The 72,089-nt window shown below is 43.4% G+C and overlaps 1 protein-coding gene and 1 pseudogene across 1 annotated transcript; both read left to right on the forward strand.

The window, feature by feature from the left end:
* Positions 1–24,196: 24,196 nt before the first annotated feature.
* On the forward strand, positions 24,197–25,495 carry LOC134730133 (C-terminal-binding protein 2-like; annotated as a pseudogene).
* A 4,409-nt stretch (positions 25,496–29,904) lies between these two features.
* LOC134730134 (protein VCF2-like) lies at positions 29,905–30,198 on the forward strand. Its single transcript, XM_063603375.1, has one exon. It carries the CDS (start codon positions 29,932–29,934, stop codon positions 30,061–30,063), a length of 132 nt encoding a protein of 43 aa, XP_063459445.1. The 5' UTR covers positions 29,905–29,931; the 3' UTR covers positions 30,064–30,198.
* Positions 30,199–72,089: the final 41,891 nt, after the last annotated feature.

Below are 72,089 nucleotides of genomic sequence, written 5' to 3' on the forward strand. Positions count from 1 at the left end.
CGTGTTGGATCTTCTTATCTTCCAGAAGTTAGGTCCAGGGATACGTCAGAATACCCAAAATACACAGGGCTCAGTCAATAAAGCAGAGTCACATCACACAGGTGCTTGGTCTAGACATATGTCACATCTCTTTTATGGGGAAAGCTCAGGTAAAAAAGGAAGGTCACATTAAATAGTTGATAGACCCAGAGATATGTCACATTGCCTCCTGCTTGAAGTGTCTAGGCCACTCACATCACCTCGGTGTTAGGCCCGTGTTCATATATAAACATTCAACCAGAGTTGAAATGGTGGCCCACATCTAAACTCAGCTCATAGGCGAGGGAGGACTCTCCTATCCTGACCTAGTTAATTGTAATGATGTTGACTCTCATACCGGGCTTAATGCTACAAGTACGATCATGGGTCCCTACCGTTAGGAAGGTCTCAAAGTTGATTACAACTCTCATGCATACTATATAGGGCCATTGGGTAGTACACAGAGAGTGCTAACTGGGCCGAGCACACAGGTGAGATTGTGACACTCATATGCACACCCAGCCAACAGTAACTATTGTCATCCTCTCACGGGAACACAGGTCAGTCTGCAGAGGAATTGAAGCTCTCATGCACAAATCCAGTCTGCTGTTGAGAGGGTTATTCGTGGGCTTACACCCAACATACAGGAGGTGTTGAATGTCATGCCTACCACTGAGACAGTTGTGGGATTGTTAATCTAATTCCTGGACCATTCTGCAGCTTTCATGGTGAAATTTGCCGGTGCCTAGCACCTGAGTGACTTGATGATCTCGCATGGACCCAGCCCACAGATGGGATATTAACATATTGCTGGATCCAGCACATTGAGGGTGTAACTCTATTCTCCTTCCTTGGCACTGCCCACAGTGAGCATTTTGACATATCGCTAGACCTTGCACCTGGAGATGTGAGTCTCCTCTTCTGCCTTGGCGCTGCCCACAGGAAGCGTTCTTATATATAGCTTGGCCTCGCACCCAGGTTATGTGACTCTCCGGCTTGTGCACTGCCCATATGGGACACTGTGTTATATTGCTGGGTCCACTACTCAGGCGATGTAACCCAACTGTCTGGGCCCTGCCTTACAGGGGCATTGTGACATATCTCTGTGCTCATCAGCCTGGTAATGTGACTCTCTACTTTTTCCTAGGGCCTGCTCACATAAGGATTGTGACATATTACTTTGCCCAGTACCTACATCATGTGACTTTTCTCTCATGTCTGGGCTCCGTCTTGGAGATGAATGTGACACATAGCTAGGCCTAGCCCCTAGGTTCTGTAACTTCTCTTTTTTCAAAATCCTACCCACCAGGGGCATTGAAACATCTCTCTGGGCACTTCACTTAGGTAATGTTACCCTGTTGCCTGGAGCCTCCACTCAGGGTGTATTGTGACATATTGCTGGACCTAGTACCTATGTGATATTACTCTCCTTTCTTGCCTGGGCCTTGTATACATTGTGTATTATAATATATGGCTGGGTTCAATGACTAGGTGTTGCAACTCTCATGCATAGGCCCTACCCACAGGGACATTATGACATTTCTTTAGCTCTGACTCTCCTCTTTTTCCTTAGCCCTGCCAAAAAGGGAGGTGGTGACATATAACTGGACCTAGCAACCAGCTAATATGAGTCTCCTCTTTTGCCTGCACCCAGCATATTTTGGGTATTGTGATGTATCCTTTGTCTCAACACCTGCAGGATGAAAGGCTCCTGCCTGAGCCCAGCCATCTGTCAAAATTGTCATTCTCCTACACGAACATGGAACATAAATGAGGTTCTGAAACTCACACCCAGAGGCAGTCAAAAGTTGGAAAATTGGCTCTTATAAGTGGATATTGTCCTTAAGTGGGTTTGTGACTCCCTGACCAAGATCCAAAACACTTGTGAGGCTGTGACTACGCTAAGATAAGGCAGTTTTCAAAAGGGATTAAGGCTCTCATGGAAAAAACCCAATCCTCCATTGAGATTGTGACTTATGCACATAGATGCAACATACAGGAGGCGCTCACTCTCATATCCAGAACTGGCACTTATGAGGGATTGTTAGTCTTGTCCATGGACCTGCCTGCAGGTGTGATTCTGATGTACACCTCTAGCCAGCTCCTGAGTGATTTGACTTTTTTGCCTGGGTGTAGCCCACAGATGAGATTGTGATATATCCTTGAATCCAGCATCTAATTAATATGAATCTAATCTCCTGTCTTGGCACTGCCCATAAAGGGTATCCTGACCTAACACTGGTCCTGGCACTTTGTTATATGACTCTGTCCTGTGCTTTGCCCACACGAGCCATTGTGACATATTGCTGGGTCCAACACCCAGGTGATGTAACTCTTGTCTAGACTTTGCCTACCTGGGGTCATTGTGACATATCTGTGCACTGTTCACCCAGGTGATGGGACTCTCTTGTCCTGTCTGGTGCCTGTTCACAGCTGGGATTCTTACACATCGCTGGGGACAGACTCTAAGTAATGTGACTGTCTTTTTACTGAGGACTACCCACAGGAGGAATTGCAAAATATCTATGGGCCTCTCACTTAAATGATGTGACTCTTTTCCTGGGCTCATTTCTCAGGGGTATTGTGACATATGGCTGACCTCAGCATGGAGGTGATGTGAGTTTCTTCTACTGCTAGGGCTCTGACCAAAGACAGATTACAATGTATCATCGGGCCCAGCACCTGGGTGATTTGACTCTCCCCTCTTGGCTGGGCCCTGCATATATTGTGTATTGTGACATATCACTGGGTCCAACACCTAGGTAATGTGACTCACCTGCATGGGCCATTTCCACCTGGGTATTATGACGTATCTTTTTGTTCATCACTTAGGTGATGCAACTCTCCTCTTTGCCTTGGGCCCTGCATAATTTAGCTATTGTGTTGTATCACTGGGCCAATCGCCTAGACAATAGGAAGCTTCTGCCAAGGCCCTGACTACTGGGGACCTTGTGACATAGCTCTGCATTTATCACCTAGAAAATGTGACCCCCCCATTTCTGCCTGAGCCCTGCTCACAAGAAAAACTGTAGCATATTTCTGGGCCCAGCAAACAGGTGATGTGTTTCTCCTGCCTGTGCCTTGCTCACAGGGAAAATTGTGACATGTCACTGGGCCCAGAAGCCAGGTGAGGTGACTCTGCTGCATGTGTCATGCTTTCAGGAGGGGGCAAGAACATATCCCTGGCAGAATACCTAGGGATGTGACTTTCTTGCCTTGACCCTGTCCTCAGGGGAGAATGTGATATATCCCTACAATGACCAAGGTGATGAGACCCTCCTGCTTGCTGACTACTCAAATGTGAGATTGTCACATATATTTTGGCCTAGCATGTAGGTGTGATGATGACATTCATACCTTAAACCAACCAATAGGAGAGATACTTTGTCTCATAGCCAGGCTTTACAAAATGTGCAAATTTATGGGTCTTCTCTTACTATGAAGGTCAGAGAAAGTAAGCACTCTTGCATATCCTGTAAAGCACTCAGATGGTACAGTGTCATCACAGGGCCCAGAACACAGGTGAGATTTTGTTCTCTGTATACACACCCACCAATCATCAGAATTGTCATTCTTACACAGGAACAGAGGTGATTAGGGAGGTCTAAATCTCATACCTGAATGCAGTCCACAGCTGGAATTGTAACTATCACATGTGAACATCCAGTCACAGTTGGGATAGTGACTTATTTCTGAACCCAGTTTACAGCCAAGTAAATATCCTCTTATCTGGATCCAGCCAGCTGGAGAGATGTTGACTCTCATACCTGGGCTTATGGCCACAGGTATGATCATAGGTTCATATCAGCATGAAGACCTCAGAGTGGATTATGTTTAATGCATACTCGACAAGGCCCATAGGAGGTACATAGTGTCCTAACAGGGCCCAGCAAACAGGTGAGATTCTAACACTCATGCACACTCTGGTGACAATAAAAGTTATCCTCAAAAATGAGCACAACCGGCCTGGCGCGGTGGATCATTCCTGTAATCGCAGCACTTTTGGAGGCCGAGGCGGGTGGATCACGAGGTCAGGAGATCAAGACCATCCTGGCCAACATGGTGAAACCCCGCCTCTCTACTATTTATTTATTATTATTATTATTTTGGGACAGAGTCTTGCTCTGTCACCCAGACTGGAGTGCAGTGGCACCATCTAGTCTTACTGCAACCTCCACCTCCCAGGTTCAAACAATTCTCTTGTCTCAGCTTCCTGAATAGCTGGGACTACAGGCTCATGTCACCATGCCCAGTTAATTTTTATATTTTTGGTAGAGACGGAGTTTCACCATATTGATTAGACTGGTGTCAAACTCCTGACTTCAAGTGATCTACCCACCTCGACCTCCCAAAGTTCTGGGATTATGGGCATGGAACACTGCGCCTGGCAACCCCATCTCTACTAAAAATACAAAAATTAGCTGGGCATGGTGGCATGTACCTGTAATCCCAGCTACTCAGGAAGCTGAGGCAGGAGAGTCGCTTGAACCCAGGAGGCAGAGGTTGCAGAGAACCGAGATCGTCCCACTGCACTCCAGCCTGGCAATAGAGTGAGACTCCATCTCAAGCGAGAAAAAAAAAAAGAAAGCAAAGAAGAAAGAAAGGAAGAAAGAAAGAAAGAAAGAAAGAAAGAAAGAAAGAAAGAGAAAGAAGGAAGGAAGGAAAAGAACGGGAGAAAGAAAAGAAAAAAGAAAGAAAGAAAGAAAGAAAAAGAAAGAAAAAAAAGAAAATTGACTCTCATATATGGATCTTGTCCACAGGTAGGTGGGTGACTCTCAAACCAAAATTCATTACATCTGTGAGACTGTAACTCTCCTAAGGGGACACGGTCAGCCAGAGAAGACACATTTATGAATCCAGTTCACTGTTGAGATTGAGACTGGTGTACTTAGGCCCAACATGCAAATTCTCATACCTGGAATCCGGACATGTGTGGAGTTGTTCATCTCATCCCTGTCGCTTTCTGCAGGTGGGATTGTGACATACATCTCTACCCAGCTCCCGAGTATTTTAGCTCTGTTTCCTGTGTCCAGCTCACAGATGGGATTCTGATATATCACTGAAGCCAGCACCTAGGTTATGTGACTCTTACCTCCTGCCTTGGTGCTGCCCACAAGGGACATTGGGACATATCACTTGGCCTTGCACCTAGGTAATGTAAGTTTTCTGTCTTGCATTAGTGTTACTCACCGGGGTTTTGTGATGTATTGTTGGGTCCCACATCCATGTTATGTGACTCTTCTGCCGGTGCCCAGGCCACAATGGCCATTGTGACATACTGTTGCATCCAAAACCTAGATGATCTACCTCTCCTTCCCGAGTTTTGCCTAAGGGGACATTGTGAAATATCTATGTGCCCATCACCCATGTGGTGTGATTTTCTTCTCCTGCCTAGTCCCTGCTTAAAGGAGGGATTGTGACATATCCCTGTGCCCAGCACCTAGCTCATGTTACTCTTCTTTTGTTTTTTAGGATTTGTTTGGAAGGAGATTGTGATACATTGGTGGGTCCAACTCCGAGGTGACATTACTCTGTTGACTTTGCCCTGCAAGCAGAAAGCACTGTGACACATTATTAGGCCCATCTCCTGCCTGAAGCCTGCCTACAGCAATTTGTAACATATGGCATTGGGACATATCACTGAGCCCATCAACTATTTGATAAAACTCTTCTTTTTTAACAAAGGCTTTGCCTATAGGAGAGATTGTGACTAATTCTGAGCTCAGAAAATAGGTGATGTTTCTTTAGTTTTTTTGCTTGAGCCCCACATTGTGATGTATTTCTGGTCCCAACAACTGAGGGAAGGGAATCTCCTGTCTGGGTCTTTCCTACAGGGAGCCTTGTGAAATATTTCCGCGTTCATCACCTTAAATATGTGACCCTCATCTTCTGCGTGGCCATGTTTACAGAAGGGAGAGTGGGTTATTCCTAGACCCAGCACACAGGTCATGTGATTCTGCATCCTGGTCTCTTCAGAGGGGTCATTTTGACATATCTCCAGACTCCTCAAGTAGATGATGTGACCGTCCTCTTCTCCCTGAAACCTATCCATAGTGGAGATTGTGAAATACAGCCTGGCACAGCACCTACATGATGGTCCTCTCTTCTCATGCCTGGGTGCTGCCCACAGGGGTCATTGTGACTTATAGCTGGGTACAGTCTTCAGGTGATGTAACTCTCCTCTATTTTGGGGCGCACACACACAGGGCATTACCATATAGCTCTGCTCCTCCGACCTAGGTGATGTAACTCTCCTCTATTTTGGGGCGCGCACACACAGGGCATTACCATATAGCTCTGCTCCTCAGACCTAGGTGATGTGACTCTCCTGTCTGTTACCTCCTCTTAGGGGGTATTGTGATATATTGCTGGGCCCAGAACCGAGGTGATGTGGCCTTTTCTCTTGCCTGGGCCCTGCATACATGGTGTACAGTAACATATATCTGGGTTGAACACATAGGTGATGTGACCCTTCTGCATAGGTCTTGCCAACAGGGGTATTATGACATACCTTTCTATTCATTGCCTAGGCTATGTGACTCTCCACTCTTATCTGGGCCCTTCCAAAAGAGGGGATTGTGACATATCAGTGACCCTACCACCAAGGTGATGTGACTGTTCTCTTTTGCCTGGGTTTGCATATTTTGGGTATTGTGACATATCCCTGGGCCCAACACTTAGGGGATAAAAGGCTTATTCCTCTACCTTATGCACAGAGAAACTTGTGACGTTTTTCTGCATTCATCACCAAGGAGATGTGACTCTCCTACCTGCATCCTGACCACAGAGAGGATTGGGACATATTGCTAGATCCAGCACCCAGGTGATGTGACTCTGCTGCCTGGTTCCTAATTTAAGGAGTGGATTGCTACATACCCATGCCTGAGTATTCAGGTAATGTGTCTCTGTTCCCTGGTCCCTGTTCTCAGGGAAGCGACATACCTCTGGCCCAGCGTCCAACTGATTTTACTCTCCTGCTCTCTTCCTTTATGCAGGTGTAATTGTGACATATATCTTGGAGCACAACTCACAGGCGCAATGATGACTTTCATATGTCAAACCAGCCAATAGGAGAGATCCTGCTTCTCCTACCGACACTTAGGGAAATGAAAAAAAAAAAAAAATCCCTGGGTCTCCTCGTTAAGATCATCCACTCTCTCACATATTACATAAAGCCCTCAGGTGGTACAGAGTCTCATCACAGGGCCCAGCGCACAGGTGAAATTTTTTTTCTCATATGCACCCCCTGCACCCTCCTGGCCATTATGATTTTCACCCTCATGTATAAACAGAACCCACTTGTGAGGTCCTGAATTTCACACATGAATGCAGTTTATAGTTGGAATTGCGAATCTCATATGTAAAGATCTGGCCACAGTTGGAATGGGAACTTCGTTATAAACCAAGCGCATAGAAAGGTGATGATTCTCTTATCTGGACCCCACCAATTGTAAAGATGTTGACTCATATATAGGCTTAGGGCCACAGGTTTGATCATGGGTCCATACCAGCATGAAAATCTCTGAAAGAATTGAGACTGTCATGCATACCATATAAAGCCCTCAGGTGCAACACAGAAACTCCTAATAGGGCTCAGCACACAGTAATATAATGACATTGGGATGCACACCCAGCCAACATTAAAGATTGTCATTCTTTCACATGATCATAGTTCACTTTTGAGGCTCTGAATCTGATACCCAAAGGCAGTTTCAAAAGTTGAAAAATTGAGCATTTTTTATGTGTCTTTTGGCTGCATAAATATCTTCTTATGAGAACTGTCTGTTCATATCCTCGCCCACTTGTTGATGGGTTTGTTTGCTTTTTTCTTATAAACTTGTTTGAGTTCTTTGTAGATTCTGGGTATTAGCCCTTTGTCAGATAAGTAGATTGAAAAAATTTTCTACCGTTCTGTAGGTTGCCTGTTCACTCTGGTGGTAGTTTCTTTTTCTGTGCAGAAGCTCTTTAGTTTAATTAGATTCCATTTGTCAATTGTGGCTTTTGTCGCCATTGCTTTTGGTGTTTTAGACATGAAGTCCTTGCCCATGCCTATGTCCTGAATGGTATTGCCTAGGTTTTCTTCTAGGGTTTTTATGGTTTTAGGTCTAACATTTAAGTCTTTAATCCATCTTGAATTAATTTTTGTGTAACGTGTAAGGAAGGGATCCATTTTCAGCTTTCTACATATGGCTAGCCAGTTTTCCCAGCACCATTTATTAAATAGGGAATCCTTTCCCCATTTCTTGTTTTTGTCAGGTTTGTCAAAGATCAGATAGTTGCAGATGTGTGGCACTATTTCTGAGGGCTCTGTTCTGCTCCATTTGGTACCAGTACCATGTACTCTGATTTGGTACCAGTACCATGCTGTGCTGCTATAAAGACACATGCACACGTGTGTTCATTGTGGCATTATTCACAATAGCAAAGACTTGGAACCAACCCAAATGTCCAATAATGATAGACTGGATTAAGAAAATGTGGCACATATACACCATGGAATACTATGCAACCATAAAAAATGATGAGTTCATGTCCTTTGTAAGGACATGGATGAAGCTGGAAATCATCATTCTCAGCAAACTATCACAAGAACAAAAAATCAAACACGGCATGTTCTCACTCCTAGGTGGGAATTGAACAATGAGAACACTTGGACACGGGAAGGAGAACATCACACACCGGGGCCTGTTGTGGGATAGGGGGAGGGGGAAGGGATAACATTAGGAGATATACCTAATGTAAATGAGGAGATAATAGGAGCAGCACACCAACATGGCACATGTATACATATGTAACAAACCTGCACGTTGTGCACATGTATCCTAAAACTTAAAGTACAATAAAAAAAGTTGAAAAACTGACTCTCATATGTGAGAGTCACAGATATGTTGATGACTCTCATATCATGAGTCGGCACACCTGTGAAGCCGTGATTTCAATTAGGGGAGAAAGTCTGCAAGAGAAAATGGGGCTGCCATGCACAAATTTGGTCCACTATTGAGATAGTGACTTGTGTACTTAGATCAAACATACAGAAGGTGTTCACTCTCATGCCTAAAACCAGAATATGTGCGGGATTCATCCCATGTCTAGAACTTCCTGCAGGTGTCATTGTGACAAACATACACATTTGTCCAGCACCTGAGTGACTAGACTCTTCTGTTTAAGCCCAGCTCACAAATAAAATTGGGACATATCTTTGGACCTAGAACGTAGGTGATGTGGCTCTATTCTCTCGCCTTGTGCTGCCCACAGGGAGCATTGTAACATATCACTGAACTTAACACCTAGGAGATTGGGGGCTCCTGCCTCAACTCTGCCCACAGGGAGGCAGAGCATATTTCTGCCTTGTAGCATATTTCTGCCTCCATCACCAGATGATGTGACTCTCCCTTCTGCCTGCACCTTGCCCACAGGAAAGATTCTGACATATCACTGGGCCTAGTAATCAGTAATCAGGTGATGTGTCTCTCCTGCCATGGCTTTACCCACAGGGAGTGTGGTGACATATCACTGAGATCAATATTCAGGTGATTTGACTCTGCTGCTTGTACTCTGATTTCAGGAGGGGATTGTAACATATCCCGGGTGAGCATACAAGTAATGGGACTCCCTTCCTAGCCTCCGACCTCATAAAAGATTGTTACATATCCCTGGCCCAGCCTTAGGTATGTGACTCTCCTACCTGGTCCCTGTCATCAGGGGAGATATTGACAGATCTCTGGCCAAGCATCCAGGTGATGCGACTCTCCTGCTCACTCCCTACGCACAGGAGAGATTGAAACATATATCTTGGCCAGCTCACAGGTGTAATAATGACTCTCATACCTCAAACCTGCCACTAAGAGAAATGCTGTTTTTCCTAGTGAGGCTTTGGAAAATCAGTAGGTCCTAAATCTTCTCTTTGTATGAGGGTCTTAGAGGAATACCGCTCTCTCTTATATTATATAAAGCCCTTAAATGGTACAAAGAGTGTTATCACAGGGATATGTTGCATAACCTAGGGGAGGGGCCCAGTTATATGTCACAATTAGCCCAGGGGGCAGGGCACAGGCATGAGAAGGGTCTCACCACATATGTGCTGGCCTAAGTGATACATCATCATCCCCACTGTGGACAGGTCGCAGTAAGAACAGGAGAGTCACATCATTCTTATAATGGTCTCAGATATACATCACAATGACTCCCCTGGGCAGAAAGAAGGGATAAGAGTCACATCACCTGTGGGCTAGGCCCAGAGATGTCACTCTTACTTCTGTGGGCATGTCTCAGGCTGGAGAGGAGAATCACATTACCTAAGCACTGGACCAAGAAATACGTCACAATCTTTCTCATGGGCAAAATCCAGGTAAGAGAATAGAGCCATATCAAATAGTTCATGGGCTCAGAGATATGTCACTATGCTCCCTGTGGGCAGGGTTCAGGTAGGACACTCACATTACCTTGGTGCTGGTTCAGCAATATGTCCCAATGCCTTCTAAGGACAGAACAAAGAGAAAAGAGTAAACTCATTTTGGTGTTTTACCCATCGATATGTCCCAATCTTCCCCGTGGGCAGAACGTGAAAAAAGGGAAGAGTCATATTAGCTAAACGCTGCACCTAGCGATAAGTCACAATTCACCCTGTAAGCAGGGACTAGACAGAAGATAGAGTTATATCATCTGGTGGCTGGTGCAGGGATATGCCACCATGCCCTCTCTAGGCAGGATCCAGACAGGAGAGCTATGTCGCCTGTGTTTTGGACCCAGAAATATGTCACAAAAGCCCATGGGCAGAGCAGAGGAAAGACAGTCACATAACCTGAATATCAGGTTCAGTGGTATGTCCCAATGCCTCCTGTGAGCATTCCAAGGCAGGAGAGGAGACTCACATTACCTGTGTGCAAGACCCAGTGATACGTCACACGGAGGAGTACCATTGTCTTGCATATTGTGTAAACTATGGTAGAGAAATTGTCACCAAAGGGCTCAGCACACTGGTGAGATTATACTTCTCAGATTCACACCACACCAATATTCAGGATGGTCTCTATCACACGTGGAGAGAGCCCACTCTTGAGGTCCTGAATTACACATGCAGACATAGTCCACAACTGGGATTCTGACTTTCATATGTGAACATCCAGCCACAGGTGGGATGGTGACTCATTTTTAAACGCAACTCATAGGCAGTTAAGAACTCTTATTTGGACCCATCCAAGCAGAAAGATGTTGACTGTCATACCAGGGCTTAAAGCTAAAGGTACAAGGAGGGGTCCGTGCCTGCTTAAGGTTTCAGAGAGAATTGTTACATTCATGCATACTCTATAAAGTCTTCATGCGGTGAAGAGAGTGTCCTGATAGGGCCCAGAACAAAGGTGAGATTGTGATACTCATATGTACACTGAGCCAAGAGCAAAAATTGTCATCTTTTCACATGAACACAGCCCAAGGTTAAGGTTCCGAATCTCACACCTGTTGATCTACCTGCTGATGGAATAGTCTGTCAAGAGAAAGCAGAGATACATGAGCATCAATCTGGAAAACAGCAATAATGGTAGTGTGCACCAGGATTCAGATATCTTCCTAGTATTGTTTTCTCCAAACCTCTTTATTCGTAATTCACCATTTGTTTCATTGCCATTCGGGCAACTAGGTAGTAAGACCATTTTCTGCTAAGCAAGAGTAGGTATACAAGTAACAAATCCCTCTGGCCTCCTCCTGAATAGTTCAGAGAACAGATTCTAGTTCAGCCAGCTGGCTGCTCACACCCCTCCCTTCCTCAGAAATGCTTATGTTTTTAAAAGGATTATAAGCCACGGCCTCCCAGCATCAGGTCCCATCAATGTATTTGGTGGAATCATCAGCAAACCAAGCATGTCTCTGATCGTCTGGGCTTGGTTCTTTAAAGGATTTGCCCCATTGGGCAGGGGAGGTTTCCTTCCCTATCTGCAGGACTTGCTCAGTGGTTTGCTGCGCTGGCAAGTTTTGCACATCCTCATTTAAAAATGATACCTGTTTTGGTTCCGGCTTAGCCTGGTCTTGTATGTGCCATTTCCATTTACTTTCTTGAGTGTACCCTATCCAATGAGGTTTGAGGGAGCTCATGACCCAAGTCATAATAGGAATTTGGGGCCTCATAAAAACATCATGATTAAGACAAAAGTGTTCTGTTTCCTGGAAAGCCCAGTAGCAGGTCAACAGCTGCTTCTCAAAGAGTATAAGCTTTGCTAGCCTCTGACAGCTTCTGGGTCTAAAACCCCAAAGGTATCTCTTCCCATCTTGTTTCTACCTAAGACTCCAATTAGCGTGTTGATCTAGGACAGTTACTTGCAGTTCTACTGGCCCATCCTGTAAGGGCCATACTGTTGCTCTGCTTGTTTGGCTGGTTGAAAAGCCACGCTCTCTTTCTGTCTTCAGTGAAAGTCATAGCGTTTTCTAGTGACTGCATGCAGAGGTTGTAAAATGTTACCCAAGTGGGGAATATGATGTCTCCAGAATCCAAACAAACCAATACAATTTTGGACCTCCTTTTCAGTGGTAGGGCTGCAAATTCTAGTATTTTAGCCATAGCCTTTGGTAAAATGGACTGTTTCCCTGCATTCCATAGGATGCCAAGGAACTTTACAGTTTGTGCAGGTCCTTGAATTTTACTAGGGTTAACTTCCCATCCTTGAGATAGGATTTGGGTTTTTACCGGATCCAAGCCCCAGCTGACTAATTCTTCAGTTTTACCCTGACTGGGCCACTCAGGCAGCTGCTTTTTTCAGCAATAGGCTGATAACTTTGAGGCTGATCAGTCAAGACATAGGCCTGGCCATGGGCCAGGGCCAGCCTGGAAGTCAGATTAGCATTTTCTTTTCTGGCTTACATTTCTGTTGTAGCAGCTGATTCCTATCTTGACACATTAACTTATAAGCAGTAAGCAAGCACCATCCATGCCGGGAAATTCCCTCAGCATCCCATTTACCAACTGGGATTCTCTGCACCTCCTCACACACAGCCAATGATTCAAAATGCACTAACTTAGATTCCCAATTTTCACAAAGGCCAGCTCCCTTGGACCACTGAATGGCCAAGGGGAAGAACTAGGGGAGTTCCCTTCTGAAGATATGGAAAGTCCCCGAGCTCCCAGTCTGGTCCCTGCACCAAAAAATGGCATGCTTTTGCTTTCGGATCCTGTTCGTGAAGCCAAAAATGTTCTGTGCAGGAAATGCTCAAGGAGAGAAGGAAACACACACACACACACACACACACACACACACACACACAATACCTTTAAGGGTAAACAAACTGTATCCCATGTAAATGGCAATGCAGATATAATAAGCAAATGATATAATAAGCAAGTTGCAATGGGAAGGAGAGAAGGGAAAAGAGATATATATATTTACACTCATCAGACAATGGAGGATTCATCACCAGACTGCGAAGCAACAGCCTGGGCTCCAGAGTTGGCCACTTGTCCGTGAACAGATGAGAAGAGATCTCATGAAGTTTTGGCACAGTCTGGAACCCTAGCTCTTTTTGTAATGAGTTATCTGGCATGACGTCCAGTCAGGAGGGCCCTTCATTTCTGGGCTCAAGGAAAAGAAAAAGGTCAACTTGTTTTTTTGTGATTGTCTGTTGTTTTTCAGTAACTAACATATAGGAATAAATTGAAATAGAGATTTATCCGAAACAGCGCTGGATGAAAGCCTCAAGGGGCTCACACAACCTGTTCCAGGACTTGGTGACCATTGTTTGAGTCCAGATTCAATTGAGTTCAAATTTAATATTTAAATTTTACTCCACAAAGTGTCAAAAGTAATTCCTTCAAATGCAGGAAATTAAGTAACTACTCACAAACTAAACTTCTCAACCAAAAGTCATAAATTGAGTATAGGAATTAAAAAAAAAAGAAAGAAAATCTAACTACATCTGTCTAAAGGGACTCAATTTATTTATTTATTTATTTTAGAGACTTGATATTGCTTTGTTTCCCAGGCTGGTCTCAAACTCCTGATTTCACGTGATCCTCCCACCTCAATCTCCTAAAATGCTAGGATGACAGATATGAGCCATCTTACTCTATAGTAACAAAAACAGACTAAATGTGGCAAGATGCATCCAAAAAATTATGCAAATCATAACCAAATGAGGACTATGTCACAATTATAGTATGCAAAATGCTTTTTAAATAACTGTCTTAGTTTATAAAATATATTATGAAATCAAATTGTCAAAAAAACAAAGGACAAAATAATAAAAGGGTTTATTCACTGGAAACCTATGACAATTATACACATTTATATAATTCTGTGTATATATCTAATTATGTATACACACAAATATGTATGCACCTTACATGAGTATTTTTAAATATATCAATAATATCTTGACAGAACATAAGCAAAAATGGCAATATATTAAAAGTATAATATTTTAATACACCAGTTCTGTAATTAATAAAAAAGCCAGATAGAATATTAAAAAGTAAACAGACGACATGAAAATACTGTAAAGCAATTAGATATAACAGACGCATAGAGAACACTCTATACAAAAACAAAACTCACAATCTTCTCAAAAGCTCATGAAACATTCTCCTAAAAATAACTATTAAGCCAAAAAACAATTCTTAACAGAATTTTTGAAAAATTGAATGTTACAAAAAATTCAAAAAATCAATGAATACAGGAGTTATTTTTTTGAAAAGATCAACAAAATAGACTGCTAGCAAGACTAATAAAGAAAAGAGAGAAGAATCAAAGAGAAGCAATAAAAAATGATAAAGGGGCTATCACCCCTGCTCCCACAGAAATAAAAACTACCATCAGAGAATGTTATAAACATCTCTACGCAAATAAACTAGAAAATCTAGGAGAAATGGGTAAATTCCTGGACATATACGCCCCCCACAAGACTAAACAAGGAAGAAGTTGAATCTCTGAATAGACCAATAACAGGTTCTGAAATTGAGGCAATAATTAATAGCCTACCAACCAAAAAAATTCGAGGACCAGACGGATTCACAGTCACATTCTACCAGAGGTACAAAGGGGAGCTGGTACCAACCCTTCTGAAACTATTCCAATCAAAGGAAAAAGAGGGAATCCTCTCTAACTCATTTTATGAGACCAGCATCATCCTGATACCAAAGTCTGGCAAAGACACAACAAAAAGAGAAAATTTTAAGCCAATATTCCTCATGAACATCGATGCAAACATTCTCAATAAAATACTGGCAAACCGAATCAGGCAGCACTTCAAAAAGCTTATCCACCAAGATCAAGTGTGCTTAATCCCTGGGATGCAGGTTCAACATATGAATATCAGTAAACATAATCCATCACATAAACAGAACAAATGACGAAAACCACATGATTATCTCAATAGATGCAGAAAAGGCCTTCGAAAAAATTCAACAGCCTTTCATGCTAAAAAATGCTCAATAAACTAGATATTGATAGACTGTATCTCAAAATAATAGGAACTATTTATGACAAACTCACAACCAATATCATACTGAATGGGCAAAAACTGGAAGCACTCCCTTTGAAAACCGGCACAAGACAAGAATGTCCTCTCTCATCACTCCTATTCCACATAGTGTTGAAAGTTATGGCCAGGGCAATCAGGCAAGAGAAAGAAATAAAGTATATTCAACTAGGAAAAGAGGAAGCCAAATTGTCCCTGTTTTCAGATGACATGATTGTATATTTAGAAAACTCCGTCGTCTCAGCCAAAAATCTCCTAAGCTGATAAGCAACTTCAGCAAAGTCTCAGGATACAAAATCAATGTGCAAAAATCACAAACATTCATACAATAACATACAGAGAGTCAAATCATGAGTGAACTCCCATTCACAATTGCTTCAAAGAGAATAAAATACCTAGGAATCCAACTTACAAGGGATGTGAAGGACCTCTTCAAGGAGAACTACAAACCACTGCTCAACGAAATAAAAGAGGACACAAACAAATGGAAGAACATTCCGTGCTCATGGAAAGGAAGAATCAATATTGTGAAAATGGCCATGCTGCCCAAGGTAATTTATAGATTCAATGTCATCCCTACCAAGCTATCATTGACTTTCTTCACAGAATTGGAAAAAACTACCTTGAAGTTCATATGGAACCAAAAAAGAGCCCGCATAGTCAAGACAATCCTAAGCAAAAAGAACAAAGTTGGAGGAATCACGCTACCTGACTTCAATCTATAATACAAGGCTACAGCAAGGAAAGCAGCATGGTACTGGTACCAAAACAGATACATAGACCAACGGAACAGAACAGAGGCCTCAGAAATAACACCAAACATCTACAACCATCCGATCTTTGAAAAAAACTGACAAAAACAAGCAATGGGGAAAGGATTCCTCATTTAATAAATGGTGCTGGGAAAACTGGCTGGCCATATGCAGAAAACTGAAACTGGATCCCTTCCTTACATTGTATACAAAAATTAAGTGAAAATGGATTAAAGACTTAAATGTAAGACCTAAAACCATAAAAACTTACAAGAAAACCTACGCAATACCATAGGCATGGACAAAGACTTCATGACTAAAACACCAAAAGCAATGGCAACAAAGCCAAAATTGACAAACGGGATCTACTTAAACTAAAGAGCTTCTTGTAAAGGGCCCGCTAGGCGTACCCAAAGCGGGCAGAAGGCTCCTCAGGGGAAGGTAAGGTTTGAGGGAGTGCAGGTGAGGCACCTGTGGCAGAAAAAAAACAAAAACAAAACGCAAAACTAAAAAGAAACTCGCCGCCAAGAAGCGTTCCTTGTTCCCCCACGGACGAAAGTGCCTTCCCATCAGTCCCTGCACTGGGCCTTGGAGACTCCGGCGTCCCTGGTTCGAACCCAGGGAGCGACTCATGCCCGCGAGGGGTACCCCAAAGCGGGCAGAAGGCCCCTGAGGTGAAGGTAAGGTTTGAGGAAAGGGAGGTGAGGCACCTGTGGATGATTAAAAAAAAAGAAAAAAACTCAGCGTCGAGACGCATTCCTGGGTCCCCCACGGAAGAAAGTGCCTTCGCATCAGTCCCTGCGCTGGGCCCCGGTGACCCTGGCGTCCCCGGTTCGAACCAAGGGTGCGTCTCGGGCCTGCTAGGGGTACCCCAAAGCGGGCAGAAGGTCCTTGAGGGGAAGTTAAGGTTTGAGAGAGGGGAGATGAGGCACCTGTGGCAGGAAAAAAAAAAAAAAACAAACCGCGCCGCCAAGAAGCGGAGCATGGGTCCCCCAAGGACGAAAGTGCCTTCCCATCAGCCCCAGCGCATGGCCCTGGGACCCTGACATCTCTGGTTTGAACCCAGGGTGCGTCTCGGGCCCGATAGGGGTACCCCAAAGCGGGCAGAAGGCCCCTGAAGGGGAAGATTAGGTTTGAGGGAGGGGAGGGGAGGCAATCGTGGCAGGAAAACAAACAAACAAAAAAAAAACACAGCGCCGCCAAGAAGCAGGCCTGTGTCCATCACATAAGAAAGTGCCTTCCCATCAGCCCCCGCGCATGGCCCCGGGAACCTGGCGTCCCTGATTCGAACCCAGGGTGCGTCTCGGGCCCGCTAGGGGTACTCCAAAGCTAGCAGAAGGCCCTTGAGGGGAAGGTTAGGTTTGAGGGAGGGGAGGCACCTGTGGCAGGAAAAAAAAAAACAAACCGAGCCGTCGAGAAGCCGAGACTGGGTCCCCCACGGACGAATGTGCCTTCCCATCAGCCTCTGCTCTGGGTCCCGGGGACCCTGGCGTCACTGGTTGAACACAAGGAGCGTCTCGGGCCCACTAGGGATACCTCAAAGTGGGCAGAAGGCCCCTGCGGGGAAGGTAAGGTGTGAGGGAGGGGAGGTGAGTCACCTGTGGCACAACAACAACAAAAAAAACAAACAAACAAAAAAAACGCGCCGCCGAGAAGCGTTCCTGGGTCCCCCACGGACGAAAGTTCCTTCCCATCAGCCCCTGTGCTGGACCGCGGGGACCCTGGCATCCCTGCTTAGAACCCATGCAGCGTCTCGGGCCGGCTAGGGGTACACCAAAGCGGACAAAAGCCACTGAGGGGAAGGTAAGCTTTGAGGGAGGGGAGGTGAGGCACCCGTGGCAGGAAAAAAAAAAAAAAAGCGCCCCGGAGAACAGGGGCCTGGGTCCCCCACGGACAAGTGCCTTCCCATCAGTCCCTGGGTTGGGCTCCGGTTACCATGGATCGCCGGTTCCAACTCAGGGCCCTCTCGGGCCCGCTAGGGGTACCACAAAGCGGGCAGAAGGCCCCTGAGGGGAAGTTAAGGTTTGAGGGAGGGGTGGTGAGGCAGCTGTAGCAGGAAAAAAAGGAAAAAACAGCGCGCCTCCGAGTAGCGTTCCTGGGTCCTTCTAGGACGAAAATGCCTTCCCATCAGCCCCTGCGCATGGCCCTGGGACCCTGGCGTCCCTGGTTCGAACCCAGGGAGAATCTCGGCCCGCTAGTGTTTCCCCAGTGCGGGCAGAAGGCCCCTGAGGGGAAGGTGGGGTTTGAGGGAGGGAAAGTGCAGCACCTGTGGCAGGAAAAAAAAAAAAAAAAAAAACTCGCCACCAGGAAGCGTTCCTGGGTCCCGCACGCACGAAAGTTCCTTCCCTTCAATCCCTGCGCTGGGACCCGGGGACCCTGGCGTTCCTGATTCCAACCCAGGGAGCGCCTCGGGCCCGCTAGGGGTATCGCAAAGTGGGCAGAAGGCCCCTGAGGGGAAGGTTAGGTTTGAGGCAGGGGATGTGAGGCACCTGTGGCAGGAAAAAAAAAAAAAAAAAATCGCGCCGCCGAGAAGCGGGGCCTGGGTCCCCCATGCATGAAACTGCCTTCCCTTCAACCCCTGCTCTGGGTCCCAGGGAACCTGGCGCCCCTGATTCGAACCCATGGAACTTCTCGGGCCAGCTAGGGGTACCCCAAAGCGGGCAGAAGGCCCCTGAGGTGAAGGTAAGTTTTGAGGGAGGGGAGGTGAAGCACCTGTGTCAGGAAAAAAAGCAAAAACAAAAAACAACCGCGCCGCCGAGAAGCGTTCCTGGGTCTCCCACGGACGAAAGTGCCTTCCCATCAGCCCCTGCACATGGCCCCGGACCCTGGTTCGAACCCAGGGAGCGTCTCGGTCCCGCTATGGGTACCCCAAAGCGGGCAGAAGGCCCCTGAGGGGAAGGTTAGGTTTGAGGGAGGGGAGGTGAGTCACATGTGGCAGGGGGAAAAAAAAAAAAAGAAAAGAAAAATCTCACAGCCGAGAAGCGGGGCCTGTGTCCCCCATGCACGAAAGTGCCTTCTCATCAGCCCTTGCTCACGGCCCCGGGACCGTAGCGTACCTGGTTCGAAACCAGGGTGCAAACAAAACTATTATCAGATTGAACAGGCAACCTACAGAATGGGAGAGAATTTTTGCAATCTACCCATCTGACAAAGGGCTAATATCAAGAATCTAAAAATAGCTAAAACAAATTTACAAGAAAAAAAAAAACAACCCCATCAAAAAGTGGGCAAAGGATATAACAGACACTTTTCAAAGGAAGACATTTATGCAGCCAACAGACATATGAAAAATTGCTCATCATTGGTCATCAGAGAAATGCGAATCAAATCCACAATGAGATACCATCTCACGCCAGTTAGAATGGCGATCTTTAAAATTTCAGGAAACAACAGATGCTGGAGAGGATGTGGAAAAATAGAAACACTTTTACACTGTGGGTAGGAGTGTAAATTAGTTCAACCATTGTGGAAGACAGTGTGGTGATTCCTCAGGGATCTAGAACCAGAAATACCTTTTGACTCATCAATCCCATTACTGGGTATATACCCAAAGAGTTATAAATCATGCTACTATAAAGACACACACACGCATATGTTTATTGCGGCATTATTCACAATAGCAAAGTCTTGGAACCAACCCAAATGTCCATCAATGATAGATTGGATTAAGAAATTGTGGAGCATATACAGCATGGAATACTATGCAGCCATAAAAAGGATGGGTTCATGTCCTTTACAGGGACATGGATGAAGATGGAAACCATCATTCTCAGCAAACTATCACAAGGACAGAAAACCAAACACCGCATGTTCTCACTTATAGGTTGGAGTTGAACAATGAGAACACATGGACACAGGGCGGGGAACATCTCACATTGGGGCCTGTTTGGGGGTGAGGGACTATGAAAGGAATAGTGTTAGGAGAAATACCTAATGTAAATGATGAGTTGATGGGAGCAGCAAACCAACATGGCACACATATACCTGTGTAACAAACCTGCACGTTCTGCACATGTACCCTAGAACTTAAAGTATAATAAAAAAATTGAATGTTACATACTATAATTTCTGACCAAAAAGGATTAAAACTAGCAATCGATAACAGAAGAAAATTCATAAAATTCACAAATATGTAAAAATTAAGCAATTTACTCTTGAACATGCTTTTGTTCAACAGTTAGAAAACTTAATATTTTGAACATGTCTATAATGCCAAAAGTGACCTACAGATTTAATACAATCCCTATAAAATTCTTAATTTTATTTTTGACAGATACAGAAAATGGGACTCCCGAAAGTATATGGAATTTCAGGAGACCACAAAGAACTCTATAGTTTTCAAAAAGAGAAAAATTTTGGAAACATTACAACTCCTGTTTTCAAAACCTGTTACAAATCTACAGTAATCTAAGTAGTTTGTTACTGGCATAAAGACAGACAAATAGACTAATAAAACAGAATGCAAAAAAGATGTAAATGCTCACATATTTATTGTAGCTTTACTTACAAAAATCAATAGGTTAAAGCAATCCATACTTCCCTCAACAAACAAATGAATGGGTACAATTTGGAATATAAAAACAATAGAATATTACCCAGCTTTTGAAAAGAAGAAAACCTTTTGTCTATAATAAAAATAAAATCTTGATGACATTATGCTAAATAAAATAAGCCAGCTACAAGACAGATACTGAGTGTATCCACATGTGTAAAATATCTAAAGTAGTAACATCCTTAGAAACAGAGAATGAGATAGCATTTGTAAAGGGCTGAACAAAGGAGAAGACAGGCAGTTGTTTCAGGTGTATTGAGTTTTAGTTTTGTAAGATAAAAATGTTCTAGAGTTATGTCGAATAATGTCAATGTGCTGAAAAGTCTAAACTATATAATTATTGTCATTGTAAATTATTGTAAAATTGTAAATAATTGTCAATTTTATATGTTTCTTATAACAATGTAAACAATAATAATATCTAAGTGAGATACCGTTTTAATGCATTTCAATAATTATCTTCAGGACCTCGGCAAAACCTGAGTCCTGTCCTCTCGCTTTCCTCCCCGTACACAGCGAGCTTCACCACTTGCTCCGCACCTTCTCCATCAACTACTACCTGTCCCTGGGATCTGTCCAGTCGCCCAGCTAAAGTGCTCAGCAGGTCAGCAGCGCGGCAAGCTTCTATGCAGGCATGGGGTCTGGGGCTCCTGGATCTCTGTGTCCCATTTCACAGAGATTGCCACCTACTGCCGCCTGCTAGAAGATAGGGAGGACTTCAATCTTGGTGGTATTCTGGACAGCAGCAAATACCTGTAAAGCCTCCAAAAGACCAACACCCACAGGATAGTGGACGGCAAAATGGTGTCTGAGACCAACATCACAGACGTCTTGAGGTGCTAAGCCAGCAGAAGCAAGGTCCCTTTGCGGAGCAGGAGGGCAATAAAAACTTCTGTGGTCAAAAAAAAAAAAAAAAAAAAAAAATTACCCTCGCATCACAGAGGTGTTTTCCTCACGCAAACGTAATATAGATTCATTAATACATAGATGTGGAAATTAGGGCAATTTCCACAACTACTCACCCAGAGAGGATTAAAAAAATAATTGACCACCAACTAATTAAATAAATACAGAAGTCATAAATAAAGCATGAGTAATGTTTATACAGTCAAACGAACAGAGAATTATGTTGGCAATACACATATGGTTGATTCATATTTGACTTTTTTCTACACTCTTTTAAAGTGTACACAGTTAAATATAGTCATAAAAAATTATAACATATAAGCAGAAACTAAAAACACAATTAAATGATGTAAGACAGCCTATCCTAACAGAAAAATACAGGAATATAAAATATTACAAAACAAAATTGGATAAACATTAACCTGTGAAATACTGAATAAACAAATCATGCAACTGAAGAAGACTCTTTCTAGATAACTGAAATATTCGACCATAACTGGACACCCATAAAGAACAGATTTTGAATTATTAGCATATGGTTAGAGTAACAAAATTTCACAACAAATGCATTATAATCTTCTATAAAGAACATTTAGAAGAAAATTTTAATGAAGATTTCAATGATATTAGAGAACAGAGTCTCGCTCTGTTACCCAGGCTGGAGTGTAGTGGCGAGACCTCAGCTCACTGCATCCTCCACCTACCAGGCTCAAGCAATTCTCTGCCCCAGCCTCCCGAGTAGCTGGGATTATAGGCACCCGCCCCCATGCCCTGCTCATTCTTTTTGTGGTTTTAGTGGAGACGGGGTTTCACCATGTTGGCCAGGCTGGTCTTGAACCCCTGACATTTGATCCACCCACCTCAGCCTCTTAAAGTACTGGGATTACAAGCATGAGCCACCGCACTGGCCTATAATTTATTTTTTTTTAAGTAAAGAAAAGCTTTACATTTTTAAATATGGGAAAAACATGAATATTGAAAAATATGCAATGAAACACTACTATATAATAAGCAATGAGAAATAAATTATACTATCATTCAGATAATGTTGAGGAAAGTAAATAGAAACACTAATGATAAGTTTTTCTATGCAGTAAACTTAGACACACAAACTGAAATTTTATTAATATGAGGTGCATACTAATTCACTTTTTATATAACATATAAATTCAAGTATGCTATTCTGAAATCCCTGAAGCTAAAATTATAGGCTAATTTGGGATACATAAAAATCAAAAAGTGAAAACGTGCAGATCACAGTCCCACTAAGCTTTATATAAGATTAAATAATAAAGTAACTCAATAAGAAATAATGTAACAATTAAGAATTTATTCTATTCTTGGCAGGTTTCTAAGTTTTTCTATGGCATTAAGGTCTTTAAAAATTCTTTGAGGTGAGTAGATACAATAAACTATTCCACAGGTGAGGTGCTTGGCATAGAGAGTTCACGTTTTTAAGTTAATTTCTACCAAAGAAAAGAAAACTTTTTGACCTACATTACCAGAGATGAAAAAAAAAGAATAAAGTGAAATAGAAGCTTCACTATATCATATGTGCTGAGGTGTTTTGGGCTCTGATAAAAGTTTTTCCGATTTTTTTGCAGGATCACATTTGAAATCATAGGACTGAAAATTATGAAGCAGAAACATTTGTCCTTGGTGTTTCTGAAATATGTGAACCAAACCCCAATGCCTGCACTTTTACTCTCAAAAACTTCTGACATGAGGCACAGATTTTTACAAAATAGCTTAATATAGAAGTCTCGCAAAATGTGCAGATTTCCCCAGATCCTCCAAAACAATGGAAAAGCACTCAGACCACAAGGCCTTCAAGGGAATAACAGAAAGAAGAGGAGAACTTTGGCTGTCACTGTGAATGCCCTGGAATGTTAGTGGAGGGACAGGAGGAGCCTTAGAAGATTTAAGAGCATAATAAGCATAGGGTAGGAAATGTCCATCTGTGGCAGCAAAAGAAGTAAATCTAGGATTTTCCAGAACCAATTTCATTGAAGCAGAACTTCCCACATCACATTTTTAAAGTTTCCTCCTTGGCCTTTGCACCTCTCATCTTTGTTATTTGTTCATTCTTGCCTATTGGGGTGATGCCTATTATTCTCTCTCTTTTTACATTCCAAAGATATTTCCTTTACTGTAGAACAGGGGCATCCAAGGGAGAATCTCACCACGACCCCAGGTCTAGAGCGCCCAGAGTCCGCGATCCCTGGGAATGGAGGCGTCTTCGGCCTGGTGTCGTGGTGAGATTCGTTGGTGGCTGCGCGATTGTGGCGGAGTTGCAAGCAAACGGGTTTCATCACCTTAAATGGTTTTGAACCAAAGAAGCTGTATTCCCTTAAAAAGACGGACAGCCCATCGTGTGAATTATAGAGTTTGTGAACAAATTTATATTGGGTTCATAGTGGCGTCAGGCACGCAGACTCCTGCGAGTTCCCCTAAGTTCTTAGAGGACTGCTTTGCCTTTTGATTTGAGAGTTGCAAAGTTCCCTAAAGAATGGCCCTTGTGGATAAGCGCTAAGTCAAGAGACAGCGATTGGACACAATTTGTGAGGAATTCGCCCCCAGATCATGAAAGTCACCCTGAACCCCGCCTCGTGGTGGCTCTGCTGGATGGACGGGACTGCACTGTGGACATGCCCATCCTGAAGGACCTGGCCACCTGGCCTTCTGTGAGGCTCAGTCCATGCAGGAGATCCACGAGAAAGTTCTAAACGAAGTCGTGGGCTCCATGATGTACCACACCTTCTCCCTCACCAGGGAGGACCTGGAAAATTTCAAGGCCCTGAGAGTGATCGTGCAGGTGGGCAGTGGCTATGACAACGTGGCCATCAAGGCTGCTGGCGAGCTCGAAATTGCTGTGTGCAGCATCCCGTCCGCAGCCGTGGAAGAGACAGCCGACTCCACCACCGGCCACATCCTCCATCTATACTGGGGGAACAGGTCGCTGTACCAGGCACTGAGGGAAAGCAAGCGAGTTCAGAGCGTGGAGCAGATTGGCGAGGTGGCCTCAGTAAAGGCCCGCATTCGTGGGGGAGATATTGGGCCTCATCGGCTTCGGTCTCACGCAGGAGGTTGCAGTTCGAGCCAAGGCCTTTGCAGGATGGGATCGAGCGGTCCCTGGGTGTGCATAGGGTCTACACCCAGCAGGATTTGCTGTATCAGAACGACTGCGTCTCCTTGCATTGCAATCTCAACGAACAAAACTACCACCTTATCCATGACTTTACCATAAAGCAGATGAGGCAGGGAGCATTCCTTGTGAACGCAGCCCGTGGTGGCCTGGTGGACGAGAAAGCCTGAGCACACACCCTCAAGGAGGGCAGAATACGAGGGGCAGCCCTCGACGTGAATGAGTCGGAACACTTTAGTTTTGCTCAGGGTCTGTTGAAAGATGCCTGGAATCTCATCTGCACTCCTCTCACTGCCTGCTACAGCCAGCAGGTGTCACTGGAGATGAGCGAGGCAGTTGCCACTGAGATCCGCCAAGCCATCATAAGTCGCATCCCGGGAAGCTTAAGAAACTGTGTGAACAAGGATTTCTTTGTCACATCAGTGCTTTGGTTCGTAATAGACCAGCAAGAAATTCATTCTGAGCTCAGTGGTGCTACCTACAGATATCTGCCAGGCATGGTGGGCGTGGCTCCAGGAGGACTTCTGCAGCCAGGGAAGGCATCATCCCTGGAGACATCCCAGTGACTGACAACCTCCCAACAGTGGTACATCCTTCCCAAGGGCCCTCTCCCAACAGCCCACAAAACACGGGGACAATCGAGAGCATCCCAACGAGCAATAGCAGAGAATGCTGGAAGGTAATTATTCAGATATACTTGGGAACAGTGAAAAATAGATAATCTAAGAGAAAAAGAATCTGACGGCCTTTTTAGCTGATTCCGGACATACGCATCATTGTTGTTGCAGTGTTAAAACAAGAGCTAGAAAACTGACAATGTCGTCTGCTTACGGAAGCTCTGAAAGACTAGGGTGTGATTTATTAACGACCAACTTCTATTATTGTGTGTTAAGTTTTTCATCTGTGCATCAAATCACAAAGAATAAATAGAACTTTTCCCTTTATCAGTCCCTTAGGCACAGCAGGTCCTGAACACCCTGCTTATATGTTGCATCAGCAGTTCAAATATCAAAATAAAAACCATGAAGAGGAAATCTGCATCCTGTGACTTGAGTCCCTTCAGTCTACAGGAACTGGTTACCGCTTTTTGCTAATAGGAAGATTACATTACTAGAAAATGTGGAGTAAACTGCTTGCCTGTGGTAAACACCTGCATGCAAAGGATTGAAGACAGTACCGGCTCCTGTACAGAGAGGCGTCTCTCACATCTGAGCTGCATATTGAGGGGCAAGTTGGTTGTAAGTTCAGTAAAAGCCGGTGATGATGCAAAAAAAAAAAAAAAAGTATTAAGTTTCACAAGCTGTTAGTAATCAAGTATATTTTCTCAGTTTCAGATCCTCTGCGATTTTATTGAGTGGAAAGTCTTGCGCTGAAAGGGTTCAAGAAAAATAATATTGCATTTCCTTATGTCACAGGAAACACTTTTAATGGTAACTTGTCAGACTATGAACAAACCCACTTTTTAAGATATTGATAAAGTCTTCTTTTCTTCACGTGATATTTTATACAAGAACACTTCAGATGTATTGGATGTGGCTGATTTTAACAAATCCTATTAGATTTGTATCAATTAGTTACATGTTCTATTCATAGTCTTTTGTGAATCATTGCCTTTTTGTTTAAAAAGATGGCCTATTTTGAGCCTTTGTATAAGTACATTCCTGTTTTTGTGACAAAAGAAAAACTTTAAATTTGTCCCAAAGAGAAAAATAACGGCTATCAGAAGTATGCTTTGTTTTAGTGCGAGTTACCGTTACTGTATTTGTGTATTGTAAAGGTGGACATTCTAATTACATTAAAATGTAATTAGAAAAAAGTGCTTAATGAACAAAAACAGAACATAGACAACAAAAGAATATTAGAAGTGATGCATGAAGAAAACGAGATATCAATAAAAAGATTTTTAAAAACCAAGAAAAATTGTGACTCTGAAGAACACAGTAACTGTATTAAAAATTTAATCAGCAGTCAGAAGAGCAGATTTAATAAAGCAGAAAAAATTAGACAGTTGATAACATAGCACTTATAAATGCTGATTCATGAAAACAAATTTTTTAAACTGAATAGAGAAAAAATGAAAATTGGGACTTACAGCACACCACCAAGTGGACCACTGTATTTATAAAAGGAGTCTTAGAAAAACAGTATAGGAGAAAAATAATAAAGAGGATATTTTTAAAAAGTAGCTGAGAACTCCCTAGATGACAAGGTAATTAAACAAGAAGAAATCATGCTAAACAAAAACTTTCAACTGGAATAATTTCACTTCAGAAAAAAAAGTTAAGCATTTCCAAAACAAATAAAAGTTGAGTGTGTTACTAACCACTGGAACAGTGCTAAAGGAAATGTAAAAGAAAGTCTATCACGTCCAAAAATGACAATATATGCTGCACAGCATCATAAAAGCATATGAAAATAGAAAGCTCTCTATTAAAGTTAAATACATAAAAAGCTATAGAAATCTCTACTGTCATAATGATGGTGCACAGAACTTTCACGTTATTGCTATGGAATTTAAAAAATGAAGCAGAAAGCTGCATAAATATGGGTTCATAGATACTCAATAAGAAAAGATAACAAGTGATATTAATAACAAAGTGGGGGTATAAAGAGGTAAAACTTTGCATTCCATTGAAATATAGTCATTATATATTGTCATAACTTTAAGATGTTTTATGAAGTTTTTATTTCTCAAGATGATTACAAAAAAACCTGTAGATGGTATGCAGAAGCAAATGAGAAAGAAATTGAATCATGTCACTACAAAATCAATGAAGAAAAATAAAGCAGTAAGAGAAAAAAATGATAAATAACACATCTACAAGAAACACAGAAGACAATTACAAATAATAATAGTAACTTCATTAACTACAGTAATTACTTCAAATACAAAAAGTTAAATACCTTAAAGAAAATGCATAAAATGATTTAATGGATTAAGAACACAGAAGATCCAGCAATGTACTCTCTACAAGAGTCACTTTAGCTCTAAGGACTCAAATAAGTTGAAAGTAGCAGTATAAAGAAAATATATTTTATGCAAAGAGTAGCTACAATTGGAGGGGCATGGTCATAATTATATTAAACAAAATATATTTTAAGTTAAAAATTTTAAAAAGAGACACATTGTTATTATGTAACAGTGAGATGGATTAACTTGCAAGAAATCTATAACAATAATTTAGAAATCATATATATAATTTGAAAAATCTGCAAAAATATACCATTGGGATTTTGATAAAAATTACATTAAATTTTTATATTACTATAAATAACACTGATATCTTTCTTATTTTTTTTTTTTTGGAGATAGAGTTTCTGTCTCCCAGGCTGGAGGACAATGGCACGATCTCGCGATTGGCTCACTTCAACCTCCGCCTCCCAGGTTCAACTGATTCTCGTCTTTCAAATATGTAAAACAAATATTGACAGAAGTCAAGCAAGAAATATATAGCAACACAACAATTGCGGACTTCAAGACTCCACTTTCAATAATGACTAGAATAGTCAGATGTAATATCAGTAAGAAAGCCAAACCTGAACATTATAGACCTGACAAGCATTTACAGAACTCTGCGATCAAAAGCAGCAAAATATGCAATATTCTCAATCACACATGGTACATTCTGTTAGGATACATGTCTTATTAAATTTAAGAAAACTGAAGTCATGCAATGTAAATGAAACAAGAAATCAAAAGCAAGAAAATGTTTCAGATACGTAAATAAGAGGAAATTAAGCAAAATCTTACATATAGTCTTGCTCAAGTGTCAGGTGATTTAATATTGTTAAGATGTCAGGGCCGGCGCGTGACTCATGCCTGTAATCCCAGGACTTTGGGAGGCCAAAGTGTGTGGATCACTTGAGATCAGAAGTTTGAGACTAGCCTGGCCAACATGGCAAAACCCTATCTCTACTAAAAATACAAAAGTTAGCTATACATGTTGGTGCATGACTGTAATCCCAGCTACTCTGGTGGCTGAGACTGGAGAATTGCTTGAACATGGGAAGCAGAGCTTGCAGTGAGCACAGCTCACACCACTGCCCTTCAGCCTGAGTGACTCACTAAAACTCCATCTCCAAAGGAAAAAAAAAAGTTGTCAGTATTACCCATGATGATATAAAAATGTAATGTAATTTTCATCTAAATCCCAATGGTATTTTTTTTGCAGAATTTTTGTGTATAATTCTAAAAGTTGTTTAGGAACTGTGACTAGGCAAACATCCTTTAAAAAGGACAAAGAGTTATTACATTTTCTGATTTAAAATCATGATACAAAGCTACAAAAATAAAAACAATATGGTATTGCCACAAAAACGGATACATAGATGATGAAACAGAATAGACATCCTGGAAATAAACCCTCGCATACGTGATAAAATAATCTTCCATATGCTTTCCATGACCATGCAATAGAAAAATAAGAATCTCTTTAACAAAGAATTTTCAAAATTGAATGTTTACAGAGCAAAAATAAAGTTGGATGCTTCTTTTGTATTATATATAAAAAGAAAAGTTGTTTTTTAATGGATTTAATGCTTAAACATAAAAACTAATAAAATTCTTAGAAGTAAACATAGGGGAAAAGTTTATGACATAAGTCTTAAAACTTTGCTTAAGTATGACATCAAATTCATAAGAAACAAGGAAAAGAACAAAAAAGAAAGGAACTACATTAACCTTCAAGTATTCTACACATCAAAGAAAACATTTAGTGGCATACAAATGTCACCTAATAAGTGGGTGAAACCTGGGCATGCTGGCTCATGCCTATAATTCTAGAAATTTAGGAGGCCAAGGCAGAACGATCATTTGAGGCCAAAAGTTTGAGACTAGCCATGAAAATATATCAAGACCCTGTCTTGTATAGGGTAATATATGTGCATACATACATACATATAACAAAAAAGTGTAAAAATATTTTCTAATCACATATTTCGTAGGTGTTAATTTCCGAAAGATATAAACTCCTAAAATTCAACAACAACAAAATGTTAATAACTTGATTTAGAATGGTAAATGTTTGAAATGACCTTTCTCCAAAGAAGACATAGAAATAACTAGGTATTTAAAAGGATACTCGTCCGAGGGCAGGACTATGGGAGGCTGCCCTGTACGGAAAAGAAGAAGAAATGGCAGTAAAGAGGGCAACCATCATTCCACCCAGCCCAAAAGGAATAAGAGAAACCCTATCTTTCAGGATTCTCAAGACACAGTTTTCATGGAGTGATAATGAAAGGAGCAGCAGCCGCCTTAATATCCCAGAGAGAGCAGGTGGACCAGAAGGCAACTTAAACCACATTGTTACTGGACCCAATGCAAACTTTCCCCAGTTCTTGCATGAGGGGTATGTACCATGCCAAGGTCTTTACTCCCATATCAACCAGACCTTGAAGGAGGCTCACTTCAACAGCCTGCAGTAGTGAGGGCAAGTTCCAACATGATGAATTAGGACTTCCTTATTCCAACCTAAACTGTGTTTATAAAAGTAATTGCATACACACCAAAAAAAAGTCTATTGATTTTTAAGTCTACATTTTAAGTAACAAGTTAATGGGCAGTTGTTTAATTGGGGTTTTACTTCACTGCTGTACTTTTAAAGGGGCTGTGAATAAATGTTTATGAAATTAAAAAAATAAAATAAAAAAATAAAAGGATACTCGACATCACTCTTCTAGAAAAATGCAAAACAAAGTCACAATAATCTATGGCCTCAAGCCGATATTTAAAATAATATGACAGCTCTTCAAAAAATTTAAAATGAGATTATTATATAATCCAGCAAACCCCCTTCTGGCTATGTACTTAAAATATACAACGCAGATCTGGAAGAGATATTTGCACAACCAAATTTATTGCAATATTATTAACACAAGCCAAAAGGCAGAAACAATCCAGATGTCCCTTGACCAATGAACAGATTAATAACAAGTGGCACATACACAAAGTCGAATATTATTCAGTCTTTAAAAAGACACATTATATGATAATTCTGGAGAAGATCATGTTAATTGAAATAAGCCAGGAACAAAGTGACAGTCTATGATTCCATTCATAATCAGGTATCTTAAGTAGACAAACTCACAGGAAAAAAAAGTTAGAATGGTGCTTGTCAAGGACTGAAGAGATGGTAAAATGGGCAGTTGTTTTATTTTTTATTTTTATTTTTTATTTTTTTTATTATACTTTAAGTTTTAGGGTACATGTGCACATTGTGCACGTTAGTTACATATGTATACATGTGCCATGCTGGTGCGCTGAACCTACTAACTTGTCATCTAGCATTAGGTATATCTCCCGATGCTATCCCTCCCCCCTCCCCCCACCCCACAACAGTCCCCAGAGTGTGATATTCCCCTTCCTGTGTCCATGGGATCTCATTGTTCAATTCCCACCTATGAGTGAGAATATGTGGTGTTTGGTTTTTTGTTCTTGCGATAGTTTACTGAGAATGATGATTTCCAATTTCATCCATGTCCCTACAAAGGACATGAACTCATCATTTTTTATGGCTGCATAGTATTCCATGGTGTATATGTGCCACATTTTCTTAATCCAGTCTATCATTGTTGGACATTTGGGTTGGTTCCAAGTCTTTGCTATTGTGAATAATGCCACAATAAACATACGCATGTGTCTTTATAGCAGCATGATTTATAGTCCTTTGGGTATATACCCAGTAATGGGATGGCTGAGTCAAATGGTATTTCTAGTTCTTGATCCCTGAGGAATCACCACACTGACTTCCACAATGGTTGAACTAGTTTACAGTCCCACCAACAGTGTAAAAGTGTTCCTATTTCTCCACATCCTCTCCAGCACCTGTTGTTTCCTGACTTTTTAATGATTGCCATTCCAACTGGTGTGAGATGGTATCTCATTGTGGTTTTGATTTGCATTTCTCTGATGGCCAGTGATGATGAGCATTTTTTCATGTGTTTTTTGGCTGCATAGATGTCTTCTTTTGAGAAGTGTCTGTTCATGTCCTTCGCCCACTTTTTGATGGGGTTGTTTGTTTTTTCTTGTAAATTTGTTTGAGTTCATTGTAGATTCTGGATATTAGCCCTTTGTCAGATGAGTAGGTTGAGAAAATTTTCTCCCATTTTGTAGGTTGCCTGTTCACTCTGATGGTAGTTTCCTTTGCTGTGCAGAAGCTCTTTAGTTTAATTAGATCCCATTTGTCAATTTTGGCTTTTGTTGCCATTGCTTTTGGTGTTTTAGACATGAAGTCCTTGCCCATGCTTATGTCCTGAATGGTAATGCCTAGATTTTCTTCTAGGGTTTTTATGGTTTTAGGTCTAACGTTTAAGTCTTTAATCCATCTTGAATTGATTTTTGTATAAGGTGTAAGGAAGGGATCCAGTTTCAGCTTTCTACATATGGCTAGCCAGTTTTCCCAGTGCCATTTATTAAATAGAGAATCCCTTACCCATTGCTTGTTTTTCTCAGATTTGTCAAAGATCAGATTGTTGTAGATATGCGGCATTATTTCTGAGGGCTCTGTTCTGTTCCATTGATCTATATCTCTGTTTTGGTACCAGTACTTGCTGTTTTGGTTACTGTAGCCTTGTAGTATAGTTTGAAGTCAGGTAGTGTGATGCCTCCAGCTTTGTTCTTTTGGCTTAGGATTGACTTGGTGATGCAGGCTCTTTTTTGGTTCCATATGAACTTTAAACTAGTTTTTCCAATTCTGTGAAGAAAGTCATTGGTAGCTTGATGGGGATGGCATTGAATCTGTAAATTACGTTGGGCAGTATGGCCATTTTCACGATATTGATTCTTCCTACCCATGAGCATGGAATGTTCTTCCATTTGTTTGTATCCTCTTTTATTTCCTTGAGTAGTGGTTTGTAGTTCTCCTTGAAGAGGGCCTTCACATCCCTTGTAAGTTGGATTCTTAGGTATTTTATTCTCTTTGAAGCAATTGTGAATGGGAGTTCACTCATGATTTGGCTCTCTGTTTGTCTGTTGTTGGTGTATAAGAATGCTTGTGATTTTTGTACATTGATTTTGTATGCTGAGACTTTGCTGAAGTTGCTTATCAGCTTAAGGAGATTTTGGGCTGAGACAATGGGGTTTTCTAGATATACAATCATGTCGTCTGCAAACAGGGACAATTTGAGTTCTTCTTTTCCTAATTGAATACCCTTTATTTCCTTCTCCTGCCTAATTGCCCTGGCCAGAACTTCCAACACTATGTTGAATAGGAGTGGTGAGAGAGGGCATCCCTGTCTTGTGCCAGTTTTCAAAGGGAATGCTTCCAGTTTTTGCCGATTCAGTATGATATTGACTGTGGGTTTGTCATAGATAGCTTTTATTATTTTGAAATACGTCCCATCAATACCTAATTTATTGAGAGTATTTAGCATGAAGGGTTGTTGAATTTTGTCAAAGGCTTTTTCTGCATCTATTGAGATAATCATGTGGTTTTTATCTTTGGCTCTGTTTATATGCTGGATTACATTTATTGATTTGCATATATTGAACCAGCCTTGCATCCCAAGGATGAAGCCCACTTGATCATGGTGGATAAGCTTTTTGATGTGCTGCTGGATTCGGTTTGCCAGTATTTTATTGAGGATTTTGCATCAATGTTCATCAAGGATATTGGTCTAAAATTCTCTTTTTTTGTTGTGTCTCTGCCTGGCTTTGGTATCAGAATGATGCTGGCCTCATAAAATGAGTTAGGGAGGATTCCCTCTTTTTCTATTGGTTGGAATAGTTTCAGAAGGAATGGTACCAGTTCCTCCTTGTACCTCTGGTAGATTTCGGCTGTGAATCCATCTGGTCCTGGACTCTTTTTGGTTGGTAAGCTATTGATTATTGCCACAATTTCAGCTCCTGTTATTGGTCTATTCAGAGATTCAACTTCTTCCTGGTTTAGTCTTGGGAGAGTGTATGTGTCAAGGAATTTATCCATTTCTTCTAGATTTTCTAGTTTATTTGCCTAGAGGTGTTTGTAGTATTCTCTGATGGTAGTTTGTATTTCTGTGGGATCGGTGCTGACATCCTCTTTATCCTTTTTTATTGCGTCTATTTGATTCTTCTCTCTTTTTTTCTTTATTAGTCTTGCTAGCGGTCTATCAATTTTGTTGATCCTTTCAAAAAACCAGCTCCTGGATTCGTTAATTTTTTGAAGGGTTTTTTGTGTCTCTATTTCCTTCAGTTCTGCTCTGATTTTAGTTATTTCTTGCCTTCTGCTAGCTTTTGAAGGTGTTTGCTCTTGCTTTTCTAGTTCTTTTAATTGTGATGTTAGGGTGTCAATTTTGGATCTTTCCTGCTTTCTCTTGTGGGCATTTAGTGTTATAAATTTCCCTCTACACACTGCTTTGAATGTGTCCCAGAAATTCTGGTATGTTGTGTCTTTGTTCTCATTGGTTTCAAAGAACATCTCTATTTCTGCCTTCATTTCGTTATGTACCCAGTAGTCATTCAGGAGCAGGTTGTTCAGTTTCCATGTAGTTGAGTGGTTTTGAGTGAGATTCTTAATCCTGGCTTCTAGTTTTATTGCACTGTGGTCTGAGAGATAGTTTGTTATAATTTCTGTTCTTTTGCATTTGCTGAGGAGAGCTTTACTTCCAACTATGTGGTTAATTTTGGAATAGGTGTGGTGTGGTACTGAAAAAAATGTATATTCTGTTGATTTGGAGTGGAGACTTCTGTAGATGTCTATTAGGTCTGCTTGGTGCAGAGCTGAGTTCAATTCCTTGGTATCCTTTTTGACTCTCTGTCTCATTGATCTGTCTAATGTTGACAGTGGGGTGTTAATGTGTGGGAGTCTAAGTCTCCTTGTAGGTCACTCAGGACTTGCTTTATGAATCTTGGTGCTCCTGTATTGGGTGCATATATATTTAGGATAGTTAGCTCTTCTTGTTGAATTGATCCCTTTACCATTATGTAATGGCATTCTTTGTCTCTTTGGATATTTGTTGGTTTAAAGTCTGTTTTATCAGAGACGAGGATTGCAACCCCTGCCTTTTTTGTTTTCCATTTGCTTAGTAGATCTTCCTCCATCCTTTTATTTTGAGCCTATGTGTGTCTCTGCACGTGAGATGGGTTTCCTGAATACAGCACACTGATGGGTCTTGACTCTTTATCCAGTTTGCCAGTCTGTGTCTTTTAATTGGAGCATTTAGTCCATTTACATTTAAAGTTAATATTGTTATGTGTGAATTTGATCCTGTCATTATGATGTTAGCTGGTTATTTTGCTCGTTAGTTGATGCAGTTTCTTCCTAGTCTCAATGGTCTTTACATTTTGGCATGATTTTGCAGCGGCTGGTACCAGTTATTCCTTTCCATGTTTAGTGCTTCCTTCAGGAGCTCTTGTAAGGCAGGCCTGGTGGTGACAAAATCTCTCAGCATTTGCTTGTCTGTGAAGTATTTTATTTCTCCTTCACTTATGAAGCTTAGTTTGGCTGAATATGAAATTCTGGGTTGAAAATTCTTTTCTTTAAGAATGTTGAATATTGGCCCCCACTCTCTTCTGGCTTGTAGAGTTTCTGCTGAGAGATCCGCTGTTAGTCTGATGGGCTTCCCTTTGTGGGTAACCCGACCTTTCTCTCTGGCTGCCCTTAACTTTTTTTCCTTCATTTCAACTTTGGTGAATCTGACAATTATGTGTCTTGGAGTTGCTCTTCTCGAGGAGTATCTTTGTGGCATTCTCTGTATTTCCTGAATCTGAACGTTGGCCTGCCTTGCTAGATTGGGGAAGTTCTCCCGGATAATATCCTGCAGAGTGTTTTCCAACTTAGTTCCATTCTCCCCATCACTTTCAGGTACACCAATCAGACGTAGATTTGGTCTTTTCAAATAGTCCCATATTTCTTGGAGGCTTTGCTCGTTTCTTTGTATTCTTTTTTCTCTAAACTTTCCTTCTCACTTCATTTCATTCATTTCATCTTCAATTGCTGATACACTTTCTTCCAGTTGATCACATCGGCTGCTGAGTCTTCTGCATTCTTCACGTAGTTCTTGAGCCTTGGTTTTCAGCTCCTTTAAGCACTTCTCTGTATTGGTTATTCTAGTTATACATTCTTCTAAATTTTTTTCAAAGTTTTCAACTTCTTTGCCTTCGGTTTGAATGTCCTCCCATAGCTCAGAGTAATTTGACCATCTGAAGCCTTCTTCTCTCAGCTCATCAAAGTCATTCTCCATACATCTTTGTTCTGTTGCTGGTGAGGAACTGCGTTCCTTTGGAGGAGGAGAGGCGCTCTGATTTTTAGAGTTTCCAGTTTTTCTGTTCTGTTTTTTTCCCATCTTTGTGGTTTTATCTACTTTTGGTCTTTGATGATGGTGATGTACAGATGGGTTTTTGGTGTGCATGTCCTTTCTGTTTGTTAGTTTTCCTTCTAACAGACAGGACCCTCAGCTGCAGGTCTGCTGGAGTACCCTGCAGTGTGAGTTGTCTGTGTGCCCCTGTTGGAGGGTGCCTCCCAGTTAGGCTGCTCGGGGGTCAGGGGCCAGGGACCCACTTGAGGAGGCAGTCTGCCGGTTCTCAGATCTCCAGCTGCGTACTGGGAGAACCACTGCTCTCTTCAAAGCTGTCAGACAGGGACATTTAAGTCTGCAGAGGTTACTGCTGTCTTTTTGTTTGTCTTTGCCCTGCCCCCAGAGGTGGAGCCTACAGAGGCAGGCAGGCCTCCTTGAGCTGTGGTGGGCTCCACCCAGTTCGAGCTTCCCGGCTGCTTTGTTTACCTAAGCAAGCCTGGGCAATGGCGGGCGCCCCTCCCCCAGCCTCGCTGCCGCCTTGCAGTTTGATCTCAGACTGCTGTGCTAGCAATCAGCGAGACTCCGTGGGGTAGGACCCTCCGAACCAGGTCGGGGATATAATCTCGTGGTGCACCGTTTTTTAAGCCCGTCGGAAAAGCGCAGTATTCGGGTGGGAGTGACCCAATTTTCCCGATTTTCCAGGTGCTGTCCGTCACCCCTTTCTTTGATTAGGAAAGGGAACTCCCTGACCCCTTTTGCTTCCCGAGTGAGGCAATGCCTCGCCCTGCTTCGCCTCATGCACGGTGCGCTCCCACTGACCTGCGCCCACTGTCTGGCACTCCCTAGTGAGATGAACCCGGTACCTCAGATGGAAATGCAGAAATCACCCGACTTCTTCGTCGCTCAGGCTGGGAGCTGTAGACCGGAGCTGTTCCTATTCAGCCATCTTGGCTCCTCCCTCTTGCTTAACTGTTAAAGGGGTAATGTTCTATCTAAAACTTGGAGTCAGCAGATATAAAAGTTTTAACTCTTAAGTGGAGATAGGGATGCTATGTAGCAAGATTGCTGACCTGCAGGCATGGCTTAACACTTGCCTTGCACTGCCTTAAATTGTGACAATAATTTGGTATTATATTGCCACAGAGTCAGTTTTGTCAGTCTTATGATCTCTATTTTAACATTAGTGCTGATGATTTGTTGTACCTAAAGAGCAAACAGAGGTACAACAGCAAACAGGTGTGTAACAAGGCCTGTCTGTCTCCTCCTGTTCTTTGTGGGAGATGCTGATGGGAGAAGAAAAGACACACACACAATACCTTTAAGGGTAAACAACTTTTTATCCCATGTAAATGGCATTGCAGATATCTATATCTATATCTATCTATATCTATGTATGTATGTATCTATCTCTCTATATCTATATCTATGTATATGTACTCACCAGACTATACACCATTCATGGCCAGATGGGGAAGCAACAGCCTAGGCTCCAGAGTTGGCTACTACACCCACCAGACTGTGGAGGATTCACTTTTCAGCTTCAAGATCATGGCTGGAAGCTCAGGAACTTCCCACCTTCCAGGATAGAAACTCCTCCAGTTCTCCCTCTTGGCAATTGAATGGTCCGGGGGAACTGACCTTAGTGAAAATTGGGTATCTAAATTAGTGGAATTTGAACCTTTGACTGTGCATGAAGTGCTGCAGGGGATTTCAGTCAGCAAAGGAGATGCCACGGGGATCTCTTAGCATAGATGGTGCTTGCTTACTGCTTATAAGTTAATGTGTTGAGATAGAAATCAATTGCTACAAGATAAATGTAAGCTGGAAAAAGAAAACACTACTCTGACTTCCAGACTGGCCCTGGCTCAATTTCAGGCCTATGTCTTGACTGATCAGGCTCAAAGCTAACAGATTATTGATGAAAAAACAGCTGTGCAAGTGGTGTGGTCAGGGTAAAACTGAAGAACGAGTCAGCTGGGGCTTGGAGTGGGTAAAAACCCAGTTCCTATCTGAAGAATGGGAAATTAGCCTTTACAAATTTCAAGGACCTGCACAAACTATAAAATTGCTTTGCATCCCATGGAACGCAAGGAAAAAGTCCATTTTACCAAAGGCTATCGTTAAAATACTAGAATTTGCAACCCCTACCACTAAAAAGGAGGCCCAGAAATTTATTGGCTTGTTTGAATTCTGGAGACATCTTCCCAATTTGGGTAACATCTCACAACCTCTGTATGCAGTCACTTGAAAATATAATGACTTTCACTGGAGGTAGAAAGAGAACACAGCCTTTGAGCAAGCTAAGAAAGCAGTGCATCTGGCCCTGGATGGCCCATATGGGATGCGCCAGTAGAATTGCAAACAACTGTCCTGGATTAACATGCTAATTGGAGCCTTTGGCAGAAACAAGATGGGAAGAGGGGACTCTTGGGGTTTCAAACCCGGAAGCTGCCAGAGGCTGGCGAAGCTTATAATCCTTTTGAGAAGCGACTGTTAGCTTGCTATCGGGCTTTGCTGGAAATGGAGACTCTCTGCTTCAACCATGATGTCTTCATAAGGCCTGAAATTCCTATTATGACTTGGGTCATGAGGTCCACCAAAACCCATCGAATAGGGCATGCTCAAGAAAGTAGCATCACATAATGGAATGGTATGTACAAGATTGGGCAAAGCCAGGACCAAAGGTGGTATCGTTTTTAAAAAATTTGCCAACTCAGAAAGCCACCGAACAAGTCCTGCAGGCAGGGAAAGAGACCTGCCTCATCAAAAGCATCAGAAACATGCTTGGTTTACTGATGGATCTGCCAAATACATTGGTGGGACCCGATGCGGGGAGGCAGTGGCTTATAATCCTGTTAAAAACATAAGTATTTCTGATGAAGGAAGGGATGGGAGCAGCCAGCTGGCTGAGCTAGTAGCCATCTTCCCAGCTATTCAGAAGAAGGCCAGAGGGATTTGACACTTGTATACCAACCCTTGGTAAGTAGCAAATGGTCTTACTACCTAGATGCCTCAATGGCAATGAGGCAAATGGTTAATTGGGAATAAAGAGGTTTGGGGAAAGAATACTGGGAAGATATCTGAATCCCTGTGCACCCTACCATTAACACTGTTATGTTGATGCTCATGCATCTCTGCTTTCTCTTGGCAGGCTAATTAATCAGCAGGCAGGTCAACAGGCCAAAATTTCCACCATAACTGCAAACTCAAATGTGGATGAATGGATTACAACACGTCCAAGCATTGGAATGAGAGGCATTATAGTGTATGGTGGTGTAATTGATAGTGATTACCAGGGAGAGTTAAAAATCTTTTAACACAATACCACCGAAAATTCTTTTGCCATAAAGCCGCAGATGCAGATTGCTCAGCTACTGGTAGTACCCTGTCACCAATTAACCCCCGAGGAAATTTCTGCCTCAATAGGAACATCATATAGAACTGGAGGATTTGGGTCCACCAAAGTGGGCAGCTTAAATCCTGGGGCCACAGTATGGGGGCAGAAAATGAGGGGAGTAGTAAAATTTTAAAAACAATGTTATGTTCCCCTCTGTTTTTGTTATTAAAAGGAATAGCCTATCGAATGATGGTCAGCACCTGCTTCTTTGTGTCTGAGGCCAAGAATGCATTTAGCAACTGGGTAGCCACCGCTGCAAAAGAAGTCAACTGCAGTTAGTGCTGCCTATTCATCGAATTGCCACAGGCTGCAGGGAACGGGCTCCCTTAAAAAATTGTCTCTGCCAACATTTCCAAGTGGTTACATCACTACCAAGGGGGTCAGGAGAATAGCACCTGTAATCCCACCTGGACTTCTTTTAACCAAATCAAAGAGTCTATTTTTGCCCAAGTCTGACAAAAGGAGAAATCCACTTTTGCAATGCATCAAAGGCCTTTGTATTCTACCCAATATACCTGGAAAGACATATACAGGGAACCTACCATACCGGTAGCTGAACTCCATATGGCACCGCATCCCCCTTTGTCTGGAGGCCTTAAATGGCTCTTTTAATGTTACTCTGGGGTTTCTCCCACCAGACAATTGTCAACACATACTCCAAATCAACAGCACTGTCCCCAATGAAACACAACCTCTTTCCTAAATCTAGATGCTTCCAAACATCACTGGTTACAAATGCGCCAGAATCCCTGATGGGGTGTACCCTATAACAGTGTTCTCCTCTGCCACTGGTACAATTCTGCTTCAGCAAAAAATTTAAATATTAAGCTTACGTGTAGAAAAAGCTCTTAATGGTAGTAGCACTGGACTTATGTTGTTATCAGAGGAATTTGCTCAGTTGTGTACTGTTGTGTTGCAAAATCAAATGGCATTAGGTATGCTTACCGCAGCCCAAGGAGCGTTTCAGCCTTGCTGCATACTGAATTTTGTGTGTGTATCCCTGACAGTTCTCACAATATTACTCTCCTCGCCCAAGACATGCAAGGACAAGCAAAACAGAATCTAACTGTCAGGACCCCATCATGAATTGGCTGTCCAACTGGCATTGGCGTTGGCCTTGGTGGGTGCGGTTTTTATTAACTGTGTTTTAATTCTCCTCTGCTTACCCTGCTTCTGTAACCTCTACCAATTATGTATTCCTCGTATATCTGTAAGGGTATTTTCCTACAATTGAGTATCAATTGGGACCGAATACGCAGAAAAAGTTAAATAATATATTTAAACTCAATTGAACATGGACACAAATAATGGTCACCAAGTCTCGGAATAGGTTTTCTGAGCCCCTTGAGGCATTCATCCAGCACTGTTTCAGAGAAATCTCTATTTCAATCTATTCCTATACTTTAGTTATTGAAAAACAACAGACAACAGCAAAAGCAAATTGACCTTTTTGTGTTCCTTTGTGCATGGATGAGTGGTTGACTCTGGAGCCCAGGCTGTTGCTTCTCGGTCTGGTGATGAATCCTCCATAGTCTATCCTCATATATATATATATATATATATATACACATTTTTTTCCTTCTCCCCTTCCCACTGCAATTTGCTTATTGTATCAATTTGCTTATTCTATCATTTGCTTATTATATCTGCATTGCCATTTATGTGGGATCGAGTTTGTTGACCTTTAAAGGTATTGTGTGTGTGTGTTTTCTTCTTCCCTGGAGCATCTCCTGCACATAACACCTCTCTTGCTGTCATAGCCAGAAATTCAGTTTTTAAGTTTTTTTCTGGGGTCTTCTTGCTCAAGAGGAAGTATGTTCAGTTGATACGGGGCTTAGAATTTTATTTTTAGCTTTTATTACATTCTAAAACCCCCAGCAGAAACAAGTCTTAACAAACACAGATTTTAATTTCTGAACATTCTTCTAATAAGTTTTGTACAGGTAGCAGAACAACTAAAAAAACTGTTTTTTGCATTGATGGTCTACCTCATTACAATTTAACCTCTAAAGGGTGTTTTAGCCAGTTCTAGAGTCTGCTACGGTGAATTTACTGCTTCTTCCCATAATAAAGAATGGTATTTTAAAATAACATAACTTCTATGGCATATATTTTTAAAGCATGACCACAATTTGAATAATTAGAACATTTAAAAATTCGAAATATTGTTATACTAACACTGCACCAAAATTTATCCTTCCAATGATGACAGGGAATTTTTAATAGTTGTTATTTTTATAGTAAAATTAAACTTTAATAAAATAACTGACTTTCAAACTTCAGCAAGAAGACACATATTCAGCCAGAGATATCAGTTCCCCTTTAGAAAAAAATACTCACTTCTCATTAAAATCTCTCTGTATCTTACTGATTTCAGATAGAATTTAAATTTCACCTTAATAACAGAAACAAAAGAACTAGTTAATCTAACAAAAACTAATAAACGTATGCCCAAATTTACTGGCAGAATCATGGGTACGTCATATAATAGTAACATTCTACCAGTTTTAAGTAAAATAAATAAGGAAATAATCTTAGTACAACCTACCAGGAAGGGCGTGTCCCCACTCCCAGGTGAGTGGGAACCCTGCGCTCTGGGGGGGTTGCGCCTCAGCCTCTGGCACCTCTTGTTGGCAGCGTCGCCGTTGCAGGCACAGGGCAGGCGTTGGGGGACGTGCAGTGGGCCAGGCCCAGGCACATCCTTTGCCAGGGGCTGGGCAGGTGAGGAGAGGGGCGGAGCGGTGCTGCCCTGGTCGAGGGAGCCTCCAGCTCTGGACAGTTTGCCGCCCCTGCCCCAGGAGGGCGCTGAAGGAGCTGAGTGGGGAAGCGGAGGGACGAGGGGATTCAGGCCAGGCCAGGTGGCCCTTTAGCCCTAGGTGATGCAGGAGGGGCTGTGGAAGACCAGAGAAGACCCGGAGCAGAAACTGGGAACTGATATATCTGGCTGAATATATGTCCTCTTGCTGAAGTTTGAATGTCAGTTATTTCATTAAAGTTTAATTTTATTATAAAAATAGCAACTATTAAAAATTCCCTGTAGTCACTGGAATGATAATTTTTGGTGCCGTTTCAGCATAATAATCTTTGGAGTTTTTAGATATTCTAATTATTCAAATTGCGGCCATGTTTCAAAATATATGCCATATATTTTTATGGCATCCGCCTCTGTGTCCCTGCTGGCTCAGGAAACGTGCTTCTTCCTCCTTCCGCAGACTCGGATCAGGCCGCCCTTCCTCCTGGCGTCTGAGGCGGGCATGGGGATAGCCTGCCAGCGAATAGCCCGACAACGCCCGGCGTGTGCCCTGTGCTCAGGGTGGGGTGCTGGCTGGTGGCCCTCAGAGCCCCTCACAAAGTAGCGCGACAGGGGTGGAAGGACCCAGCACCCGGCAGCGGTGAGCGGATGGATGCTCCAGGGATGTGGGGCAGCTGGCAGTCAAGAACCCACTGCCAAATTCAATGGCATAACATTGCATATTTTTCCCTTATATTTTTGTGTAGGAGTTTTATGGCTTTCAGCCTTACATTTGTATTTTCTTAACATAGGATTCCAGAACAATGCTACGAGGGTCTGAATGCCTGTCCCACACGTAGGATTCCAGAACACATCAACTGTGGTCTGAATGATTGCCCCTCACATATGATTCCAGAACAGTCCTGCTGCGGTCTGAATGATTGTACCTCACACAGGGTTCTAGAGCACTCCTCCCCTAGTCTGAATGTTTGTCCCTCAGATAAGATTCCAGAACACTGCTGCTGGGTTCTGAGTGTTTGTCCCTCACATACAATTCCAGAACACTGCTAGGGGGGTCTGAATGTTTGTACCTCACATAAGATTCCAGAACACTGTTACGAGGGTCTGAATCTTTGTCCCTTACATAGGACTCCAGAACACTCCTGCTGTGTTCTGAATTTGATTTCCTAACATAGGATTACAGAACAATGCTAAGAGGGTCTGAATGCTTGTCCCACAAGTAGGATTCCAGAACACCCCAGCTGTGGTCTGAATGATTGTCCCTCACATAGGATTCCAGAACACTGCTGCTGGGTTCTGAGTGTTTCTCCCTCACATAGGATTCCACAACAGTGCTACAAGGGTCTGAATGATTGTACCTCACATAGGATTATGGAACACTCCTGCTCTGGTCTGAATGTTTGTCCCTCAGATGGGATTCCAGAACACTGAGTTTGGGATCTGAGTGTTTGTCCCTCACGTATGACTCCAGAACACTGCCTCATGGTTGTAAATGTTTGTCCATCACATAGGATTCCAGAACACTGCTATGAGGGATTGAAAGTTTGTCCCGCACATAGGACTCCAGAACATTCCTGCTCTGCTCTGAATGTTTGTCCTCAGATAGGATTCCAGAACACAGCTTCTGGGTTCTGAGTATTTGTCCCTCACATAGGATTCCAGAACACTGCTTCTGGGTTCTGAGTATTTGTCCCTCACATAGGATTCCAGAACACTGCTGCTGGGTTCTGAGTGTTTCTCCCTCATATAGGATTCCACAACACTGCCACGAGTTTCTGAATGTTTGTCCCTCACATAGGATTCCAGAACACTGCTACGTGTGTCTAAATGTTTGTCCCTCACATAGGAGTCCAGAACACTGCTGCTTTGGTCTGAATGTTTCTCCCTCACATAGGATTCCAGAACACTCCTTCTGTGGTCTGAAAATTTCTCCCTCACAAAGGATTACAGAACACTGCTCCTGGTTTCTGAGTGTTTGTCTTTTACATAGGATTCCAGAACAGTGCTACGAGGGTCTGAATGTTTGTCCCTCATATAGGATTCCAGAACACTACTGCTGTGGTCTGAATACTTGACCCTTATATAGGATTCCAGAACATTCCTCCTGTCATCTGGGTGTTTGTGCCTCACAAGGGTTTCCAGATCTATCCTGCTGTGTTCTGAATGTTTCCCCCTCAGATAGGATTCCAAAACATTTCTTCTCTGGTCTGAGTGTTTCTCCCTCAAATAGGATTCCAAAACACTGCTACTGGAGTCTGAATGTTTGTCCCTCACATAGGATTCCAGAACACTGCTACGAGGGTCTGAATTATTCTCCCTGACATAGCATTCCAGAACACTCCTGCTGTGTTCTGAATGTTTGTCTCTCACTCAGGATTCCAGAACACTCCTGCTGTGGTCTGAATGTTTGTCCCTCACTTAGGATTCCAGAACACTGCTGTTGGTTTCTGAGTGTTTGTACTTAACGTAAGATTCCAGAACACAGCTACTTGGGTCTAAATGTTTGTCCCTCACATAGCATTTAAGAACACTGCTACGAGGGTCTGAATGTTTTCCCTCACATAGGATCGAAGAGCACTGTTGCTGGGATCTGAATGTTTTTTTGCACATAGGATTCCAGAACTCTCCTGATGTGGTCTTTATGTTTGTCCCTCACATAGAATTCCAGAACACTGCTGCTGAGTTCTGCGTGTTTGTCCCTCATTTAGGATTCAAGAACACTCCTGCTGTGTTCTGAATGTGTGTCTCTCACATAGGATTCCAGAACACCGCCAGGAGGGTCTAAATGTTTCTCTGTCACATAGGATTATAGAACACTGCTGTTGGGTTCTGAGTGTTTCTCCCTCACTTTGGATTCCAGAACAGAGCTACAGGGGTCTGAATATCAGTCCTTCACATAGGACTCCAAAACACTCCTGCTGTGGTCGGAAAGTTTGTCCCTCACATTGGATTCCAGAACGCTGATGCTGTGGTCTGAATGTTTGCCTCTCATATAGGATTCCAGAATACTCCTGATGTAATCTGAATGTTTGTCCCTCATATAGGATTCCTGAACACTCCTGCTGTGGTCCAAATGTTTGTCCCTCACATAGCATTCCAGAGCACTGCTGCTGGGGTCTGAATGTTTGTCCTTGACATAGGATTTCACAACACTGCTACGTGGGTCTGAATGTTTGTCCCTTACTTAGGATACCAGAAAACTCCTGCTGTACTGTGAATGTTTATTCCTCAAATAGAATTCCAGAACACTGCTTCCGTAGTCTGAAAGGCTGTCCCTCACAGAGGATTCCAGAGCACTGGTAGGAAATTCTGAATGTGAGTCCCTAACATAGGATTCCAGAACTCTGCTGCTGGGTTCTGAGGGTTTGTACCTGCCTTAGGATTTCAGGACACTGCAACGAGGGTCTGATTGTTTCTCCCTCACATAGGATTCCAGAACACTGCTAAGAGTGTCTCAATGTTTGTCCCTCACATAGGATTCCAAAACACTGCTACGAGGTTCTGAATGTGAGTCCCTCACATAAGATTCCAGAACACTGCTGCTGTGGTCTGATTGTTTGTCCCTCACATAGGTTTCCAGAACACTGCCGCTGTGGTCTGAATGTTTGTCCCTCACATAGGATTCCAGAACACTCCTGCTGTGGTCTGAATGTTTGTCTCTGACTTAGGATTCCAGGACAGTACTGTGGGGTTCTGAGTGTTTGTCCCTCATGTATGATTCCAGAACACTGCTACTTGGGTCTAAATATTTGTCCCTCACATAGGATTCCAGAACACTGCTACGAGGGTCTGAATGTTTGTCCCTTACAAAGGATTCCAGAACACTACTGCTGTGGTCTGAATATTTGATCCTCACATAGGATTCCAAAACACAGCGGCTGGGTTCTGAGTGTTTCTCCCTCGCATAGGATTCCAGAACACTGCTATGAAAGTCTGAATGTTTGTCCCTCACATAAGATTCCAGAACACTGCTAAGAGGTTCTGAATGTTTGTCCCTCACATAAGATTCCTGAGCACTGCTACAAGGGTCTGAATGTTTCCGCTTCACATAGCATTTCCAGAACACCAATGCTGTGGTCTGAATGGTTGAACCTCACATTGGATTCCAGAACACTCCTGCTGTGGTCTGAATGTTTGTCCCTCACTTAGGATTCCAGAACACTGCTGTTGGCATTTGAGTGTTTGTCCCTCACGTACGATTCCAGAACACTGCTACGTGGGTCTAAATGTTTGTCCCTCACATAGGATTCCAGAACACTGCTAGGAGGGTCCTAATGTTTGTACTGCACATTGGATTCCAGAACACTCCTGCTGTGTTCTGATTGTGTTTTCCTCACATAGGATTCCAGAACAATGCTACGAGTGTCTGAATCTTTGTCCCAAACTTGGATTCCAGAACCCACCAGCTGTGATCTTTCTGATGGTCTCTCACATAGGATTCCAGAACACTGATGCTGGGTTCTGAGTGTTTCTCCCTCACGTAGGAATCCAGAACCATCCTGCTGTTGTCTGAATGTGTGTCCCTCACTTAGGTTTCCAGAATACTGCTGTTGGGTTCTGAGTGTTTGTCCCTCACGTACGATTCCAGAACATTGCTACGTGGGCCTCAATGTTTGTCCCTCACATAGGATTCCAGAACACTGCTATGAGGGTCTGAATGTTTGTCCTACACTTAGGTTTCCAGAACACCCCAGCTATGGTCTGAATGATTGGCTCTCACATAGGATTCTGGTACACTGCTGCTGGGTTCTGAGAGATTCTCTCTCACATAGGATTTCAGGTCACTGCTGCTGGGGTCTGAATGTTTGTCCCTCGCATAGGATTCCAGAAAACTGCTACGAGGTTCTGAATTATTCTCCCTCACATAGGATTCCAGAACACTCCTCCTGTGGTCTGAATGTTTGTCCCTTACTTAGGATTCCAGAACACTGCTGTTGGGTTCTGAGTGTTTGTCCCTCATGTACTATTCCAGAACACTGGTACGTGGGTCTGAATGTTTGTCCCTCTCGTAGGATTCCAGAACACTGGTACGTGGGTCTGAATGTTTGTCCCTCTCGTAGGATTCCAGAACACTACTACGAGTGTCTGAATGTTTGTCCCTCACATAGGATTCCGGAACACTCCTGCTGTGGTCTCAATGTTTGTCCCTCACTGAGGATTCCAGAACACTGCTGTTGGGTTCTGAGTATTTGTCCCTCACGTAGGGATCCAGAACACTGCTATGTGGGTCTAAGTGTTTCTCCCAGATATGGGATTCCAGAACACTGCTACGAGAGTCTAAATGTTTGTCCCTCACATAGGATTCCAGAACACTGCTATGAGGGACTGAATGATTGTACCTCACATAGGATACCAGAGCACTCCTGATCTCGTCTGAATGTTTGTTCTTCTAATAGGATTCCAGAACACTGCTGCTACTTTCTGAGTGTTTATCCCTCACATAGGATGCCAGAACACTGCTGCTGGGTTCTGAGTGTTTGTCCCTATCATATGATTCCAGAACACTGCTGTGAAGTTTTGAATGTTTGTCCCTCACATAGGATTCCAGGACACTACTGCTGTGGTCTGAATGGTTTACCCTTACATAGGATTCCAGAACACTCCTGCTGTGGTCTGGGTGTTTGTGCCTCACATGGGATTCCAGAACAATCCTTCTGTGGTCTGAATATTTCTCCCTCACATAGGATTCCAAAACATTCCTGCTGTGGTCTGAGTGTTTGTCCCTCACTTAGGTTTCGAGAACACTCCTGCTGTGGTCTGAATGTTTGTCCCTTACATAGGAATCCAGATCACTGCTTCTGAGTTCTGAGTGTTTGTCCTTCACATAGGATTCCAGAACACTGCTACGAGAGTCTCCATGTTTGTCCCTCACATAAGATTCCAGAACACTGCTACGAGGATCTGAATGTTTGTCTCACACGTAGGATTCCAGAACACCCTAGCTGTGGTCTGAATGATTGCCCCACACAAAGCATTTTACAACAGTGTTGCTGGGTTCTGAGTGTTGTCCCTCAAATAGAATTCAGAACACTGCAACGAGGGTCTGAATGTTTGCCCCTCTAATAGGATTCCAGAACACTGCTACGAGGGTCTGAATTATTGTCCCTTATGTAGGATTTCATAACACTGCTTTTGGGTTCTGAGTGTTTTTCCCTCATGTTTGATTCCAGAACAGTGTTACATGGGTCTAAATGTTTGTCCCTCACATAGGACTCCAGAACACTGCTACGAGGGTCTGAATGTTGGTCCCTCACATAGGATTCCAGAACACTGCTACAAGCGTCTAAATTATTCTCCCTCACATAGGATACCAGAACACACATGCTGGAGTCGGAATGTTTGTTCCTCACTTACGATTCCGGAACACTCCTGCTGTGGTCTGAATGTTTCTCCCTCACTCAGGATTACAGAACACTGCTGTTGGATTCAGAGTGCTTGTCCCTCAAGTACAATTGCAGAGCCCTGCTACTTGGGTTTAAGTGCTTGTCCCTCACGTAAGATTCCAGAACACTGCTATGAGGGTCTGAATGTTTGCAGCACGCATAGGATTCCGGAACACTGCTATAAGGGTCTGAATGTTTGTCCCGCACATAGGACTCCAGAACACACCTGCTGTGTTCTGAATGTGTTTCCCTAACCTAGGATTCCGGAACAATGCTACGAGGGTCTGAATGCTAGTCCCACACGTAGAATTCCAGAGCACCCTAGCTGTGCTCTGAATGATTTTCTCTCACATAGTATTCCAGAACCCTGCTGCTGGGTTCTGATGGCTTCTCCCTCACATAGGATTCCAGAAAACTGCTGCGAATGTCTGAATGATTGTAAATCACAAAGGATTCCGGAAGACTAATGCTCTCTTCTGAATATTGGTACCTCAGATTGGATTCCAGAACACAGCAGCTGGGTTCTGAGTGTTTGTCCCTCAGAAAGGATTCTAGAACACTTCTACGAGGGTCTGAAAGTTTGTCCCACACATAGGATTCCAGAGCACTACTGCTATCAACTGAAAATTTGACCCTCACATAGGATTCCAGAACACTCCTGCTGTTGTCTGTGCCTCACTTGGTATTCCAGAAGAATCCTGCTGCAGTCTGAACGTTTCTCCATCACATAGGATTCCAAAACATTGCTACTGTTGTCTGAGTGTTTGTCCCAAAATAGAATTCCAGGACACTGCTGCTGGGTTGTGACTGTTTGTCCCCCAAAAAGGATTCCATAACGCTGCTGCCGTCGTCTGAATGTTTGTCCCTCACATACGATTCCAAAGCATTCCTGCTGTGGTCTCAATATCTGTTCCTCCCTTAGGATTCCAGAACAATGCTGTGAGGTTCTCAGTGTTTGTCTCACACTTACGATTCCAGAACGCTGCTGTGTGGGTCTAAATGTTTGTCTCTCACATAGGATTCCAGAACACTCCTGTTGTGGTCTGAATGTTTGTCCCTCACATAGGATTCCCGAACACTGCCGCTGGGTTGTGAGTGTTTGTTCCTGACGTACGATTCCAGAACACTGCTACGTCGGTCTAAATGTCTGTCCGTCACATAGGATTCCAGAACACTGCTCCTTGGGACTGAATGTTTCTCCCTCACATAGGTTTCCAGAACACTCCTGCTGTGGTCTGAATGTTGGTCCCTCACATAAGATTCTAGAACACTGCTGCTTTGTTCTAAAACTTTGCCCTTCACATAATATTCTAGAACACTGCTTCTTTGTTCTAAAACTTTGCCCCTCACATAGGATTCCAGAACACTTCTAAGAGGATCTGAATGTTTGTCCCTCACATAAGATTCCAGAACACTGCTGTTGTGGTCTGAATGTTTGTTCCTCACATAGGATTCCGGAACACTGCTGCTGGGTTCTCAGTGTTTTTCCTTCATATAGGATTCCAGAACACAGCTACGAGGGTCTGAATATTTGTCCTGCACATAGGACTCCAGAGCACTCCTTCTGTGTTCTGAATGTATTTTCATAACAGAGGATTCCAGAACAATGGTACGAGGTTCTGAATGCTTGTTCTACACGTAGGATTCCAGAACACCCCAGCTGTAGTCTGAATGATTGTCCCTCACATTGGATTCCAGAACACTGCTGCTGGGTTCGCAGTGTTTGTCTCTCACATAAGATTCGAGAACAGTGCTACGAGGGTCTGAATGTTTTTCCCTCTCATAGGATTCAAAAACACTGCAGCAATCGTCTGAATTATTCTCCCACACATGGGATTCCAGGGCACTCTTGCTGTGGCCTGAATGTGTGTCCCTGAAATAGGATTCCAGAACACTCCTGCTTTAATCTGAATGTTTGTCCCTCACATAGGATTCCAAAACACTCCTGATTTGATCTGAATGTTTGTCCCTCACATAAGATTCAAGAACTCTGCTGCTGGGGTCTGAAAGTTTGTCCCACACATATGATTTCAGAACACTGCTACGGGGTTCTCAATCTTTGTCCCTCACATAGGATTCCAGAACACTCATGCTGTCGTCTGAATGTTTGTCCCTCACATAGGATTCCAGAAACCTGCTGCTGGCTTCTGAGTGTTTTTCTCTCACATAGGATTCCAGAACACTGCTATGAGGGTCTGAATGTTTATCCCTCACATGGGATTCCTGGACACTCCTGCTGTGGTCTGAATGTTTGTCCCACACACAGGACTCCAGAACAATGCTGCTGGGTGTGAATGTTTGTCACTCACACAGGATTCCAGAACACTCCTGCTGTGTTCTGAATGTTTGTTCATCACATAGACTTCCAGAACACTCCTGCTGTGGTCTGGGTGTTTATCTCTCACATAGGATTCCAGAACAGTGCTGCTGTGGTCTGAATGTCTGTCCCTCGCATAGGATTCCAGAACACTGCTACGAAGATTTGAATGTTTGTCCGTCACATAGGATTTCAGAACACTGCAGCAGGGTTCTGAATATTTGTCCTTCACATAGGATTCCAGATCATTACTGCTGTGGTCTGAATGTTTGTCCTTTACAAATGATTTCACAACACTGCTACGAGGGTCTGAATGTTTGTCCCTTAAATAAGATACCAGAAAACTCCTGCTGTGCTGTGAATGTTTATTCCTCACATAGGATTCCAGAACACTGCTGCTTTGGTCTGAAAGGTTGTGCCTCACAGAGGATTCCAAAACTCTGTTACGAGGTTCTGAATGTGAGTCCCTAACATAGGATTCCAGAACACTACTGCTGGGTTCTGAGTGTTTGTACCTGCAATAAGATTCCAGAACACTTCTGCTGGGGTCTGAATGTTTCTCCCTCAAGTAGGATTCCAGAACACTGATACGAGGGTCTCAATGTTTGTCCCTCACATAGGATTCCAGAACACTGCTATGAGGTTCAGAATGTGAGTCCCTCTATTAGGATTCCAGAACACTGATACGAGGGTCTCAATGTTTGTCCCTCACATAGGATTTCAGAACACTGCTATGAGTTTCAGAATGTGAGTCCCTCTCTTAGGATTCCAGAACACTGCTGCTGTGATCTGAATGTTTGTCCGTCTCACAAGATTCCAGAACACTCCTGCTGTGGTCTGAATGTTTGACCCTCACTTCGGATTCCAGAACACTGCTTTTGGGTTCTGAGTGTTTGTCCGTCACATAGGATTCCAGAACACACCTGCTGGACTCTGAATGTTTGTTCCTTACTTAGGATTCCAGAACACTCCTGTTGTGGTCTGAATGTTTGTCCCTCACTTAGGATTACAGAACGCTGCTGTTAGGTTCTTTGTGTTTCTCCCTCACGTACGATTCCAGAACACTGCTACGTGGGTCTAAAAGTTTTTCCCTCACATAGAATTCCAGAATATTGCTACGAGGGTCTGAATGTTTGTCCCGCACATAGTACTCCAGAACACTCCTGCTGTGTTGTGAACGTATTTTTCTCACATAGGATTCCAAAACAATGCTACAAGGGTCTGAATGCTTGTCCCACACATAGGATTCCAGAACACCCCAGCTGTGGTCTGAATGATTGTCTCCCACATAGGATTCCAGAACACTGCTGCTGGGTTCTGAATGTTAGTCCCTCACATAGGATTTCAGAACACTGCTACGAGGGTCTGAATGTTGGTCCCTCACATAGGATTCAAGAACACTATTACACGCGTCTAAATTTTTCTTCCACACATAGGATTCCAGAACACACCTGCTGGATTCTGGATGTTTGTTTCTTCCCTAGGATTCCAGAACACTCCTGCTGTAGTCTGAATGTTTGTCTCTCACATAGGATTACAGAACACTGGTGATAGGTTCTGAGTGTTTGTCCCTCACGTACGATTCCAGAGTACTGTTACCTGGGTCTAAATGCTTCTCCCTCACATAGGATTCCAGAACACTGCTGCGAGGGTCTGAATATCTGTCCCGCACATAGGACTCCAGAACACTGATACGAGTGTCTCAATGTTTGTCCCGCACATAGGACCCCAGAACACTCCTGCTGTGCTCTGAAAGTATTTTCCTAACATAGGATTCCAGTACAATGCTACGAGGGTCTCAAGGCTTGTCCCACAAGTAGGATTACAGAGCATCCAGCTGTGTTCTGAATGATTGTCCCTCACATCGGATTCCAGAACACAGCTGCTGGGTTCTGAGTGTTTCTCCCTCATATAGGATTCCAGAACACTGCAGTGAGGGTCTGAATTATTGTCCCTCACATAGGATTCCAGAACAATCGTGCTGTGGTGTCAATATCTGTAACTCACTTAGGATTCCAGAACAGTGTTTTTGAGTTCTGAGTGTTTGTCCCTAAAGTACGATTCCTGATAACTGCAACGAGGGTCTGAATGTTTGTCCCGCACATAGGCCTCCAAAACACTCCTGCTGTGTTCTGAATGTGTTTTCCTCACATAGGATTCCAGAACAATGCAACGAGGTCTGAATGATTTTCCCACACATAGGATTCCGGAAGACCCCAGATATGGTCTGAAAGATTGTCAGTCACATAGGGTTCCCGAACACTGCTGTTGGGTTCTGAGTTTGTCCCTCAAATAGGATTCGGGAACACTGCTAAGAGTGTCTGAATCATTCTCCCTCACAGGATTTGAGAAAACTCCTGCTGTGATCTGAATATTTGTCCCTCACTTCGGATTCCCGAACACTGCTGTTCGGTTCTGAGTGTTTAACCTCACTTACGATTCCAGAACACTGCTACATGTGTCTAAATGTTTGTTCCTCACATAGGATTCCAGAATATTGCAAGGAGGGTCCGAATGTTTGTCCCGCCAATAGGACTCCACAACACTCCTGCTTTGTTCTGAATGTGTTTTCCTCACATATGATTTGAGGACACTGCTACGAGGGTCTGAACGATTGTCTCTCTCACAGGATTCCAGAAGACTGCTGCTGGGTTCTGAGTGTTTGTCCCTCATATACGATTCCAGAACACTGCTACGAGGGTCTGAATGTTTGACCCTGACATAGGATTCCAGAGCACTGTTATGAGCGTCTAAGTTTTTCTCTCACACATAGGATTCCAGAACACTCCTGCTGGAGTCTGAACGTTTGTTCTTCACTTAGGATTCAAGAACACTCCTGCTCTGGCCTGAATGTTTGTCCCTCACTTAGGATTACAGAAGATTGCTGCTGGGTTCTGTTTGTCCCTCACATACAATTCCAGAACACTACTACAACGGTCTGAATGTTTGTCCCTCACATAGGATTCCAGAACACTGTTACGAGGGTCTGAATTATTCTCCCTCACATAGGATTCCAGAACACTCCTGCAGTGGCCTGAATGATTGTACATCACATAGGATTTCAGAACACTACTGCTTTGGTCAGAATGTTTGACCTCACGTAGGAATCCAGAACACTCTTGCTTTGGTCTCGGTGTTTGTGCCTCACATGGAATTCCAGAACAATCCTGCTGTCGTCTGAGTGTTTCTCCCTCACTTAGGATTGCAAAACATTCCTGCTGTGGTCTGAGTGCTTGTTCCTCACGTAGGATTCCAGAACACGGCTACGGGGGTGTGAATGTTTGTCCCTCACATAAGATTCCAGCACACTCCTGCTACGGTCAGAATGTTTGTCCCTCACATAAGATTCCAGAACACTGGTGCTGGGTTCTGAGTCTTTGTCCCTCACATAGGATTCCAGAACACTGTTACGAGGGTCTGAAGGTTTGTCTCTCACATAGGATTCGAGAACACTACTGATGGGTTCTGAGTGTTTGTCCCTCACATAGGATTCGGGAACACTGCTACGAGGGTCAGAATGTTTGTCCCTCACATAAGATTTCAAAACACTGCTAAGAGGGTCTGAATGTTTGTCCCTCACATATGATTCCAGAACACTGCTACGAGATTCTGAATGTTTGTCCCTCCATAGAATTCCAGATCACTACTGCTGTGGTGTGAATGGTTGACCCTCACATAGGATTCCAGAACACTCCTTCTGTTGTCTGCGTGTTTGTGCCTCACATGGGATTCCAGAACAATCCTGCTGTTGTCTGAATGATTCTCCCTCATGTAGGATTCCAAAACAGTCCTGCTGTCTTCTGAGTGTTTGTCCCTCAAATGGGGTTCGAGAACACTGCTATGAAGGTCTGAATTATTCTCCCTCACATAGGATTCCAGAACACGGCTATGAGGGTCTGAATGTTTGTCCCTCACATATGATTCCTGAATACTCCTGCTGTGGTCTGAAAGTTTCCCTCAAATAAGATTCCAGAACAGTGCTGCTGGGTTCTGAGTGTTTTTCCCTCACATATGATTCCAGAACACTGCTACGAGTGTCCTAATGTTTGTTCCTCACATAGGATTACAGAACACTGCTGCTGGGTTCTGTGTATTTCTCACTCACATAGGATTCCAGAACACTGCTACGAGGGTCTGAATATTTGTTCCTCACATAATATTCCAGAACACTGCCAAGAGAGTCTGAATGTTTATCCCTCAGATAAGATTACAGAACAATGCTACGAGGCTCAGAATGTTTGCTCTTCACATCGGATTCCAGAACACTACTGCAGTGGTCTGAATGGTTGATGCTCACATAGGATTCCAGAACACTCCGGCTGTGGTCTGGGTGTTTGTACCTCACATGGGATTCCATAACAATCCTGCTGTGGTCTGAATGCTTCTCTGTCACATAGGATTACAAAGCATTCTTGCTGTGGTCTGAGTGTTTGTCCCTCACATAGGACTCCAGAACATTCCTGCTGTCATGGGAATGTTTCTCCCTCACTTATGTTTCCAGAACACTCCTGCTGTGGTCTGAATGTTTATCCCTCACTTAGGATTCCAGAACACTGCTGTTGGGTTCTGAGTGTTTTGTGCCTCACATACGATTCTAGAACACTTCTACGTTGGTCTAAATGCTCGTCCCTCACATAGGGCTCCAGAAAACTACTATGAGGGTCTGAATGTTTGTCCCTCACCTAAGACTCCATAACACTGCTAAGAGAGTCTGAATGTTTGTCCCGCATGTAGAATTCCAGAACACTCCTGCTGTGTTCTGAATGTATTTTCCTCACTTAGGATTCCAGAACAATGCTAAGAGGGTCTGAATGGTTGTCCCACACTTAGGATTCCAGAACACCCCAGCTGTGGTCTGAATAATTGTCCCTCACATAGGATTCCAGAACACTGCTGCTGCGTTCTGAGTATTTGTCCCTCACATAGGATTCCAGAACACTGTTACGATGGTCTGAATGTTTGTCCCTCAAATAGGATTCCAGAACACTTCTATGAGGGTATAAATTATTCTCCCTCACGTAGGATTCCAGAACACTCCTGCTGTTGTCTGAATATTTGTTCCCCACTAAGTATTCAAGAGCACTCCTGCTGCGATCTGAGTGTTTGTCCCTCACTTAGGATTCCAGAACACTACTGTTGGGTTCTGAGTGTTTGTCCCTCAGGTACAATTCCACAACACTGCCACGTGGGTCTATATGTTTGTCTGTTACGTAGGATTCCAGAACAGTGCTACGACGGTCTGAATGTTTTTCTCGCACATAGGACTCCAGAACACTCTTGCTGTGTTCTGAATGTATTTTCCTATGATAGGATTCCAGAAGAATGTTATGAGTGTCTGAATGCTTGTCGCACATGTAGGATTCCAGAAAACCCCAGCTGTGGTCTGAATGATTGTCACTCACATAGGATTCCGGAACACTGCTGCTGGGTTTTCAGAGTTTGTCCCTACCATAGCATTCCAGAACACTGCGACGAGGGTCTAAATATTTGTCATTCACATAGGATTCCAGAACACTGCTGCTGGGTTCTGAGTGTTTGTCCCTCACAAAGGATTCCTGAACAGTGCTGCTGTGGCCTGAATGTTTGTCTCTCATATAGGATTCCAGAACACTACTGCTGTGGTCTCAACGGTTGACCCTCAGATATGATTCCAGAATACTCCTGCTGTGATCAGGGTGTTTGTGTCTCACATGGGATTCCAGAACAATCCTTCTGTGGTCTGATTGTTTCCCCCTCACATAGGATTCCAAAACATTCCTGCTGCAGTCTGAGTGTTTGTCCCTCAAATAGGATTGTAGAACACTGCTACTGGGGTCTGAATGTTTGTCCCTCACATAGGATTCCAAAACCCTGACAGGAGGGTCTGAATTATTCTCCCTCTTATAGGATTCCAGAGCACTCCTGTTGTGGTCTGAATGTTTGTCCCTCACTTAGGATTCCAGAACACTGCTGTTAGTTTCTGAGTGTTTGTCCCTCATGTGCGATTCCAGAACAATGTTACGTGGGTCTAAATATTTGTCCCTCACATAGGATTCCAGAACACTGCTAGGAGGGTCTGAATGTTTCTCTCGCACATAGGACTCCAGAACACTCCTCCTGTTTCCTGAATGTATTTTCCTCACATGGGATTCCAGAACAATGCTACCAGGGTCTGAATGTTTTTCCCACACTTAGGATTCCAGAACACCCCAGCTGTGTTCTGAATGATTGTCCCTCCCATAGGATTCCAGAACACTGCTGCTGGGTTCTGAGTGTTTCTCCCTCACATACGATTCCAGAACACTGCTACGAGGGTCTGAATGATTGTAGTTCACATAGGATTCCAGAACACTCCTGCTCTGTTCTGAATGTTTTTCACTCAGATAGGATTCCAGAAAAAAGGTGCTGGGTTCTGAATGTTTGTCCCTCACATAGGATTTCAGAACACTCTTGCTGTGGTCTGAATGTTTGTCCCTCACATAGGATTGCAGAACACTACTGCTGTGGTCTGAATGGTTGACCGTCACATAGGATTCCAGAACACCCCTGCTCTGGTCTGGGTGTTTCCCCCTTAAATAGGATTCCAGAATACTGCTGCTGGGTTCTGAGAGTTTGTCCAACACACAGGATCCCAGAACTCTCTTGCTGTGTTCTGAATATTTGTCACTCATATAGGATCCCAGAACCCTGATGCTGTGGTCTGAATGGTTGACCCTCACATAGGATTCCAGAACAATCCTGCTGTGGTCTGTGTGTTTTTACCTCACATGGTATTCCAGAACAATCCTGCTGTAGTCTGAATGTTTCTCCCTCGCATAGGCTTCCAAAACATTCCTGCTGTGTCTGAGTGTTTGTCCCTCAAATAGGATTCCAGAACACTGGTATTGGCATCTTAATGTTTGTCCCTCACTTAGGATTCCAGAACACTGCTGTTGGGTTCTGAGTGTTTGTCCTCACGTACGATTCCGGAACACTGTTACGTGGGTCTTAATGTTAGCCCTCCACAGAGGATTTCAGAACACGGCTAAGAGGGTCTGAACGTTTGCCTCACACATAGGACTGAAGAACAATCCTGCTGTGTTCTGAATGTATTTTCCTCACATAGGATTCCAGAACAATGCTACGAGGGTCTGAATGTTTGTCCCACAAGTAGGATTCCAGAACACACCAGCTGTGGGCTGAATGATTGTCCCTCACATGGGATTCCAGAACAATGCTACTGGGTTCTAAATGTTTGTCCCTCACGTAGGATTCCTGAACACTACTGCTGGGGTCTGAATATTTGTCCCTCATCTAGGATTCCAGAAGACTACTGCTGTGGTCTGAATGTTTGACCCTCACGTAGGATTCCAGAACACGCCTGCTGTGGTCTGGGTGTTTGTGCCTCACATGGGATTCCAGAACAGTCCTGCTGTGGTCTGAATGTTTCTCCCTTACATATGATTCCAAAACATTTCTGCTGCTGTCTGAGTGTTTGTCCCTCAAATAGGATTCTAGAACACTTCTACTGGGGTATGAATGTTTGTCCCTCTCATAGGATTCCAGAACACTGCTACGAGGGTCTGAATTATTCTACCCCACATAGGATTCCAGGACACTCCTGCTGTGGTCAGAATGTTTGTCCCTCACTTAGGATTCCTGAACACTGCTGTTGAGTTCTCAGTGTTTGGCCCTCACATACGATTCCAGAACACCACAGCTGTGGTCTGAATGTTTGTTCCTCAGATGGGATTCCAGATCACTCCTGCTGTTGTCTGAATGTTTTTCCCTCTTATAGGATTGCAGAACACTACTGCTGTTGTCTGAATGGTTGACCGTCACATAGGATTCCAGAACACCCCTGCTCTTGTCTGGGTGTTTGTCCCTAAAATAGGATTCCAGAACACTGCTGCTGCGTTCTGAGTGTCTGTCCCTTCACATAGGATTCCAGAACAGTGCTGATATGGTTTGAATGTTTGTTCCTCCATAGAATTCTAGAACAATCCTGCTGTAATCTGAATGTTTGTCTCTCATACAGGATTCCAGACTACTACTGCTGTGGTCTGAATGTCTGACCATCACATAGGATTCCAGAACAATCCTGCTGTGGTCTGGGTGTTTGTGCCTCACATGGGATTGCAGAACAATCCTGCAGTAGTCTGAATGTTTCTCCCTCACATTGGATTCCAAAACATTCCTGCTATGGTCTGAGTGTTTGTCCCTCAAATACTATTCCAGAACACTGGTATTGAGGTCTGAATATTAGTCCATCACATAGGAATCCAGAACACTATCACGAGGGTTTGAATTATTCTCCCTCACATAGGATACCAGCGCACTCCTGCTGTGGTCTGAATGTTTGTCCCTCATTAGGATTCCAGAACACTGCTGTTGGGTTCTGAGTGTTTGTCCCTCACGAACGATTCCAGAACACTCCCATGTGGGTCTAAATGTTTTTCCCTCACATAGGATTCCAGAATACCGCTAAGAGGGTCTGAATGTTTGTCCCGCACATAGGACTCCAGAACACTCCTGATGTGTTCTCAATGTATTTTCCTCACATAGGATTCCAGAACAATGCTACAAGGGTCTGAATGCTTGTCCCACACGTAGGATTCCAGAACACCCCAGCTGTGGTCTGAATGATTGTACCTTACATAGGACTCCCGAACACTGCTGCTGGGTTCTGAGTGTTTCTCCATCACATAAGATTCCAGAACACTGCTGCTGGGTTCTGAGTGGTTCTCCATCACATAGGATTCCAGAACACTGCTACAAGAGTCTGAACCATTGTATCTCACATAGGATTCCAGAACACTCCTGCTGTGGTCTTAATGTTTGTTCCTCAAATAGGATTACAGAACACTACTGCTGTGGTCTGAAAGGTTGACCGTCATATAGGATTCCAGAACACTAGTGTTGTGGTCTGGCTGTTTGTGCCTCACGTTGGATTCTAGAACAATCCTTCTGTGTTCTGAATGTTTCTTCCTCATATAGGCTTCCAAAATATTCCTGCTGTGGTCTGAGTGTTTGTCCCTCAAATAGGATTCCAAAACACTGCTACTTGGGTCTAAAGGATTGTCGCTAACATAGGATTCTGGAACACTCCTACGAGGGTCTGTATGTTTCTTCCGCACATAGGACTCCAGAACACTCCTGCTGTATTGTGAATGAATTTTCCTTAAATAGGATTGCAGAACAATGCTGCGAGGGTCTAAATGTTTGTCTCACAGGTAGGATTCCAGAACACCCCAGCTGTGGTCTGAATGATTGTCCCTCACATAGGATTCCATAACACTGCTGCTGGGTTCTGAGTGTTTCTCCCTCACATAGGAAACCAGGACACTGCTACTGGGTTCTGAATGATTGTACCTCACATTGGACTCCAGAACACTCCTACTGTGGTATGAATGTTTGTCTCTCAGACAGGATTACAGAACACTGTTGCTGGGTTCTGAATGTTTGTCACTCACATAAGATTCCAGAACACTGCTCCTGTGTTCTGAATGTTTGTTCCTCACATGGGATTTCAGAACACTCCTGCTGTGGTCCGAATGGTTGAACCTCATATAGGATTCCAGAACACTTCTTCTGTGGTCTGGGTGTTTGTGCCTTACATGGGATTCCAGAACAATTCTGCTGTTGTCTGAATATTTCTCTCTCACGTAGGATTCCAAAACATTCCTGCTGTGGACTGAGTCTTTGTCCCTCAAATAAGATTCCAGAGCCCTGGTACTGGGGTCTGAATGTTTGTCCCTCACATAGGATTCCATAACACTGCTACGAGGTTCTGAATTATTCTCCCACACATAAGGTTGCAGAACACTCCTGCTGTGATCTGAATGTTTGTCCCTATCTTATTATTCCAGAACACTGATGTTGGGTTCTGAGTGTTTGTCCCTCACGTACGATTCCAGAACACTACTACGTGGGTCTAAATGTTTGTCCCTCACATAGAATTCCAGAACACTGTTACGAGGGTGTGAATGTTTGTCCCGCATATAAGACTGCAGAACACTCCTGCTGTTTTCTGAATGTCTTTTCTTCACTTAGCATTCCAGAACAATGCTACAAGGGTCTGAAAGTTTGTCCCACATGCAGGATTCCAGAACACCCCAGGTGTGGTCTGAATGATTGTCCCTCAAATAGGATTACAGAAGACTGCCGCTGGGTTCTGAGGGTTTCTCCCTCACACAGGATTCCAGAATACCGCTACGAGGGTCTGAATGATTGTCCCTCACATAGGATTCCAGAACCCTCCTGCTGTGGTCTGAATGGTTATCCCTTACATCCGATTCCAGAACACTGCTGCTGGGTTCTGAGTGTTTGTCCCTCACATAGGATTCCAGAACACTTCTATGAGGGTCTGAATGTTTGTCCTTCACATAGGATTCAAGAACACCCAATCTATGGTCTGAATGATTGTCCCTCACATAGGATTCCATAACACTACTGCTGGGTTCTGAGTGTTTCTCTCTCACCTAGGATTCCAGAACATTACTACGAGGTTCTGAATGATTGTACCTCTCATAGGATTCCAGAATACTCCTGCTTTGTTCTGAATTTCCGTCCCTCAGATAGAATGCCAGAACACTGCTGCTGGGTTCTTAGTGTTTGTCCCTTACGTAGGATTCCAGAACACTGTTACGAGGGTATGAATGTTTGTCCCTCACATAGAATTCTAGAACACTACTGCTGTGGTCTGAATGGTTGACCTTCACATAGCATTCTAGAACACTCCTGCTGTTGTCTGAGGGTTTGTGCCTCACATGGGATTCCAGAAAAATCCTGCGGTCATCTGAATGTTTCTCCCTAACAGGATTCCAAAACATCCCTGTAGTGTTCTGAGTGTTTGTCCCTCAAATAGGATTCCAGAACCCTGCTACTGGGTTCTAAATGTTTGTCCCTCACATAGGATTCCAGAGCAATGTTATGACCATCTGAATTATTCTCCCTCACATAGGATTCCAGAACACTATTGCTGTGGTCTGAATGTTTGACCCTCATATAGGGTTCCAGAACACTCTTGTGTTCTCCGTGTTTGTGCCTTACATTGGTTTCTGGAACAATCCTGCTGTGGTCTGAATGTTTCCCCCTAACATGGGATTCTAAAATATTCCTGCTGTGGTCTGAGGGTTTGTCCCTCAAATAGGATTCCAGAAAACTGCAACTTGAGTCTGAATGTTTCTCCCTCACATAGGATTCCAGATCACTGCTACGAGGGTCTGCATTATTCTCCCTCACAAAGGATTCCAGGAGACTCCTGTTGTGGTCTGAATGTTTGTTCCTCACTAAGGATTCCAGAACACTGCTGTTGGGTTCTCAGTGTTTGTCCCTCACGTACAATTACAGAACACTGCTTCATGAGTCTAAAAGTTTTTCCCTCAATAGGATTTCAGAACACTGCTACGAGTGTCTGAATGTTTGCTCCGAACATAGGAATCCGGAACACTCCTGCTGTTTTCTCCATGTATTTTCCTCACAGTGGATTGGAGAACAATGCTACGAGGGTCTGAATGTTTTTCCCACACGTAGGATTCCAGAACAACCCAGCTGTGGTCTGAATGATAGCCCTCACACAGGATTCCAGAAACACTGTTGCTGGCTTCTGTGTGTTTGTCCCTCACATAGGATTCCAGAACACTGCTGCTGTAGTCTGAGTGCTTATACCTTACATAGGATTCCAGAACAGGCCTGATGTGGTCTGAAAGTTTGTCCTCATATAGGATTCCAGAACTCTACTGTTGTGTTCTGAATGTTTGTCCCTCACATACGAGTCCAGAACACTGCTGCTGAGGTCTGCATGTATGTCCATCGCATAGAATACCAGAACACTGATGCGGAGTTCTGAGTCTTTCTCCGTCACATAGAATTCCGGAAAACTGCGATGATGGTCTGAATGTTTGTCCGTAACATAAGATTCCCGAACACTCCCGCTGTTGTTTGTTTGAATGTTTGTTCCTCACATAGGATTCCAGAACACTGCTGCTGAGGTCTAAATCTTTGTCCGTCACATTGGATTCCAGAACACAGCTATGAGGGTCTGAATGTTTCTCCCTCACAGGCGATTCCAGAACACTCCTGCTGTGGTGTGAATGTTTGTCCCTCACATAGGTTTCCAGAGCACTAGTAGGAGTGTCTGACTTTTTGTCCTCCCATAGGATTCCAAAACACTGCTACGAGGTTCTGAATGTTTTTCCCTCACATAGGATTTCAGAACACTGCTGCGAGCATCTGAATTTTTGTTTCTCACATAGGACAAAAGAACACTGGTGCTGGAGTCTGAATGTTTGTTGCTCCCATAGGATTCCAGAACACTCCTGCTGTAGTCTGAATGTTTCTCATTAACAAAAGATTCCAGAACACTCCTGCTGGGATCTCAATATTTGTCCCTCACACAGGATTCAAGGACACTGCTGCTCTGGTCTGAAAGTTTGTCCCTCACATAGGATTCCAGAACACTGCTGCGATTGTTTGAATGTTTGTCTTTCACATAGGATTCCAGAACACTGATACAAGAGTCTGAATGTTTGTCCCTCACATCGGATTCCAGAACACTCCTATGATTGTCTGAATGTTTGTCCCTTAGATAGGATTCCAGAACACTCCTACGATTGTCTGAATGTTTGTCCCTTAGATAGGATTCCAGAACACTGCTATGAGGGTCTGAATGTTTTTCCCTCATATAGGATTCCAAAACACTCCTGCTGTGTTCTGAGTGTTTGTAGACACATCAGATCCAGAACACTACTGTTGTCATCTGGATGTTTCTGTATCACACCGGATTCCAGAACACCCTACGAGGTTCTGAATGACTGTCCCACACATAGGATTCCAGAACACCGCTGCTGGGGTCTAAATGTTTGTCCGTCGCACAGGATTCAAGAACAGTGCTACGAGGGTCTGAATGTTTCTTCCTCACTGGGGATTCCAGAATACTCCTGCTGTGGTCTGAATGTTTGTCCCTTACACAGAATTCCAGAACACTGTTACCAGGGTCTGAATGATTGTCCTTCATATAGGATTCCAGAACTCTGCTGCTGGTGCCTGAATGTTTTTCCCTCACATAGGATTCCAGAACACTGCTGCTGGGTTCTGTGTGTCTCTCCCTCACATAAATTCCAGAACACTGCGACGAGGGTCTGCATGTTTTTCCGAAACGTAGGATGTCAGACGCTCTCGCTGTTTTTTGAATGTTTATCCCTCCCATAGGATTCCAGAACACTCTACGATTGTCTGAATGTCTGACCCTCACATAGGATTCCAGAACACTGCTGGGTGGCTCTGAATTTTTGTCCCTCACATAGGATTAGAGAACACTGCTACGATTGTCTGCATTTTTGTCCCTCACATAGGATTCCAGAACACTGCTACGACTGTCTGCATTTTTGTCCCTCACATAGGATTCCAGAACACTGGTAGGATGATCTGAATCCTTGTCCCTCACATAGGATTCCAGAACACTGCTGGGATGATCTGAATATTTGTCCCTAACATAGGATTGCAGAACACTGCTATGATTGTATGAATGTTTGCCTCTCACATAGGATTCCAGAACACGGCTTTGATTATCTAAATGTTAGTCCCTCACATAGGATTCCTGAACACTCCTGCTGTGGTCTGATAGTTTTTCCCTCACATAGGATTCCAGAACACTGCTACGAGGTTCTGAATTATTCTCCCACACATAAGGTTGCAGAACACTCCTGCTGTGATCTGAATGTTTGTCCCTATCTTATTATTCCAGAACACTGATGTTGGGTTCTGAGTGTTTGTCCCTCACGTACGATTCCAGAACACTACTACGTGGGTCTAAATGTTTGTCCCTCACATAGAATTCCAGAACACTGTTACGAGGGTGTGAATGTTTGTCCCGCATATAAGACTGCAGAACACTCCTGCTGTTTTCTGAATGTCTTTTCTTCACTTAGCATTCCAGAACAATGCTACAAGGGTCTGAAAGTTTGTCCCACATGCAGGATTCCAGAACACCCCAGGTGTGGTCTGAATGATTGTCCCTCAAATAGGATTACAGAAGACTGCCGCTGGGTTCTGAGGGTTTCTCCCTCACACAGGATTCCAGAATACCGCTACGAGGGTCTGAATGATTGTCCCTCACATAGGATTCCAGAACCCTCCTGCTGTGGTCTGAATGGTTATCCCTTACATCCGATTCCAGAACACTGCTGCTGGGTTCTGAGTGTTTGTCCCTCACATAGGATTCCAGAACACTTCTATGAGGGTCTGAATGTTTGTCCTTCACATAGGATTCAAGAACACCCAATCTATGGTCTGAATGATTGTCCCTCACATAGGATTCCATAACACTACTGCTGGGTTCTGAGTGTTTCTCTCTCACCTAGGATTCCAGAACATTACTACGAGGTTCTGAATGATTGTACCTCTCATAGGATTCCAGAATACTCCTGCTTTGTTCTGAATTTCCGTCCCTCAGATAGAATGCCAGAACACTGCTGCTGGGTTCTTAGTGTTTGTCCCTTACGTAGGATTCCAGAACACTGTTACGAGGGTATGAATGTTTGTCCCTCACATAGAATTCTAGAACACTACTGCTGTGGTCTGAATGGTTGACCTTCACATAGCATTCTAGAACACTCCTGCTGTTGTCTGAGGGTTTGTGCCTCACATGGGATTCCAGAAAAATCCTGCGGTCATCTGAATGTTTCTCCCTAACAGGATTCCAAAACATCCCTGTAGTGTTCTGAGTGTTTGTCCCTCAAATAGGATTCCAGAACCCTGCTACTGGGTTCTAAATGTTTGTCCCTCACATAGGATTCCAGAGCAATGTTATGACCATCTGAATTATTCTCCCTCACATAGGATTCCAGAACACTATTGCTGTGGTCTGAATGTTTGACCCTCATATAGGGTTCCAGAACACTCTTGTGTTCTCCGTGTTTGTGCCTTACATTGGTTTCTGGAACAATCCTGCTGTGGTCTGAATGTTTCCCCCTAACATGGGATTCTAAAATATTCCTGCTGTGGTCTGAGGGTTTGTCCCTCAAATAGGATTCCAGAAAACTGCAACTTGAGTCTGAATGTTTCTCCCTCACATAGGATTCCAGATCACTGCTACGAGGGTCTGCATTATTCTCCCTCACAAAGGATTCCAGGAGACTCCTGTTGTGGTCTGAATGTTTGTTCCTCACTAAGGATTCCAGAACACTGCTGTTGGGTTCTCAGTGTTTGTCCCTCACGTACAATTACAGAACACTGCTTCATGAGTCTAAAAGTTTTTCCCTCAATAGGATTTCAGAACACTGCTACGAGTGTCTGAATGTTTGCTCCGAACATAGGAATCCGGAACACTCCTGCTGTTTTCTCCATGTATTTTCCTCACAGTGGATTGGAGAACAATGCTACGAGGGTCTGAATGTTTTTCCCACACGTAGGATTCCAGAACAACCCAGCTGTGGTCTGAATGATAGCCCTCACACAGGATTCCAGAAACACTGTTGCTGGCTTCTGTGTGTTTGTCCCTCACATAGGATTCCAGAACACTGCTGCTGTAGTCTGAGTGCTTATACCTTACATAGGATTCCAGAACAGGCCTGATGTGGTCTGAAAGTTTGTCCTCATATAGGATTCCAGAACTCTACTGTTGTGTTCTGAATGTTTGTCCCTCACATACGAGTCCAGAACACTGCTGCTGAGGTCTGCATGTATGTCCATCGCATAGAATACCAGAACACTGATGCGGAGTTCTGAGTCTTTCTCCGTCACATAGAATTCCGGAAAACTGCGATGATGGTCTGAATGTTTGTCCGTAACATAAGATTCCCGAACACTCCCGCTGTTGTTTGTTTGAATGTTTGTTCCTCACATAGGATTCCAGAACACTGCTGCTGAGGTCTAAATCTTTGTCCGTCACATTGGATTCCAGAACACAGCTATGAGGGTCTGAATGTTTCTCCCTCACAGGCGATTCCAGAACACTCCTGCTGTGGTGTGAATGTTTGTCCCTCACATAGGTTTCCAGAGCACTAGTAGGAGTGTCTGACTTTTTGTCCTCCCATAGGATTCCAAAACACTGCTACGAGGTTCTGAATGTTTTTCCCTCACATAGGATTTCAGAACACTGCTGCGAGCATCTGAATTTTTGTTTCTCACATAGGACAAAAGAACACTGGTGCTGGAGTCTGAATGTTTGTTGCTCCCATAGGATTCCAGAACACTCCTGCTGTAGTCTGAATGTTTCTCATTAACAAAAGATTCCAGAACACTCCTGCTGGGATCTCAATATTTGTCCCTCACACAGGATTCAAGGACACTGCTGCTCTGGTCTGAAAGTTTGTCCCTCACATAGGATTCCAGAACACTGCTGCGATTGTTTGAATGTTTGTCTTTCACATAGGATTCCAGAACACTGATACAAGAGTCTGAATGTTTGTCCCTCACATCGGATTCCAGAACACTCCTATGATTGTCTGAATGTTTGTCCCTTAGATAGGATTCCAGAACACTCCTACGATTGTCTGAATGTTTGTCCCTTAGATAGGATTCCAGAACACTGCTATGAGGGTCTGAATGTTTTTCCCTCATATAGGATTCCAAAACACTCCTGCTGTGTTCTGAGTGTTTGTAGACACATCAGATCCAGAACACTACTGTTGTCATCTGGATGTTTCTGTATCACACCGGATTCCAGAACACCCTACGAGGTTCTGAATGACTGTCCCACACATAGGATTCCAGAACACCGCTGCTGGGGTCTAAATGTTTGTCCGTCGCACAGGATTCAAGAACAGTGCTACGAGGGTCTGAATGTTTCTTCCTCACTGGGGATTCCAGAATACTCCTGCTGTGGTCTGAATGTTTGTCCCTTACACAGAATTCCAGAACACTGTTACCAGGGTCTGAATGATTGTCCTTCATATAGGATTCCAGAACTCTGCTGCTGGTGCCTGAATGTTTTTCCCTCACATAGGATTCCAGAACACTGCTGCTGGGTTCTGTGTGTCTCTCCCTCACATAAATTCCAGAACACTGCGACGAGGGTCTGCATGTTTTTCCGAAACGTAGGATGTCAGACGCTCTCGCTGTTTTTTGAATGTTTATCCCTCCCATAGGATTCCAGAACACTCTACGATTGTCTGAATGTCTGACCCTCACATAGGATTCCAGAACACTGCTGGGTGGCTCTGAATTTTTGTCCCTCACATAGGATTAGAGAACACTGCTACGATTGTCTGCATTTTTGTCCCTCACATAGGATTCCAGAACACTGCTACGACTGTCTGCATTTTTGTCCCTCACATAGGATTCCAGAACACTGGTAGGATGATCTGAATCCTTGTCCCTCACATAGGATTCCAGAACACTGCTGGGATGATCTGAATATTTGTCCCTAACATAGGATTGCAGAACACTGCTATGATTGTATGAATGTTTGCCTCTCACATAGGATTCCAGAACACGGCTTTGATTATCTAAATGTTAGTCCCTCACATAGGATTCCTGAACACTCCTGCTGTGGTCTGATAGTTTTTCCCTCACATAGGATTCCAGAACACTGCTACGAGGCTCTGAATGTTTGTCCCTCACATAGGATTCCAAAACACTCCTGCAGTGTTCGAAGTGTTTGTCCCCCACATAGGATTCCAGAACAATCTTGCTGTGGCCTCAATGTTTGTCCCTCCATAGGATTCCAGAATACAGTTGCTTGGTTCTGAGGGTTTGTCCCTCACATAGGATTCCAGAACACTGCTACGAGGTTCTGAATGTTTGTCTCTCACATAGGATTCCAGAACACTGCTGCTGGGGTCTAAATGTTTGTCCATCACATCGGAATCCAGACCACTTCTATGAGGGTCTAAAAGTTTCTTCCTCACAGGAGATTCCAGAACACTTCTGCAGTGTTCTGAATGTTTGTACCTCACATAGGATTCCAGAACACTGCTGCTGCCGTCTAAATGTTTGTCTGTCACATAGGATTCCAGAACACTGCTATGAGGTCCCAATATTTGTCCCTCACGTAGTATTCCAGAACACTGCTACGAGGGTCTGAATGTTTGTACCTCACAGAGCATTCCAGAACACTGCTATGAGTTTCTGGATGTTTATTCCTCACACAGAATTCCACAATACTGCTACAAGGGTCTGAATGATTGTCCCTCTCATAGGATTCCAGAACACTGCTGCTGGGGTCTGAATGTTTGTACCTCACATAGGATTCCAGAACACTGCTGCTGGGTTCTGGATGTTTGTCCATCATATAGGATTCCACCACACTGCTGCTGGGGTGTAAATTTATGTGCGTCACCTAGATTCCAGAACACTGCTGCAGGTTTCTGAGTGTTTCTCCCTCACATAGAATTCTAGAACACTGCAACTAGGGTCTGAATGTTTGTCCTTAACATAGGATTTCAGAACACTCCCTCTGTTGGTTGAATGTTTCTCCCTCACATAGGATTCCAGAACACTGCTCCTGGGGTCTGAATGTTTGTCCCTCACATAGGATTCCGGAACACTGCTATGATTATCTTAATACATGTCCCTCACAAAGGATTCCAGAACACTCCTACGAGGGTCTGAATGTATGTCCCACACATAGGATTCCAGAACACTGCTGCTGGGGTCTGAATGTTTGTCCCTCACATAGAATACCAGAAAACTGCTACGATTGTCTGAATGTTTGTTCCTCACTGGGGATTCCAGAACACTGCTACTGGGTCTAAATGTTTATCCATCACTTAGGATTCCAGAACACTGCTACGAGGGTCGGAATGTTTGTTCCTCACAGTGGATTCCAGAACACTCCTGGGGTGGTCTGAATGTTTGTCCCTCACACAGCGCTCCAGAACACTTCTACAAGGGTCTGAATGTTTCTCACTCACAAAGAATTCCAAAACACTGCAACGAGGGTCTGAATGATCATCCCTCACATAGGAGTCCAGAACAATGCTGCTGGGTCTACATGTCTGACCGTCACATAGGATTCCAGAACAATGCTGCTGGGGTCTGCATGTCTGTCTGTCACATAGGATTCCAGAACAATGCTAGTGGGTTCTGAATGTTTCTCCCTCACATAGAATTCCAGAACACTCGGACAAGGGTCTGAATATTTGCCTGTAACATAGGATTCCAGAACACTCCCACTGTTGTATGAATGTTTGTCCCTCACATAGGATTCCAGAATTCTGCTATGATTGTCTGAAGGTTTTTCCCTCACATAAAACTCCAGAACACTGCTGCTGGGGTCTGAATGTTTGTCTGTCACATAGGATTCCAGAATACTTTTACTAGTGTCTGAATGTTTGTTCCTCACTGGGGATTCCAGAACACTCTTCCTGTGGTCTGAATGGTTGTCCTTCACATAGGATTCCAGAACACTGCTACGACGTTCTGAATGCTTGTCCCTCACACAGAATTCCAGAACACTGCTACGAGGGTACGAATGACTGTGCCTCGCATAGAATTGCAGAACACTCCTGCTGAGGTCTAAATGTGTGTCCGTAACAGGATTACAGAACAATCCTGCTGTGGTCTGAAATTTTGACACTCACACAGGGTTCCAGAACACTGCTGCTCATTTTTGAGTGTTTGTCCCTCACATAGGATTCAAGAACACTGTGAAGACGGTGTGAATATTTGTCTGTAACATAGGATTATGGAACACTCCCGCTGTTGTTTGAATGTTTATCACTCACATAGGATTCCAGAACACTGCTGCTGGGGTCTGAATGTTTGTCCCTCCCATAGGATTCCAGAACACTGCTACAAAACTCTGAATGCTTTTCCCTCACATAGGATTCCAGAACACTGCTACTAGGGTTTGAATGTATGTCACTCACATAGGATTCCAGAACACTCCTGCTGTGGTCTGAATGCTTGTCCCTCACATACGATTCCAGAACACTACTACGAGGGTCTGAATTTTTGTCACTCACATAGGATTCCAAAACATTCCTGTTATTTTCTTAGTGTTTGTCCCTCACATATCATTCCAGAACAGTCCCGCTGTGGTCTGAATGTTTGTCCCTCACATAGGATTCCAGAAAACTGCTACAAGATTCTGAATGGTTGTCCTCACTGAGGATTCCAGAACACTGCTGCTGGGATATAAATATTTGGCCGTCACATAGGATTCTAGAACACTACTACGAGAGTCTGTATGTTTGTTCCTCACAGGGGATTCCAGAACACTAATGCTGTGGTCTGAATGTTTGTTCCTAACACAGGATTCTGGAGCACTGCTATGAGGGTCAGAATGTTTGTCCCTCACATTGGATTCCAGAACAATGCTACCAATGTCTGAATGTTTGTCCCTCACATAGAATTCCAGATCACTGCTATGAGGGTCTGAATGTTTGTCCCTCACATAGGATTCCAGAACACTCCTGCTATAATCTGTATATTTGTCCCTCACATATGATTCCAGAACACTGCTTCGAGGGTCTAAACGTTTGTCCCTCACACAGGATTTCAAAACCTTTCTCCTGGGTTCGGAGTGTTGGTCCCTCACATAGGTTTCCAGAACAATCCTGGCGTGGTCTGAATGTTTATCCCTCACATAGGGTTCCAGAACACTGCTGCTGGTTTCAGTGTGTTTGTCGCTCATGTAGGATTCCAGAACACTGCTATGAGGGTCTGAATGTTTCTCCCTCACATAGGATTCCAGAACACTGCTGCTGGGGTCTAAATGTTTGTCTGTCACATAGGATGATTTCACATAGGATTACAGAACACTGCTAAGAGGGTCTGAATGTTTGTTCTTCACAGAGGATTCCAGAACACTCCTGCTGTTGTCTGAATGTTTGTCAATCACATAGGATTTCAGAACACTGCTATGAGGCTCTGAATGTTTGTTCCTCACACAGAATTCCAGAATACTGCTACCAGGGTCTGAATGATTATCCCTATTCTAGGATTCCAGAACACTGTTGCTGGGGTCTGAACGTTTGTCCGTCTCATAGGATTCCAGAATAATGCTGCTGGGGTCTACATGTGTGTCCATCCCATAGGATTCCAGAACAGTGCTGCTGGTTTCTAAGTGTTTCTCCCTCACATAGAATTCCAGAACACTGCGACAAGGGTCTGAATGTTTGTCCATAACATAGGATTACAGAACACTCCCGCAGTTGTTTGAATGTTTGTCCCTCACATAGGAATCCAGAACACTGCTAATGGGGACTGAATGCTTGTCCCTCACGCAGGATTCCAGAACAATGTTACGATTATATTAATATTTGTCCATAACATAGGATTACAGAACACTC

This window comes from Pan paniscus, chromosome 23, assembly GCF_029289425.2.
Source record: "Pan paniscus chromosome 23, NHGRI_mPanPan1-v2.0_pri, whole genome shotgun sequence".
Classification (NCBI taxonomy): domain Eukaryota; kingdom Metazoa; phylum Chordata; class Mammalia; order Primates; family Hominidae; genus Pan; species Pan paniscus.

Coding starts and splice junctions, on each gene's coding strand:
- LOC134730134 (XM_063603375.1), top strand. CDS start 29,932: ATGGGAGGCTGCCCTGTACGGAAAAGAAGAAGAAATGGCAGTAAAGAG.